This window comes from Enhydra lutris, unplaced genomic scaffold, assembly GCF_002288905.1.
Source record: "Enhydra lutris kenyoni isolate GAN:26980312 unplaced genomic scaffold, ASM228890v2 scaffoldscaffold41, whole genome shotgun sequence".
Taxonomy (NCBI): domain Eukaryota; kingdom Metazoa; phylum Chordata; class Mammalia; order Carnivora; family Mustelidae; genus Enhydra; species Enhydra lutris.
The window spans coordinates 9,185,484-9,257,572 of record NW_019154125.1 but is presented as its reverse complement, the minus strand read 5'-3'; the positions used below and the strand labels follow the sequence as shown (position 1 = coordinate 9,257,572).

Genomic DNA, 72,089 nt, shown 5'->3' with positions numbered 1-72,089 from the left:
TTGAGGGGTGCTGGGGTGGCTTAGTCATTAAGTGTCTGCCTTTGGCTCAGGTTTGATCCGAGTCCTGGGATCGAGCCCTGCATTGGGCTCCCTGCTTGACAGAAGCCTGCTTCTCCTTTTCCCACTCCCCCAGCTTGTATTCCCTCTCTCGCGTGGTGTCTCTCCCTCTGTCAGATAAATAAATAAAAAATCTTTAAAACAAAACAAAATAAACCTTCCTTTGTGTTCCACCTTCCAGCCTGGAAGGAGAGGAAGGGGATACAGTGATAATTCTGCCTTCCTGAAACATGTAGTCTTTTTTGCATGACCTGAGGCGACAGCTGAATGACAGAACACAAAGCTTGCGTCCGTGTTTTATGGAGCCTTAAAGCATCGTTCTTCCACCTGATTTTCCACCTGAGAACACAGAGCAGTAAGATTTGGTCAGTTTGCCTAGAGACAAAATAGAAGTACGTCCAAAACTGTCTACCTTAAAAGGCCCGCGTCATAATACCCAGTAAAAAAAAATAAAAATAAACCCTATGCCCTTCTGAAACAGCTGGCACTGTCGACAGCAGGTTGAGTGACCCAAATGTTCCCAAAATGATTCTTCCAGGTGAAGTGCCTTTTCTGTTTAAAGTGATTCTTTAAGATTACCTTCTGCTTTTGTTCCTTAGACACAGCAGTCTTCCAAATCCCTTTTGTGTCCCCAAAGGCATCTTGTCTACGCCCCCACCCCAACTGAGATAGCCTGATGAATTTTGCTAGAAGCCGTGGGCATCTTGATCTCTTGAAATTAATCAAGGTGCCCCTCTCCTGCTGCACCATCTGCCCCCTCGGAACTGCCCCATCACAAGACAGGTGGGGCCAGACACAGTCACAAAGAGACACCAGCTGCTCCCCCTAAAAACAGAGTTTACCTCAAACACGATTCTTAAGTAAACTCTTAAGTTAGAAAGTTATACCTGGGAAGTTCAACCAGCCAAAGAGGGTTATGACTAGTGAGACAATTTCTGTTGTTTTCAGTTCTGACTTCAGGATTTTGAAATTCAGACCCAAACTCGAAACGGGGCTTTTTCGCCTCCTTGGTGTGGAAAGAGCGATGCTCTGCTTCCCCTGTGTGGCAAAGTTTGATACTTCACTCTCTAGAAACCAGATTTACAGCCAAGACAAAAGGAGGAAGTGGGCGCTGTCAGGAGGTTTATTTATTTTTATTTTAAATGACCCATATCACAAGTTCCTTTTTTGAACAAAAGAAGCCAATAGCGATTTCATAATATCTTTAGAGGAATTTCCTTCTTATTCTTCTTCTCAATTTTGAAAGTCAGCCAGTAGCCCTCTCTAACTATAAAGATGGAGGGTGTTCTTTAAGCTCATGCTACACTCAGGGAGAAGCCAATGGTAAGTTCATACATCTCTCCAGCTCCTCTACTTTGTAAAATAACAACCATAATAATAACTATATAAATAAAGTCAAGTTCCTATTCATCTAAAAATGACATATATGACATGCAGATAACGGAAGTGTAAGATGTCCTGGGAATTGGGAAAGTTCCACCCACTGTGGGAATCTCTATCTGGAGCCCCTGAAGCAGACGGCAGGCCGTAAGTTCTCTCGGGTGATGTAGATACGGGCTCTGTGGCGGGAGCAGCACCTACCTTGGTGGATCCACGGAGAACCACAGAGATACATCATTATCTTGAGCCTCTAATCTCTTGGGTATCCTGCCTGTATGGGCAGCACAGTGGTTTCCTGAGAGCATTTTGGAAATGTGGCCTCTCCACCCACCCCAGACCCCACCAACCCAGAGTCTGCACTTCAGCGAGATTCCGAGATGATTCTCATGGATTTTAATGGGTGAGGACCACTGGACTAGAACAACTGGAACAACCAAGACCCACCCACTGGGAAAGAGGATGGCAGGAGAAAAAAATCCATGGTTAGAATGTGAGCCCCACCTCTGAGGGCAGGCATCCAGCTGCAGGTGGTGGTTTGCAATTTGTCTCCCAAGGCCAGTGTGGAAACTGCCAGGGGGACTAGAAGCAGGAGTTTGTTTACTTAGTGGTGGGGATGATTCCCCGGAGCTATCCCACCCAACTCAACGCAGTGGAAGTCATTGTAAGAACAGGCGTGGTAGTGATAAGGATGAGGGTGGAATTAGCCCTGATAAATACCTAGTGAACATTCGGCATTGTTGAGCTCTGTACTGAGCGCTTAACGTGTATAGTTTAGCTGGACCCTCGCAACAACATTTGATGTAGCAAAACGGAGGTATACATCGGTTCTGTGTCGAGATCAAGGAACTACGAAGTAGACCAAGTAGGATTTGAACCCAGATTCTTAGTTTAACACAGATTAAGCCAAATTTTTGCCAGAACATCTATTAAGCTGAAGAAAGAAGCAACTCTCAAACTTTAGTGTGTATATATAAGAAATCCTTGGAATGTGTTCAAATGCAGATTCCTGGGCCCCAAAGCTAAACCACAGCATCAGGGAGTCTACCCCAGGCCCATGAATCTAACAGTTGCAGTATCTCCAGGTGATGCTGAGGCGAGTGACACAAAGACAACACTCAATGAAAACCTGCTCTGATGACAATGGAGAATATTGGCTGCAATCCCTTTTACACACTAACTTTCCATGTAAGATATTATTTTCATACAAAGATTGTGCAATTAAAAGATATTTGAAAATCGGCCTTAGCTAAGCATCCCAAGTCCTTCACAAAATCCACCTCCCAGACCCAGCTCCTGCCATGCTCAGCCTAGGACACAGCATTCCGCAGAGTGGCTCTTGTCTTTTCTGAGAGGCTGGGAAATGGGCAGAGGCATCTGTGAGTTTCAGGAGACTCCGTATCAGATTCTCTGCTGCAGCTTCCCACCAACAGATTCATGAACATCTGCTGGACTCTCTTTCCTAAAGAGGGACGTTCACTACTATTTTTCTAATATTCAATTTCTCTCGTCTTAAATTAAATATTCATCTAAATATGCTCAGACTACTTACATAAAAAAATACACCAAGGGCTATAACTTTAATAAATTGAGTATCTCAAAGCGTTTACACGTTAATCAAAGCTTAAAGTTTTCAAAAGCCGAATATGCCAGATGCTTTGAAATACTTTTAATTCCTTAAAAAGCAAACAAAAAACTCATAAAGGATTAAGATCATGGAAAACTCTTTCTGCCACTAGAAATGTTACTACCATGGTTTTGGAGTTCTTACATATAATCTCTATCTCATTTTTACCCTTATCCTAGTTCTTCCTAGGTATATTATTACATGGTATATTGGCTTCCTACCAAAATTCCTGTTATCTCATAATGTTGACCTTATTTGGAAATAAGTTCCTTGCAGATGTAATTAGTTATGATGAGGTGGCAGGGTGGGCCCATAATCCAATATGGCTAGTGTCCTTATAAAAGGGAGAAATTCGGGCACACACAAGGAGAATGCCGTGTGAAGATGAAGGTGAAGATTAGAGTGATGTTCTACAAGCCAAGGAACACCAAAGATTGCCAGCAAACACCAGACACTAGGGAAGAGCTGAGAAATAGATCTCCCTACACATCTCTTAGGAGGGACCAACCCCGCTGACACATTGATTTTGGACTTCTGGCCACTAGAACCACCTGACAATACATTTCTGTTGTTGAAGACACCCAGTCTATGGAACTTCGTCATGGCAACCCAAAGCAAACTAAGGCAAGTGTAATTTTTTTTCCCTATAACCAGAAGAGTCAGGGCAAAGTTTCCAACTAATCAGGGCTGTGGGTTCAGGCTAGCATAAAACAACTGAGTTCATGAAACTGAACAAAATATTTATTTCTAAGGATAAAGAGTACCTCCCTGGAATTTTTACAATCTTAGAAATTGCCAACACAGAAGTCAAAAATATTAAACAAATGTATAACCAAGTTTTTTAAAATGCCTTTTTATTTTCCATTATAATAAAGAATTCTTAGGATGTAGGCCATTCTTTCAAAATCACTTCTAAATGTTAGTGCTTTGAAAGCACTAACCCATAAAGGACTGTTTTCTGGTTCCCTCTTAACCTCTATGATTGGCTCTTATCAGAAATATCATCTCTGTTCCCACAGTGCTTTACCATGGACTCAAGTCCTCCCAAAGGAGGGCTGATGTTGACTCCAGAGCATTCCTGTCCTCATCTGTTAGCCATTTCACAAGGCTCTTTCATGCTTACAAGCCTCACAAGGCCAAACTTTCATGCTTGGCCTGTTAGATTAAGAATTATTAGATTGGACAAATCTGGAATATTTCATTTTTTTACAACCTCTATCTTTCCGAATACTTCATCTGAGTTCATCCACCATATTGAAAACCCACAAAGGACCTAGGACCTCACATTCTCCTCTTTCCAGAATGAGGCCAACCCTTCATGCCAACACAAGGGATAAGCAAGAAGGATGGGCACTCTGGCCTCCAGGCACCCGGCATTCAACACACTCAAACCTGCTGTGTTCGCTGTTTCCCATTTGCCTTCTGCCTTGTCCACTGATCTCCACATGGGTTTCTACATGCCAGCAGAGGGCACAATCACTCAGACCAAGATAGTAGTAATGACTTTTTGCCTCGACTCCTGGAAATTTACAGGAGGATCAGAGAGCCTGAGAGGGAAATAAATTCTGACCATAAACACAAGGGGGCAGGCCAATCTGTGTATCTTCTGTCTCTCTCCAGCCCAATACCTCACAGAAGAGGGGCCAAGAAATTGGCCTTTAAGGCTAAATGGAGGACACAGCCTGCTGCTGCAGAGCTGGGGTGTCATTGAGACCTGGGCCTCCAATCAGGAAGGAACAAGTGAGAAATCTGACAATTGTCAGCTGCTCTTCACAGATGGGCACTGGCTGAGGATGAGTGGAGTTCCTTCATCTCATCCTCACAGATAAATCCTTGATTAGATTTTGGTTGCTACTGTTTCCTCTGTTATGCTTTTTCCCTTTTTTTTTTTTAACAGACCTTGGCTTGTGTCTTGGAAAGAGAGTTTAGGAAGGGCAAGGGTATGTGTCCCAACCAAACCCACCACCATCCTTTCCAAGACCTTCCTGTGAAGTTAGTACAGAAGACTATTGCATGCATGTGGAGACTGCTGGAATAACGTGGATCTGGGCTCGCTGACAGCCATGTTCCCCATTTTGTGGAGCAAGACAGTCTATCGGACAGATTTATTTATTTGACAGAGGGAGAGCACAAGCCGGGGAGCAGCAGGCAGAGGGAGAAGGAGAAGCAGGTTCCCTTCTGAGCAGGGAGCCTGATGTGGAGTGGGATCCCAGGACCCTGGTATGACCTGAGCTAAAAGCGGACACTCAACCAACTGAGCCACCCAGGCACCCCAATAAATCATTTTGTGCTTAGGTTAATTTGAGTTAAGTTTTGTTTCTAGAGAGCAAGAGAGTCGTGCCAAATAAAAACAGCCTGGAGCAGAAGGCTTCAGATCGGACAATCAAAAAAAGCCTGGGGGGTGGGAGGGGTGGTATTGCTTGGTGTGTGGAAGTGGGCAGCGTGCATCCTTCAGGGCTTGTATAACTGTTCGCCGATCATTCCGTATTTTACTTCATTTCATCTCACAGCACCCCTGTGGGTGGTACTGCTGCTATGCCCCTTCATGTCTGAGTGCCTTGCTCAGGACCCTTACAGCTGAAGAGACACAAAAGGGTGTTCAAATGCAGGTGCTGCTGCACCAGAGTCCTGGCAGTGACTTGCCTACTCAACGCTCTCCTTGCTGGAGGCTCCCAACGCCTGTCTCTCACACTGCTTGATAACCCAACTGTCCATGGGCCGCAAGTTTCACAGATCTACAGATCTGCCCTGTCACTTTCTAGGGGTCCAGGGCTGCGGGTGACCTATCACTACTGGAAATTCAGCTCTTACTGTTAGTGCAGTATCATTTTGTTGTCTGACATACTTTACAATTTTAAATGTTTCCTTTTGTTGAGATATTTAATCCACTGAGGTTTCCAGGACCTTTGGCTTGCAGTCCAAAACAACCGTTTGACACACCGAGGAATGTTTTATCCCTTCTCCAGAGAATAAAAAGTGTATTCGAGCAAGATTGTTTTCCTCCCGCCCCATGACACTCCGCTGCTTACCTACTAACAGCTGCTTTAGGCAAAAATTACATCCACTTTTAAAAATATTTTCCATGACAATGTTCTCTTTGAAAAATTAGGCCTGGTCTTCTGCCAACTGGAGATTTGATGTAACCAAAGATCTTAATCCAACTAGAGAACTAAATTCACTGAAAACAGAAAGAAAAACTTTCACAAATGGCTGTTTGCATTCCTACTGTGAAATAAGATCTGACCCAGTACTTATCTGGGAGAAACTCCCACCAGAGCTGTGGAAATCTTGTTTCATGATCAGAAATCTTGTTTGGGAAAGAAACTACTCTGCTCTCTGTCCAACAATATGGACTCCTTTGTTTCCTCATGTTCTCATGTTAATCCCCAAAGCACGATTGGCTGGTAAACAGCACTGGCTGGGAGGAAGGGATAGAAGTTCTAGAGAGTAAATGGAGACCATGTGAGGTGCTGACTCCATCAGTGAATTCACTGTGAATCTTTTTGTTGTTGTTGTTTCTTTTTTTTCCCCTCCATGGTCTGAGTTTCAAACTGAACAAGACAAGTTAAAATTCTCAGAAATTGAAAAAAATTTAAAAAAGATATATAATGTCTGAAATATCAGGTGGTACTTGGCACTCTCAGGGTCATCCCTCTTCTGGGAAAACTTGAACCCGGGTTGAAGTACTTTGAAAACTCTAAAATGATATTCCTGGTAAGACCCTCCCAAAGGGGCACCTGGGTGGCTCGTTTGGTTAAGTGTCTGCCTTTGGCTTAGGTCATGATCCTGAGGTCTAGTGATAGAGCCCTGCTCAGCAGGGAGTCTGCTTCTCCCTCTTCCTCTACCCCTCCCCCCATTTTTGTGCCCTCTCTCTCAAATAAATAAAATCTTAAAAAAAAAAAAGAGCCACCCTAAAGAGTTAAAAGGGTGGAAGAAAATAATCCTTGAAATTGTTAAAGAGCTGAGACATTTAAAAATGTTTCTGTGCTAATCTCAGATTTCAAGATATACTACAAAGCTATAGTAATCAAAACAGTATGGTGCTGGCACAAAAACAGACCCATAGGTCAATGGAACAGAATAGAGAGCCCAGAAAGAAATCCACACCATATGGTCAATTAATCTACAACAAAAGAGACAAGAGTATATACACAATGGGGAAAAAACAGTCTCTTCAATGAAAGGTGTTGGGTAAACTAGACAGCCACATGCAAAAGAATGAAAATGGACTACTTTCTTACACCATACACAAAAACAAACTCAGAATGGACAAAAGACCTAAATGTGAGACCTGAAACCATACAATTCCTAGAAGAAAACATAGACAGTAATCTCTCAGACTTTGGCTTTAATAACATTTTTCTACATATGTCGCCTCAGGCAAGGGAAACAAAAGCCAAATAAAATATTCAGGCTACATCAAACTAAAAAGTTCTGCACAAAGAAAGAAACCAACAAAACAAAAAGCAACCTGCTGAATGGAGGAAGACATTTACAAATGGCATATCCAGTAAGAGGTTAATATCCAAAATATATAATGACATTATACAACTCAATGCCAAAAAAACCCAAATAATCTGATTAAAAATGGGCAGAAGGCACGAACAGATATTTCTCCGAAGAGGACACCCAGTTGGCCGATAGACACATGAGAAGATGTTCAGCATCACTTCTCATCAGGGAGATTCAAATCCAAATGACAATGAGATATCACCTCACACCTGTCAGAACAGCAAAATTAAAAGACCCAAGAAACAAGTATTGGCAAGGATGTGGAGAAAAAGGAACTCTTTTAGCACTGTTACTGGGAACAAAAACTGGAGTAGCCATTGTGGAAAACGGTATGGAACTTCCTCAAAAAGTTAAAAATAGAACTACCCTAAGATCCAATAATTGCACGATTGGGTTTTTACCCCCAAAACACAAAAAACACTAATTCAAAGGGATACATGCACCACTATGTTTATAGCAGCATTATTTATAATACCCAAATTATGGAAGCAGCCCAAGTGTTCATCAATAGATGAATGAATAAAGAAGTGGTATATATTTTAAATGGAATATTATTCAGCTATAAAAAAGAAAGAAGTCTTGCCATCTGCAATGACATGGAGCTAGAGAGTATAATGCTAAGCAAAATAAGTCAGTCAGAGAAAGACAAATACCATGTAATTTCACTCATATGTGGAATTTAAGAAAAGACAAATGAACAAAGAAAAGACACCAACCAAAAAACAGACACTTCACTATAGAGAACAGATGGTTACCAGAGGGGACGTGGGTGGTGGATGGGTGAAATAGGTGATGAGGATTAAGGAGAGCACATGTGATGAGCACTGGGTGATGTATGGAAGTGTTGAATCCCTATATTGTACACCTGAAACTAATATAACACTGTATGTTAACTATGCCAGAATTTAAAATTTTAAAAAAGGACCCAGTGTTTCTTAAAAAAAAAAAAAAAAAATGGGCAGAGGAACTGAAAAAACATTACAAAGAAGACATACAGGTGGCCAACAGACACATGAAAAGTTGCTCAACATCACTAATGATCAAGGAAATGCAAATCGAAACAATGAGATATCACTTTATACCTGTCAGAATGGCTAATATCAAAAGGACAAGAAGTAACAGCTGTTAATAAGAATATGGAGAAAAAGGAACCCTTATGCATTGTTGGTGGAAATGTAAATTGGTTCAACAATTGTGGAAAAAGGTGTGAAGATTCCTCAGAAATTTAAAAATTGAAATACTGCAAGGGCACCTGGATGGCTCAGTGGGTTAAGTGTCTGCCTTCAGCTCAGGTCATGCTCTCAGGGTTCTGGGATCATGTCCTGCATAGGGCTCTCCGCTTAGTGGGGAGTCTGCTTCTCCCTCTCACTCTCCTTCTGTGCTCTCATGTGCGCAAATAAATAAAAATCTTTAAATTTTTTTTTAATTAGAAATATACATAAGCCAGTAAGTCCACTACTTTGTATTTACCCAAAGAAAAAGAACACACTAATTCAAAAAGATATATGAAGCCCTTTGTTTATTGCAGGATTATTTACAATAGCCAAGATATGGAAGCAAACCAAGTGTCCATTGATAGATGAATGGAGAAAGAAGATGTGGTATGTATACCATGGAATATTACACAACCTTAAAAAAAAAAAGATTGATATCTTGCCATTTGTGTCAACATGAATGGACCTAGAGTATATTATGCTAACAGAAGTAAGTCAGACAGCAAAAGACATATGATTTTACTTATATGTGGAATCTAAAAAACAAATGAAAAAACAAACAAAAAGCAGAAACAGATCCATCCCATAAATATAGAAGACAATTTGGTAATTACCAGAGGGAAGGGCATGGGAGAATGGGCAAAATAGGGAAGATGAGTTGAAGGCACAGGCTTCTAGTTATGGGATGAATAAGTCACTGGGATAAAAGATACAGAATAGACCATGTAATCACTGGTGTGATACTAGCACATGATGACAGTAGACGGTAGCTACCCTTCTGGAGAGCATAACACAATGTATAGGATTGTAAATCAGCATTGTACACCTGAAACTAACATAATATTGTGTCAACTATACTTCAGATTAAAGTTTTTGTGCTTTCAAAATACTCAGATTCTATAAACAATTTTTAAAATAATGGTCTATATCCTAATTTTCTATTAGGATGTAGAATAGAATTCTCTATTATTTATATTAACAAATAGTATACATCTGCTGATGCAGAAGTCAAAGATATGAAATAATCAAATTCATAACATGGGGCTGATGACATCTTTTTATTATCTGTAAGACTTGAGGAAAACAAGCATCTTGGAGATAGTTCTAATCACAGTTTCTATTACTACCTTTCTATATTATTTGTCCTTATCTTAGCTTCTTTTGCTCTTTTTCTAAACTCCCTCTATCTTAAACAAATCTAAGAATGCAAGATGTAATTTTGCTATACGACTACGTTTGCCTTGTACACCCCTTCTCAAACAGATGCCTTTCCTATACATGGTGAGAGAATCTCAGAAAATTAGGAGTTCAAAAGCAGATGCATTCATAGAAAAGAGTAGCTCCAGGGGCTGAGGTGAACGGGGGAATGGGGAGGACTCAATGGGTAGAGTTTGTGTTTGTGATGATGAACAGGTTCTTCAAAAGCATGGTGGTGACGGTTGTCCAACATTGTGAATGTATTTAATGCCACTGAATTGTGCACTTACAAATGGTTAAAATGGCAAACATACATATGCATGTATGTCACCCTAGTTTAAAAAAAAGAAGAGGTGGGAAAGGCAGATGCAGCACACCATCTCTTTCAGACATGACCAATTTATTCAGAAAATTCAAATTTCAGTTTGGCAGAGTATATCCAGGAGCAGAGAGTTTGGGACAGTCATTTCATTGGAAGCAATCACATTTTCTAGAGCTAAATGTCCATGGGGTAGTATCTAAAGAAAGCAAAACTTTTAAAAATAATTTAGTGTGCATGAGGTGATAATCATAAATATTGGCAAAGTGAACAAAACAATCAGTTTACCCAATCAAAGCATGAAAAATGCTTATTCTAGTAGTACTCCTTTACTCAATTTAGTTCAACACACATTAAGCACCTAATTTATTCAAGACACTGGGCTAGCTGCTGGGGTTGATGTGGAAATACAAAAATCACCAAGACACAATCCCTGTCCTTAAGAAATTTACAACAGCACATATGAAAATGAGTGCTATAGGTGAGGTACAAAATAACTGCTCTAAAAACACGGAGGAGAGTTAACTTCTCAGTAGAGATTAAAGTCAGGACCCCCTTAATTTGGTGCTGTGGGTGAGGCAGGATACAGCATGCCAAGAGAAGTCTGGTGCCCAAGCATGGCTTGGCACCAGGAAATGGACTAGCTCCTCCATAGCTTTAAATGTGTGACTAGGGCAGGAGTATTCAAAGGTATTTATTTTTAATTCCTCTCATCAATGTTAGCCCATTATAAGAAAAAAGATCGACAGGAAGTGAGGTCTATTAAAAAAACAAAGTTTGAAGAGGCAGGGACATGAGCAGGAAACACCATTATGTGTAAACTCAACCCCATGCGTATATATACATCCAGTAGCTTAAGTAACATCATTAAAGGGGGGAAAATCCATTGGGAGCACCACAGTTCATCATGGCAGAACAAGCTCTCTCTTGTTAGACTATAAGACTAGCTTTGGCTCCTGCCAGTGGAGGATGTAATGCTACACGGAAATTGGAAGTCCGTATTTTTAAACATGAATTAAAGTCCTTAAACGTTACCTCTTCAACTCAGCATAAATGATGAAGACAGTTTAGAAAAGATAATTTGTGGAGAGAGATTAAGTCTTTCTAGGCTAACTGATCTAATGATGACTTGGCATGCTGTATTTCCTATTTTTAAAAAAATACAGGATGATCAAGTCTTTCCTGAATAATAACTATGGTTAGAACATACCTCAAAAGGAATTTTAACAGAACATACTGCTAATCAAACATCACAGTTTCTGCTTTTGTAATTTATACAAATAAACTTAGTTATAATACTTTAGGGAACACTTACAAACACAATATGTAATGTTGCTTTATTATTCATCAGCCTTAACTTCTACAAGTTTGGCTTATATTATTTTACCTTAAAAAAAAAAAACCTACTTCTTTTATAAATCTCATTTTCCCACAGAATTAATTCACTATCCAATTTTAAAATAACTTTTAAAAACAGAAACCAATAGTAAATTGGAATGCTAATACCTGCCAGGCTTTGATTAAAAAAAAAATATCTTACATAAACAGCACCTCATAAAATCAAAAACTTCTTTTGAAATACAAAGTTCAATTCTTCTTGCCCTCTTAGTAACTGCTAATCAGAACCCCCATCCCCACCCCCGCCTTCAATCCAGGAACTGTTCTCGTTTGTTAAGTCACATAACACATAGTATTTTTTAGCATTAATAAATTATTGATATGGTATCATGAATAGCTATTTTTTTAAAAACAAAGCAACTCAGAGGACTAGTAGAACAAATACAATAGCACACTAAAATGATTTAAAAGAAAAAAGAAATTTTAAATATACCTTATCCTGTTCTTGTAGTAATTCAAATTAAAAACCAAAGGATGAAGTATCATTTCAGACCTATATACATCAAGATGCCAGTTCTTATAAAAATGTACTTTAGTTGTAAATGCTAGGTTATGCAAAAATAAGTTTATATCAATTGTATTTAACTTTAATGAATTTCCCCCAACTCTAATATTAAAAATGTTACAAGAACTTAAATTTTAATGGCAAAAGTTCTTATTTTCCCCATCTATTAAAAAAAGATTTTATTTTTCCCTTATTAACATACAATGCCCTATTGTTAAGGCACAACTTTTTTTAGAATAAAAATGAAACCATAGACTAGGTTTATTTTATACAACAGTTACAAGACAGACTTTTTATAGGCATATACTGCAAATAATATAGCTCAGATTCAACCAAGATCAAAAATGAAAAATCAGTTTCTGTCCAGGACCAGTCAACACAGAACCAAGATAAATAGCTGAAGCTAGAATAACCCAAGTAGATTCTATTTTTAACCTGCCAAAGATGGTCTCCGTAAGGCCATTTTTAAGGTGTTATCAAAGGAGAGGCAAGCTGGATATTTTCTTGAGGAACAGGGGGTGGTGCCACCCCAGCTTTCTTTGCTTTTGCTTTGCTATCAGAGATAGTTGTCTCCTTCAAAGCCCGAGTGAGATCCAATTTTTGAACATCTGAGACAAGGGCAGAGTTCCTGATCCCAGGGCTCAGGGCAGAGGTTTGCTCGGCATCCTCCCTCTGCTACCCTTCCCGGGAGCTTTCTTCCTTCCCACCCTCTTGTTAGCCACTTACCCTAATTCCTCCGACCCAATTTGCCCAATATTCAAGGGGAGCACCCAGCGAACAGAATTTGCACAATTGTTACTTAAAACACATGAACTAAAACACTATTAGCTTCATCGTATAGCCGTAAACAATTCATCTGAATGCTGATTTAAAATCCAGAAAAATAATAAAACCCAGAAAAAATACAATTAGAGGAAAGAGGACAATTGAATACCAGATATGACCCATCTTGTAGGCCCTTTGTAATCTCAACTGAAATAGGGACACAAGTATGAAAGCTAACAGAAAAAGAAGGGTTTTCATTAGCAGGCTTATATACCTAATTCTTGTATCTTCTGCATTTTCATTCTGTGAAGAAAGGATCTGAAGAAATGCTTTGTAAAGACAGAAGCACTGGATTAGACTCGATTGTGTAAATCTTTGTGGTTTTGAAGGTGATTTTCCTTTACCTTTTGAGAACATCTTTGAGAAGTGACGGTCAACCAGAATTCTTGCCCAGCTTCATCTCCCTAAGAACTTAACTCAGTTCTACCATAATATTTCAGCAGTCAATCTTGAAAGAAGTAGGTCTAGGAGAGAATTCAGGGGTTAAGTTTTGGGGGAGAGTACTGGTCCAGAAAGAGGGGCAGATACAGAAGAACATCAACAGGCTGCAGAGCCAGGGAATGAGGTAGAGACGAAGGGCAGAGCAAAGGGACAGCTAATATATACTGAAGTTACAGATGCCACTACTTTTACTAAATGTGATGTGTAAAACTCAAGGTTAAGGGAACACTGTGCTCTAAATGAGGGCAAAGATAAAGGAAAGGGAAGACCAGGAGTTGGGGAGGTGAGGCTCACTAAAAGTTCAACTCTAGTTATTTTGCTACATTTTAGAAGTAATTGTATTTATGTAATTCTGGGAGATAGTACATGCCTCACTTATTCATGGTGTTTTACTGGTATGTTCTGGCACAATAATGTCTCACATTAATAAATATAAATACTGTTCTTTGTACTTATATTAGTTCTGTAATGTACATTATCTTTTAGAAACAAAAAAAATTAAAAATGAATTTTCTACAAAACCACGTAAAAACCATTAGTAACTAGACTATACCCAACAAATTATAAAAATAATGCATTAATCTGTCAGCCAATATCTTAATTTTTATACACAACACAAGCCCTTCGCAAAGTCATTATCTACATGCAGATTAATGGAATTAAAAATAAAACGAAAGCGATCATGCTTGCTAATATGATCTAGTTTCATTTCCATTAAAGTTTCCATGTAATATTTAAAAAAAACCTCCAATTAAATGCCACTTCTTAATATGCCAGTCTTCTTGCCCCATGTCTGACACACTACAATTAAAATAAATGCTTATACCATGGACTCTGGAAATAGTATATGCCTCTACCATCTCTCCTGAGGAAAAAAATATTGTTTCATTGAAAAGTAAAAAGATGAGGTCTCCAATATTCTATTCTGACTCCCCTAAGTCCTGTTTAAATATCAAGTGTTCCAACTACCAAAACTTTGTATGAATTTTCACTGAACCAAATCCTACCTATCGAGGCCCACTACACTTTCAGGTCTGTGACCAGTTGCTAGAGACTGGGTGGAAACATGTGCTTTGTACTAAATTCAGTTCCCTAAGGAGGAATGAAAGGACTCTGGAGACTATATAAAACTCAGGCCTAAAGTCGTATGCACATTCCACCAGAAGAGGATGTCCATTCTTTGGTCAATTTTACCTCCAAGATAGGAAAAGAAATGGAAAGTTGTTTTAAAGAAAGGGAAGAAGAAAACAATGAGCAATCCCCTTCCCCTCTAATCAGTATATTATAAAATACAAGGACATCAAAGTCACATGAAATAACGGTACTGTTTACACGAAGTTTCCAGATAACATACTAATAGAAATCCAACATCCCAATGAAAGTTCACAAAACAAGGATCTAATTACAGTGACACAGTGAATATGCCACCTTTCTTCCAGTCTGATTCTGCCTACTGAATTAAAAGAAAAATTAATCAAAAAGTAACATTAACCTTTGTTATTTTAATCTGAACAGAAACATTAAAATATCTTAAAAATTACTGCTTTGAGATTAGATCAGATCCATTTATTAATGGTGAAAGCAACCATAAATCATTCTTGGTAAGGACAGAACCTCTATATACAAACCTGGCAAAGTTTTTAAAAAGTACTAAAACTTTTGAAAATAACAAAAGCTAGCTCAATTTGTGTAATATCAAATAACTCAACTAACAGAATAATTTATATTCGTATAGTGCATAATTTATCCCTAAGGAGAAAATGTACCAAAATCCTAGTGCTAACCCTGAAACCTTAATCCAAACCTTACGTGTTAAAGACTAAATGTTGGTTAGGAGGGAAAGGATGGGACCATGCAATGTCCACAGAGCAAACAAAAATCAAGAGTAAGATGGCAGGAATGTTGGACCCATGGGTACAAATACACTTTTCTGTACCAAAACAAAAAACAAAACAAAAATACACACATAGAAACTACAATTACAACGCAATCATCATATAGCTATATTCTCGACTAGCTGGTGAACTTATTATTAAAATTTCAAAGAAAAAAAACCAATTTAAGTTTTTTCTTTTTTAATCCATAAGAAATATTCAGTAACAACAGATAAATAGAGCATTTGTTGCATATTAATGAATGTGTGGCTTCTTGTGCTTTCCATCTGAATTAGGGGTAAAAACCCCCAATTACTTTATTTTCAATGAGATACAACTGTAAAGTAGTATTAAATCTACATAAAATCAATCCTTTCTTCAGCCCAATTCTGTATGAAAGTACTAACAAATAGTGAAGATTCATGATGTTGTGTGAAAATGGTGACTCATAACAATGTAGACTCAGCTATAGATTTTAATTCACAAATTGTGTGTGTGTGTGTGTGTGTGTGTGTGTGTGTGTATGCAGGTGTGTGTGCGCGCGCCTCGTGTAGGACAACCATACGAAAATAGTCTCAAAAATAAAGACAATACTTGAGACACGAAGCAACCCACTTTCCCTGATCTTGCATCCTATTACAGGGACAGTAAGTCTCTGATGCTTCATAAATACTTAAAAAGTTCAGGATGGCCTTAACCATGCAGAGTCTCCACCGATGCGTTTGAAGCCCCCAGACGCTTCATGTTGACTGTTCAACTGAGGAAGAGCTGTGATCTGTGACTGCCTTTGCTTATTTATGTCCTGTCTTCTCTAGATCTGGAAGTTTTCTGACCAGAGCTTGGTGGTTCATTCTGATGCTAGCAAGAAGCCCTCCTTCAATGCCGTCGGAACCAGTGTAACTGATTTCTTCACCACTCAAGGTAGTCATATGCCCCCCAAGGGCTTTTAAGATGGCATTGCCAGCACATATATCCCATTTTTTGATATATGTCACATGGATATATAGATCAGCTTTTTCTTGACTTTTATCAGGCACATCCAAGAGTGCTAAAACTTTATAACCTAAAAGGTAAACAAAGAATTTAGATTACAACTCAAAAGATTTAAAAAGTAGCTTACTTTTTAAGAGTAATTGTGAAGAATAACAGCACACAACAGGCAGGAGTTCTCTATACTATCTCTACATAGACTATACCCAACATGTGAAATCTAAAATTATTTAAAAATAGTTTTGTTCTTTTTTCAAGAAAGTTAACAGTGCAGACATTAAATCCAAATGAGCAAAAAATATATAAAGGACTTTACAAAGCTATTCTCAAGTGTAACCAAATACACATCTATAATCTTTTAAATTTAAATCTACTTTGTGAATGTTTTTACATTCACTGTGTATCATTTCCTATGGAATACTATACTGAAGCTAAATACCCACGGATTTCATCTGAATTTCTAGGAACAATGGATTTGAAAGAAGATAAAATAACACAATCTCAAGCCTTTTTTGTAATGAAGCAGAATTTTTTTTTTTTTTGATGAGGCATAATTTTTTAAAAATAATTAAACAAAGAGAAGAAACCAGGTCTTGAATCTGGTTTATCCCATTCATACTGGGTATTCTGAACATTACCCTTCCTAACCAACATTAACAGAGGGCTTACAGGGAAATAATAAAGTCATACTAAGTAAGGTACATATATGTAATCACTAAATTAAAACTATTAGGCTTAAAAGTTAATAAGCATTACTCTTCCCTTTATTACTATAGTGAAAAGGTTTTCAAACACACATTTCAGACTATAATTTCTTACTTATTTGAATTAAAACACTTCTGTCATATTAAACAGCACTCAAAACAAGGGCAGGCAAATGGCCTGTGAGCCAAATCCAGGCCATGCACTATTTCTGTACAACCCTCAAGCTGTGAATGGTTTTCATATTTTTAAAGCGTGGTGACAAAACAAAAATCCAAGAATAGTAGGCAAGAGAGTCTACACGTGGCTCATAAAGCCTGAAATATTTACTCTCCGGCCTTTAAGAAAAAGTAAGCTGACCCCTGGTCAGCAACAGGTAATAAAACAGAGCAGAACATACAGTAAACAGAGTGGCTCCCAGACTCTGGCTCATCCCAGACATACAAGCTGAGGAGTTCACAGGTGTTACAAGTGCCCAGGGTTTAGTCATCCTAGTAATACTTATGAGGATCCCTGGCATCTTGGGGCCACAGGGAGCATGGGACTGTGCTTGATCTTCCCTTCTCTCCCTGACAGTCCTACAGTTATCCTAACAGCACAATTACTTTGAAATTACATCATATATAAAATCACTGTTGCTGATACATCACTGACATGAAGATACTTTTGTAGTATTTAAGGAACAGCAGTCACTATACTGAGTCTATTGGCCCTACAGTGAGGTGGTTTCATTCTTTCCTTTCTTTTTAAAAAAAAAAAAAAAGATTTTATTTATCTATTTCACAGTGAGAGAGAGAGCGAGCACGCACATGCACAAGCAGGGGGAGTAGCGGACAGAGGGAGAGGGAGCAGCAGGCCCCCCCACCAAGCAAGGAAATCAACATGGACGCTGACCCTAATGAGCCACCCAGGCGCAACTGTGAGGTCCTTTCTAACAAGAAGGCACGTGTGACTGAAATCTCACCCTAGAGATAACCAAGTAGGAGACCATGCCTGTCTGCAAAGTACACTCTCCATTCTCACTTTTTTCCCAAGCACAGGAATATAAAATCTTTCTCCCGACATAAGCCTTAACCTTGCTGGGACACTGTCCCCAGGCACTACAGGGGAGTTGGAACGTACCAGCACCACCAGCTGGGATAATGGTAGTCTGGTTTCCAAAACTCTGAAGAGCAACCTGTTTGACCATTCCTGAATGTGAGCGTGACACTACGATCCTTGGGGTCTTCTCATTGTAGGAAGTGCGGGCTTTCACATTGGACCCACCATCTACCATTGCCCAAGCTGAAAAGGAAATATAATATTCATTAGTAGCACTGAAACTTTTTGAAACAGGAACTCAAAGTACCAAGAATTGACCAACAAAATACCCTTTTCCCCAGAATTACTTGTATGTTCTCCCCAAAAATAGAAATACTTTTTTTCTGAGAGCAAGTAATATTTAACATTTTTATACATTAAGATAGGCAAATATTAAGACAAAGCTAAAAAGGCCACATAATCCTGCCCAACCAGAGATAATGACTACTAAAAACCTGGCTTAAGAACTCCCAGGCTCTACCTCCCAGTGAGGTGCTAAATAATACTGCATCAATTATCTCTCTGTACCTAATCTGGCTTCCTTCCCTACCTTACACAACTTTGATCCCAAGGTACTCTTCCTGAATATCCTGCATGCTAATCTCCATCCCCAAAGTCCGGTTCCTGGGGAACTCAACTACGACAACCTAGGACATAAAGACAACTAGTTACCCTGAATAATTCAAAATTTAAAACAGGTTTTTTCCTCCTCCTATTTTCTTTTCCTTACTACTCCTCCTCCTACTGTTTTCTCCTCCTATCTACTTCTGATGTATTTATGGTTTCAATGATAAACATAAAACAGAGAGGTGAGTTAGATTTACACATCTGCTTTATCATGAGAATATAAAAAGAAAATGCTCTAGATTTCAAAATAAAACAGAAATTTCTAAGAAGGTGAGGAGACCCTAGAAATGGCCTGAAATAGTTTTCTTTACTAACTACACCAAGCTATACAAGAAAATAAACTTACTCAGAATTATCCCAATTAGACTGTTGTTCTAGCAGTCACTCACTATGGGGTAAAACACAGTCCACCATGGCTAGCAATGAAAGCAGCTGCATTACCACTTACTCCCGGCTGCAGGAAAAAATAAGAAAAATGAACAGAGTGTCTGGGTTTCTGAGCTGCCCAAGGATGATGGCAGTCTTTTGGACTCCTCTCACACTTCTTTCTGAAAACCATACACTGCAACAAGAAGAGCAAATAACACCACCCTTAATCAATAGCTAAAGAATAAGAAGGAGATGAAGAATAGTCATGAACACAAATTTATGAAAAAGAGGGAAGTAAATACCGAAGATCAGTAGAATGAGTGCCAGAGCTGAGCCTAGTGTGGGGAATACGGCAGGAGCTTCACAGAAGTGCCAAGAGGGTGGAGGCCTCTCAGTGGTGGTAGGACTCAGAGAACAGCCAGGATTTCTCCCCAGAAGAAAAAGGTCCCAACTAAAATGAGAACTACTGAAAGTAGGCCCGAGATATGGCAACAGAGCAGTTATAAGAGGAGGCCTGGAGAAGACACAGAGCCAAAGTGAAGTTCTCACAACAGACCAGATGACATACAACATCTTTCAGAAAGTGTCCCCATGAGACAAATGGAAGACAGCAAGCAGAAGAAAAGAACAGGTTGAAGATAAGGACTTTACTAAAACAAGACAAGATCCAGACAAGTGAAAACAAAAAAGATGCCTGATAATAAAGATAATGCCTTCCTCGCTCTAACAGAAAATACATTTCCTGAACTGACAACAACCCAAACTCCTTTTCTGCCACCTTCCCATCTACTGCCGGTGGCCGGCCCAAATGTAAGAAATATGTACAACTGCAATGTCCACTAAGAAGTCTAAGAAGAAAACACAATCAATGAAGGTTAAAACATTTCAGGCTACTTGAAAATTTCTCTAAAGCAGAGTAAAACTAACACAACATTCGAAGACGATTAAAAATAAATAAGCAACAACAACAAAAACACTATGGAACAAAATATAACTCAGGAAAGATAGAAGATATGAAATGGGAACGCACATAATACAGGAAAGAAACTGCAAACAACAACAAAAAGACAAAATCATTTAAGACTTAGCACTAGATCACAGGATACACAGAAAGGCAACAGATTGATTGAAAAGCACAGCAAGCAATGAGAAAAGCAAAAAATAAGTGAAACAAGCAAACAGGTAAAGGGGACCAGAGAGAAGGTTAATAGACACAGAAGTCTGAGCTACTCACAAAGGAAAGAAAATCAGATTATCAGCTTTTCTGCCAATAAGCTTCAACATGCACCCACACAGATACTGTATCAGTCCAACAGTTTCTACCCAAGAAAAAAAGAGTGTATAGTGAGTGTCCTACTAAAATTCCGGTCGCGGGGAACCTTCAGAATATGACCTCATTTGGATATAGGGTCTTTGCAGATGTAATTCAAGTTGAGGTCATATTGGATTAGAGCGGGCCCTTATAAAAACAGATGACAGAGAAATATATACCAGGAGAATGTGAACTGGAGGTACGAACTGGAGTGGTATGTCTACGAATCAAGGCATGTCAATGAACACCTGGAGCTACCGGAAGCTGGAAGATGCAAGGGAAGATTCTTTCCTTGAGCTTTCAGAGGGCACACAACACTGCCAACAACGTGCTATCAGACTTCTGGCCCTCAGAACTGTGAAAAAATAAATTTCTGCTGTTTTAAGCCCTCTAGTTTATGGTAATTTATTAGAGTAACCCAAGGACACAGGGCTAAACCAAAGAGTCTATAAGTAGCTGAGAGTCTTTCAAGAATGAAGGTTACAGAAAAAGCTTTTAACACGTGAGAACTCACGTAATATGACCTGGATGAGCTAGCTCTCCTAAAGTAATCTACTAGAGGACAAGTTTTATCCAACCAAAAGATGACTGAAGATCTCTTAGCAAAAGCACTGTTGGTCAACACTGAATAAATTTAACTGTGGATTTAAGAGAAAACCAAAGATAGGAATACAGGTGGAAGAATAAAAGTGTGTGTCAATGTTATCTCACAGTTGACTTGGGAGAGTCGAAGGATACCATTTAAATCAGAAGAGCTGAATGGCAGAAACACACATATCAAGAAAGATATGACTTACTAAAATGGGATGGTAGTCAAGGAGCCTAAAATAAGTTGATTTCATTGTTGCTCATAGGGGAGAACCAACAGAGGAGACACCTAAGGCAAAGGACCATATAATGGCATTTAAACAAAAAGGCATATATAGTTAGTAAAAGTGGGCAAGGAAAAAAACAGATTTAACTTAAAAAACAGTATCTGTAGTTTGAATAGCAGTGAATATACAAAAATCCATGAGACCTTAAGGATATCAAAAAAATAAAGGCAAAGTTTGCTCTTCATCGAAAAAATAACATTTGTTCCCCCTGGAGGTAGTTTTTACCCTAAGTCCTTACTTTGAAATTGGTGAAGAAAAAAAGTTAAACATGTATTTTGTCTTCCTAACAGGAACTACCTTTCAGGATAAAAAAGTAACTCCAGCTGATGGAAGAAATTTCTCAGTAGAATTCCAGCTCATGTATAGAAAATACAACAGAATTAGAAAATCCCATTTCACGTCTTTAATAGATCTTAAAATTATTCTTTGAAACGATAAATAGAATCCCGATTTCAAATGGTGCCAAAATATTTCTCCAGACTACTTGCTGGTAGCAAGGGAATCAAAATAATTTATAACAGAGATCTGGTCAAGACCACTTGAACCATCTTACAGCATCACTAATAATAAGACTAGATATTTATGTCATATAAAATGATGCAGTAGGAAATACATGAAGAAAATCTACAATGTATTCTTGACAAAAATCAACCTTAATCCAATCAAGACTTCAGATATAATTTGCATTTTATAAGAAAAAGAAGATGAAAAGTAAGTAAGTTAAATGACACTCTGAGGAAATAATCAGAAGAGTCCAAAAAGCAGGACATTATGTAACAACTAACTTGATCTCAACATGTCAATGTCATGGGGAAGAACAGGACTGGAGGTTGTTCTAGATTAAGAGAACTTAACAAAACCACCAAAAAAAAAAAAAAAAAAAAAAAATGCATGTTACTTGACTAGATCCTGGTTTGAAGTAACCAGTTATAAAATCCACTTTAGAAACAACTGGAGGAAATGTGAATATGGGATCAATTAGGGAATAAACGTTAATTATATTATTATATTCATAATAGTACAAAAAATAGTATTACATTAATAGTATATTAAGAGATGCATAGTGACATATATAGGCATAAAATGTCACAATCCTTGTAATTTTCTTTTAAGGACATTAAAAAAAAGCAAATATAAAGAAACGTTCAACTGTTAAATTTTGATGAAAGAGCATATGAAAATTCTGTACAATTTTATGTTTGTTTGAAATTATCCACAAAGAAGTTAAAAAATGAGAAAGGAGAAAGCAAAACAAAAAAAACCCTCAATTCTCTTTAGAAATGATCAGTAAAAACATGGTTTTATTAAGAAATGAATTTACAATGCTGCATCTCTAGAGGTCAGTATTGTGTAAGAGAATAAAGATAGCCTATCTTAGTACCAGAATAATCTTAGATAAGAATTAGTAATTTAATATTTTAAAAATGTATTTCATGTTACAGAATTTCAATAAATTCTGTCCTAACACATACATGGACAAATTATTTCAAGCACTTTAAAAAAATTCAGTAGGTGCTTAAATGATTGATGATGATGACAAGGTAATCATGAAAAGGTAAAATAGCAGCTAACAATGTGTTTACTCTATCTGAGGATATGCTAAAAAAAAAAAGTTGAGTGGGAAATAAAAAGTGACTGGTACTTTGCTACATATTTCAGACATTATAACTTGGCTGCAAATTTCCACTGCATGGATATACTATTACACTCATATATTTATATATTACTTTGTTAAAATACTATTTAAGTACCTGTTGCTTCTTAGGATTTCGAACGCAGTGAACTACTTCTAATTAAGTCTGGTAAGGATTTTGATCAGTTTTGCTCTACCTGCTGCCAACAACAATACTATCTAGCTCCCATTATAGTCAAGTGTAGCTAAATTCTGGTTAGCATATAATACTTGATAGTTGGTACTCTGCCAACATCAATATACAGTCTGGATCTGAAAATAACAGTCCAAAAAGAGAACACAAGCCAAACACACCTTCGATCCAGGAACAGAAGGTCACCCCACACCTAATTAAGGACTTATTGATTCTTCTAGAATGTTTGCTGACTAGCAAGTGCCTTTGTTCCAGCATACTGGACAACTTAGCAGCATCACAGAAGAACAGGGCATTTTCTTACAACTTACAGAAACCATTTTGAAACACAAGCTGTTCCTAAGTTAGAAACTTTGGGCTTTTTTATTTTAGAGGAGGTTAAGACTCTAGGGGGAGGGGATACATAGTCTCATGGAATAAATTATTTTTTAAATGGGCATTTTTTATGATCCTTATTCTCCCACCCCTAAAATGAACAGATGTGGAAATCAGGACCCAAAGAATGTGAATCTCTTCGCCTATCCAGTACCAACTTCCTCTTCATTTCCTTTATTATGATTCTAATTCTCTCTGGAGTAGCAGGCTGTTTGCAGCTAATGGGGCCATGTGACATTTGGCTAATGAGATGGAGCAGAGGGCTTAAAGTTACTCCTTCCTAATACAAAGAATATCTGGGATAGATCTTTTGTCCCTCTTCTTTCCCCTTTCTTCCAGCCTGGAAGAAAACCATGGAAACTGAAAGCACCCATCTTTGTAAGCAAGCAAACAAAAAGCTACCTTCTAAGAGAAAAGGCAAAAAGAAGATTCAGGTGCTTAACAGTTATCATAAACTGAACCTTCCTGCCATTTGCCCATCTTTAACTACATGAGAAAAATAAAACTTACTTATCTGTATACAGATAAATGCAACCCTAACTGATATAGATAGGCAATGAGGAACACTATCAAAAAATGAGTCAACTATACTTCAATTTAGAAAGGAAGGAAGGAAGGAAGGAAGGAAGGAAGGAAGGAAAAGGAAAGGAAAAAAAGAAAAAAAAAAGGACTTCAAAGACTTAAACTTTACATGCCTGTTTTTCTTTCTTTAATTGAAAGTCACTATAATTCCTCTTTTATATACTTTCCAGAGTGATTTTTGAGGCTGAAATGAATTTATGTCAATAGACTTCATAAACTGTGAAAATACTAAACAAATGTGTGATATTCATAAGGAGTGGTTAGCTCTTGCTGTAACATTAGGAACTATTGGCTTTCATAAGAACTTTGCTAAGCCCCTTTTCCCATCTATAAAAAAACAAAAATAACAACACTTATCTTTGTCTCACAGAGTTATCACAAGGTTTAAATGAGATAATTTAGTTTATTGCAAATAGTTAACCACTATACAAATGTTAGGAATTGTTGAGTTATTATGAAAGTGGTGTGATATATTGAATTGCATAAAATTCCTAAGGTTGCTTCCTCCTCTAATTTAGCTGGATGACCTTGAGGAAAGTACCAAACTTCTAAGTCTCATTTCCTCATCTGTAAGTGGTAGTATTAGTAAGTGTACCCTTCTCTCATGTGTTATACTAAGTGTAGCAATACTGCTAAATTAAGTTATGCTCTAATATCCACTTGCCCTATTCTCCCTAAGTGACAGAACCCTTAAACTGGAAGCTTGGATGGCCACTGAAAAATAAAGACCACATTTCATAACCTCCCCTACGGCTGGGTTCAAGCTACGTTTTGGTTGATGGGATATGAGCTGAAGTGATGCATGCAACTTATAGGACAAACCCTTAGCAGAAAATGTCCACATCTCCCTTTGATCCTCTTCACTGGTGAAATGTGGATAAACCAGAGAGCCATCCTCAGTCAAGCAGAAGGGGGCACCAAAATTTAGCAAGGCAAAGCAACAAAAGAGAATAGCCTGCATGCCTGATCTGTTTGCATATGGACTGTTAGAGAAGAGAGAAATCAACTATTTTGTTCAAACTCTCTTATTCTGGTGCACTGTATTACAACAGCCTAAATTAGTAGCCTAACCTATAGCCTCACTTATGCAGTAAGGATTAAAGGAAACATGTGAAAGCAACCCACAAACCATAAAACAATTACATAATTAATTTTAAGGCGCACTGTTGCAATAATGACATAAATTCTTTACAGCTCATCAAATTGTTAACTGTAAAAACTATATGGATTATGAAAAGAAGATATAAGGTCAGATTAACACAAAACAGATTTGGTCTATGTTCAGCCAATCTCAGAGGAGCTGGAATCTGAGATACAAAGTATTCCGCAAAGCAAGTAAGTTTTAAGAGTAGTCAAAAATTAACCTTGTCTCCATTTCTGTCCACTTGACAGCCAGCCTTTTTATGCAGTGTCAGCCACACACTGAGGCACAGTGAGAAGGGTGGAGTAAACACCAGAGCTGGCTGTATGGATGCTGGGTGTATTTGTTTCCTAGGGCTATCATGACAAACTACCATAAACACGGTGGCTTAGAAGAAGAGAAATTTACTTTCTCAGTCTTGGAAGCTCACACATTTCACAGTTCATGAAATGTACTGGCAATCCAAAATCCAGATACTGGGACTGGTAGGGTTTATTACTTCTGGGGAATTCATTCCATGCCTCTCTTCTAGCTTCCAGCAGCTGCCAGCAATCTTTGGTGTTTTTTTGGCTGATATGCATCACTCCTCTACCTCTGTGCCCCTACCGTCCTATCCAATCCCCCATGTCTCAGCAATCCTGGTTTCTTATAAGGACACTCTCATTGATTTAAGGACCTACCCTAATCCAGGATGATCTTATCCTGATAACTTACCTTAATTACATCTGTAAAGACCTGACTTTCAAATAAGGTCACATTCTGAAGTTCTGACTGTTAGGGGTTTACGTCCCTCAAAAGATATACTGAGTCCTAATCGCCAGCATAGCAGAATCAGACCTTATTTGCAAACAGGGTTATTGCAGATTTAATCAGTTAAATAAGGCCACAGCAGAGTAGGGTGGGCTTTTCATCCAGTATGACTGGTGTCTTCATAAGAAGTAACCCAGAGACATAGGCAGAATGCCATGAGGTGTTGAAGGCAGAGAACAGAGTGATGTCTTCACAAGCCAAGGAACACAACAGACTGCTGTGAAACTATTAGAAACTAAGAGAGAAACATGGAAGAATTCTCCCTTACAGGTTTCAAAGAGAGCATGTCTCTGCCAACACCTTGAGGCCTTCAAGCCTCCAAAACTCTGTTAGACTATGTATCTGTTGTTTAAAGACACGCAGTTTGTAGGTTTTTTTCTTTTTGTTTTTATGGCAACCCTAGGAAACTAATATAGGAGTGAACATGAATTTGAGGGGGCAATTATTCAACCCAAAACATCTTGCCATTAAGGCCTTTTTCAACACAGGCAATGGCAAAATGGATACTGTCACCATCAAGAACCTCATTGCTTTAGAGAACAGTGGAGCTAAAAGGCAATAATGTTTGCCCCATGTTCTTGATGGGAATGACAAATTTAAAACTATGATGAGTCCCTTCGGGCTGTCAGTGATATTGCTTAACACCACTAATTCTTTCCCTCAACTTCTCTACCCAGACGACTCATGGCATCATTCTGGACTTGGAACCACAGGCCACACGCTATCACTGCTACTCAGAAGACCATGGCTAGCCTCTCCGGCAAACTACAGCATAATGGTTGTGCTGATACCAAAATGTCATGCCAGTATTCACTAGCACTGGAAAGGCTTTGGGTAAGGTCATCCTGAGCTGCAGGGGAAGCTCTCTGACATGGTATTCTATACTCTCAACTCCCAACATGACGATCAAAGATCTCACCTGCCATCTGCACAAAGCTAACAAACATGACTACATCAAGAAGGTGGGGTAGGCAAGGGTCAAATGAACTCTGAAACTGAACTCTGAAAAAGTGTCCAGTGCTATACTAGGATTAGCCTGATTAGTAAGACTTCCACTGTTAACAGCATCTAATTTTGATGCTGAGGCTGCCAAGTTGCCATTCCCCTTAACCACCACAATATCAAGCTCATTTTCTAATGTGACAACAGATTTGGCTAAGGTCCCTGATGGTGGATCTCAGAACCCACATGGAATCAATGTGTTAAGAGGCCTGGACCTTATCCCCTGCAACAGCACAAGAGAAAGAATTCAGCTGGTGTCAACTATACTCCTCAACACTGACTATCTCTCATTGTCAGTTTCTAGCCACTAAAGAAAGTTTAGAAAGCTCTGCTTCATTATATATTATCATTATCAATGACAAAATCCTCACTGTATCCAACAAAAGGGTAAGGTATGGTAGGGGATTGACTTTAATAATTGCTGAGCTACAGCTGAGATTCTAATAGGGTGGTTAAGTATTACAAATGTATGACTTAATAACATTAACTCTCGAAAGCTCTAGTGCATTTCTTACCTGTATATTCAGAAAATGGTTTATGTATCACTCCTAGTACAGGTTTACCATTCACAGCCACACATACCATAGTAGTGACATACTTTCGAAGATCCTCTGTGAAGAAAAAGAAAACAAAAAAAACAGTAACAAAAATTATTAAAATAATTCAAATTTTTAGTTTTAAATTTGAAAATCAACTCAAATACTTAATTAGTCTCTGTACAAGGGATGTACTCACTAAATATCATCACTATTATATGATCAGGCCAATTTTGGTTTAGGAAACAGTTTTATTTAAAAAATCCCCTCGGGGCACCTGGGTGGCTCAGTGGGTTAAGCCTCTGCCTTCAGCTCAGGTCATGATCTCAGGGTCCTGGGACCAAGCCCCATGTCAGGCGTCAGGCTCTCTGCTCCGTAGGGAGCCTGCTTCCCCCTCCCTCTCTGCCTGCCTTTCTGCCTACTTGTGATCTCTCTCTCTCTCTTTGTGTGTGTCAAATAAATAAATAAAATCTTAAAAAAAAAATCCCCTCAATATTCCCCATTTCCATTACCTATTTCTACAAAATATTTTCTAATATCAGTTACTATTAAGATACCTTGTATATCTTCCTCCTGTTCTCTAAAAAGCTACCTACTGAGTGTCTACTATGGTCAAGTTCAGTGCCTAGCAACTAGAATACAAAGATGAAGAAGCAGAAGGCCCCACACTCAGAACTTACCATTTAGAAGGAGGGCACATAGATAAGCAATTAACTTTACCATATACACCAACAGAACAGAGAAAAAATAGGAACTGGATATCTCCAGGTGAGAAACAAGGCCTGAGAGGAGCTATAGAAATGAAATCTAAGCTAGGACTAGGTGAAAAAAAAAAAAAGAAAGAAAGAAAGAAAGAAAGAAAGAAAGAAAATGGAGATGAGGTGAGTAATTCTCTCTTTTGCTACTTAATTACCCCTGGGTGCCTACTATTCTGAATTCCAAAGATAGATGTATATGCAATAAAACCTAAATTGCCCAAATCACAAGTAAATATTGCATTCTGGCTATATAAATAAATATCTGAACTCACACCTCAATATATAACTCAATAAACAAACACTTCAATAAACAGGTGTCCAATAGGAACCATTTTTTTTTGACTGCTAAAAATGTCCCTTCACTGAAGGATCAGTGATACAGTGAATCACTACCACCAACAGGAGTATGCCACAACATACTGGTTTTGGGGTCAGGGGAGAAAGGTTGAGAATAACTGATCCAGTCCAAAGGTTTCATACTGCACTGCATTAATCCTTAAAATCTAACTGGAAAAGTTGTGTAAGATTGGTAATGTATTTACTATCAAGTATATATTACCTGCCTTTGTTCTGGTTCTCCAATATATAATGGCAATCTAAAGTCTGAAATCAATCTTAATGTAGAGTCACCTGTATATTCCTGTGTAGCATCAAGTGGATCAATCCAGACAGTAACACTCTCTGCTGGTACCTCTTTAGGGGTGGCTATTTCCTTCAGGATGTCCTCAGGAATCTTACGATCCCATAAGATAACCTCCTGATCAGCTGCATCCACATGTTCCTCAGTATTTATCTGCACCAAAAACAGAAGACAGATGAAAAATTTAGAAACAAAAAAACGCCACCTGAGAAAATACAAGACAGAAAAACATTTCAGACCAAATCACACAAACTGAAAGTAGGTAAAACAGTATTTTTATTTTGAAGCATTTCACTGTAAAATGGAAATATATAAAAGAAATTCCAGCAACATCCTGTCTTCAAGTACTTTCTAATCTAATATTTAAGCAGTTTGTTGCCTAAGAGAATCCAAATATAGAGAAATATAGAAAAACTAAGAAAAAAACTATTTAAAGCTTAACATTATTTACAAAAAACAGTAGATCTAAAGTGTAAAAATAGACTGACAATATCATGGAACACTGAACACGATCAACTATAAGAGGAAGAGAAAAGTGACAATGGACTTAAAAGAAATATGCCTTAAAACAGAGAAATGATGAATGCTAAGAGACACAATGTCCTAGAAAAGTAATCATCTAAAATATACCTTTGATCAAGAGAAAAAAGAAACATGGAAATAATCAAATAGATCATAAGTTAGTATACTATAAAATGTAAACAAAGCTAAGCTGGGTAATCCAAAAGGACAAAAAACAGTAAATCCCAGAAACATCAAGCCACTTTAATCAAAAAATATTTTTAATATGGTGTATAATAAGCATCCAATCCATCCATTCACTTATTTCTTCACTGATTCTGCAAATGTTTACTGATTGCCTACTACATGCTAGTTCTAGGGCCTGATGTATAGAAGTGATCAGCATGAGACAAAAATCTCTGCCCTTGTGGAGCTTAGTAGAAATTCTAGAGAGGGAGATAAACAATAAATAAGATACATAAGTAAAATGTGATATGCTGAATAGTGACAACAAGAAGACATAAAATGTAGCAGGGAAGAAGTATGTTGTAGGACAGTAGAAGAATGGTTATTCTTTAAGATAGGGTGCCTGGTATTATTCATACTAACTAGCCAAAAATTAGAAACTACCTAATGCCCATGAGCTGATGAATGGATAGACAAAACGTGGTACATCCATACAATGAAATATTATTCAGCCAAAAAAGAAATGAAGTACTATTCATACTATAGGGCCGAGGAACCCCCGAAACATTATGCTAAGTGAAATAAGCAAGAAACAAGAGATCGCATACTGGATGATTCCATTTATGTGAAATGTCTGTAAAAGGCCTATCTACAGAGTCAAGAGATCAGCGATTGCCTGGGGTAAGGGTAGGAACAGAGATTAACAGTAAATGAGCACAGGTTAATTATTAGGGTGATAAAAATGTTCTAAAACTGATTAATGACAAAAGTTGTACACTTTGGCAAATCGAAAAACTACTGAAATGGACAACTGCCAGGGGCAAATTATATATGCAAAATATGCTGCAATAAAGCTGCTGTTTGTTTTCAAAGATAGGGTAGCTAAGGAAAAGGTGGTATTAGAATGACAATTTAAAGGAAGTGAGCCTAGCAGGCATCTCACCTTCCAGCCCATGGAGTAAAAACGCAAAGGCCCTGAGGTGGGAGTGTGCCGGGTATATTCAGGAAGCAAGAAGTATGGCTAGAGCAGGGGCACTTGGGTGGCTCAGACAGTTAAGTATCTGCTTTCAGCTCAGATAATCTCCAGGTCCTGGGATCGAGCCCCAAGCTGGGCTCCCAGCTCAGCAGGGAATCTGCTTTTCCCTCTGTCTCTCTTCCTCCTTGTGCCTTCTCTCTCAAATACATAAATAATATCTTAAAAAAAAAAAAAAAAAAAGATATGGCTAGAGCAGAGTAAGCCAAGAAGAAAGGAACTGGATGGAAATGAGGTTTGACAATAATGGAAACTGGATGGTGTAGGACCATGCAGGCATGACACAGAGTAAGCTGCCCTCCATCGTAACTTCTGTTAACAATGCACAGAGCATCCTAGCCGCTGCAGGAAGTTAAAGGAGGGTGTCCTGTGTAGGGAGGTACAGAGAGAGAAGTGAAATCATAACATGCAACTGATGACTGAGAAAACCCAAAAGAATCTGTAGATAAACTACAGAATAACAGAATGTAGCAAAGTCTCTAGATACAAGATCAATATTAACAATCAATTGCATTTTTTATATACCAGCGACAAATATTAAAAGTACTTAACATAAAAATGGAAGCTTTTAAAACTAACCAAAAAAGTAAATTACCCAGACTTAAAACTACTACTAAGATGTGCAAAAGTACTATGGAGAAAATTAAGCTGTATGAAAAAACATTAAGGAGTTACAAATGATAAGGATGTCAATTCTCCCATCAGTAAATCTATAAATTTAATGAAAACTCCAATCAAAATCCCTATAAGTTGTCTTTTCTTTTTTTTTTAAAACCTCTTCTTGGAAAAAGAGCAAGCCATTTTGGTGAAAGGAAGGAAGGAAAAAAACAAAGAATTAACATGGTGGGATGACTTTCCTAACCAAATATCAAGACTTACTTTAATGTTAGAATAATTAAGACTATGGCACTGCTGATATATTTGGCTTTTCCCCAAAGCTTCACTGAGAAAGCTACACATATATACAATATGTGCATATATATATTCACACACACACGCGTTAAGTGTACAGTGTGATGATTTGATATATTCACACACACGTTAAGTATACAGTGTGATGATTTGATATATGTATATACCATAAAATGATTACCACAATCAAGTTAATTATTAATTAATGCATCTATTACTTACTTTTTTCTTCTGTGGTGAGAACGGTTAAGATCCACTCTTGAAGCAAATTTCAAGTACATGATACAGCATTAACCATAGCAATCTGACTACGTATCCGATGCTCAGAACTTACTCACTTTATTTATAACTAAAAGTTATACCCTTAGACCAACATCCCCTCCATTCCCTAGACTCTGGCAATCACCATTCTAATCACTGTTTCTATGAGCTCAACATTTTATTTTTTTAGATTCCACATACTAGTGATACCACACAATACTTTCTCTGTGTGGCTTACGGTTCCAGGTGGTATATTTAAATCTTTTCAGCACTTTTTTTTTTAAAGATATTATTTATTTGACAGAGAGAACAAGAGGGAATATAAGCAGGGAGAGTGGGAGAGGGAGAAGCAGACTTTCTGCCAAGCAGGGAGCCTAAGCGACCTGAGCCAAAGGCAGAAGCTTAAGGACTTGAGCCACCCAGGCACTGCTCTTGTGCATTTTGAGTTAGTTTCTGTTGAGTGGTGTCAGATAGGGATCCAGTTTTATTCTTTTGGATATAACCAGTTTTCCCAGCACCTTTATTGAGAAAACTATCTTTTCCCTGTGCTATGTTCTTGATGCCTTGTCAAATATTAGTTAAATGTGTATGTGTGGATTTATGTCTATATTCCTTTGGTCTAAGTGTATGTTTTATGCCACTACCATACTGTTTTGATTAAAGTAGCTTTGTAATATAATTTTAAATCAGGAAATGTGATGCTTCCAGCTTTGTCTTTCTTGCTCAAAATTGCTTCAGCTACTTGGGTCTTTTGTGGTTCCATGTGAATTTTGTATTATTTATTCTATTTCACTGAAAGCTGAAATTGGAATTTTGATAGGGATTGCACTAAATGTGTTGACTGCTTTGAGCAGCATGGACAATTTAACAATACCAATTTTTCTAATCCAAGACATGCAACACCTTTCCATTTTTTGTGTGTCTTCTTCAACTATTTTTACCAATGACAGTTTTCAGCTCTTTCACCTCCCTGGTCAAACTTATTTTAAAGAATTTTATTGTTTTTGATCCTATTGTAAATGGAATTATTTTCTTAATTCCTCTCTTAAATAGTTCATTGTTCTTAATTCACAGAAATACAATGGTTTTTGTTTGGGTGCCTGGGTGACTCAGTTGGTTGAGCAACTGCGTTCAGTTCAGGTCATGATTTTGGAGTCCCAGGATCGAGTCCCTGCTTCTCCCTCTGACCTTCACCTTCTTGTGCTCTCTCTCTCTCTAAATCAGTAAAATCTTTAAAAAAAAAAAAAAAAAAAAAAGTTTTTGTTTGTTGATTTTGTATCCTATAACTTTAGTTATTATTATTAGTTCTAATAGTATTTTGCTAAGAATTTTAGTTTTCTATATGTAAAATCTTGTCATCTGCACACAGATAATTTTATTTCTTCTTTTCTGATTTGGATGAATTTTATTTCTTTTACTTACCTAGCTCTGGCTAGGACTTCCAATATTATGTTGAATTAAAAAGTACTAAGAGTGGGCATCCTTGTCTTCCTAATGATGTTAGAAGAAAAGCTTTCAGATTTTCATGAATGGGTCTCATGTTAGCTGTTAGCTTGTCATATATTGCCTTTATTATGTGGAGGTATATTTCTTCTATACCTAATTTGTTGAGGTTTTTATCATGAAAAAAATGTTGAATTTTGTCAAGTGCTTTTTATATTTATCTTTTTATAGTGAGATAATCATGTGATCTTTATCTTTCATTCTGCTAAGGTGGTATATCACACTGACTGATTTGCATATATGGAAACCATCCTTCATCCCAGGGATAAATCCCACTTGATCATGGTGTTTGATTCTTTTAATGTCTGTTGAATTATTTGCTAGCACTGTGTTGAGGATTTTCGCATGTTATGTGCATGAGGAATAATAGCCTGTGATTTTCTTTTCTTATTGTATCCTGCATAGCTTTGGTATCAGGGTAATGTTGGCTTCATAAAGGGGAGTTTGGAAGTGTTCCATCCTCTTCAATTTGGGGGAAGAATTTGAAAAGGATAGGTATTAATTTTCTTTTTATTGTTTGGTAGACCAGTGAAGACATCTCATTCTGGGATTTTCTTTACCGGGAATCTTCATTAATGATCTAATCTCCATACAGGTCAGTTCAGGTATTCTATTTCTTCATGAATCAGTCTTAGTAGGTTGCATGTTTCTAAGAATTGATCCATTTCTTCTAGATTATCCAATCCGTTGGCCTAGCATTGTTAATAGTAGACTCTCATGATCATTTGTATTTGCAGTATCAGGCATAATGTTTATGCTTTCATTTATGAACTTTATTTTTAGAGAGAGAGAAAGAGAAGGAGGGTAGTAAAGGGAAAGAATCATAAGCAGGCTCTGAGCTGAGTGCAGAACTCAATCTCATGACCCTGAGATCATGATGTGAGCCAAAATCAAGAGCTGGACACTTAACCAACTGAGCCGCCCAGGTGCCCCCTTTTTTATTAATTTCGAGATTTTATTTCCCTTTTGATTTCTTCTTGAACCCATTGATTGTTCAAGGGTACACCGTTTAATTTTCATAGGTCTGTGCATCTTCCAGCTTTTGTCCTGTCATTGACACCACCGTGGTTAAAAAAGACCTACGATTATAATTTTAATCTTCCATTTGTTAGGACTCCTTTTCTGCCTTACGTGCTATCTACCCCAAAGAGTATTCCATATGAGCTTGAGAAGAATGTGTATTCTGCTACTGTTGGATGAAATGGGCTACACATTTCTGACAGTGCCCGTACCAGTGTGAAAAGTAGTACAAGTTTATTACTTCCTTACTGATGACCTGTCCAGATGTTCTGTCCATTGGTGAAAGTGAGGTACCAAAGTCTCTATTATTATTGCACTGCTATCTGTTTCTGTACCCAGATCTATAATATGTGCTCGATATATTCAGTGCTCTGATGTTGGGTGCATATGTATTTACAATTATTATATCTTCTTGATAAACTGACCCTTTTATCATTACATAAATTCTTTGTCCCTTGTTAGAGTTTTTTACTTAAAGTCTATTCTGTCTGATAACAGTATAGCTATCCCCATTCTCTTTGGGTTTCCATTTGCATGGAATATTTTTTTTCTACCCCTTCACTCTGATCCTATGTGTGCCTTTAAAGCTGAAGTATTTCTCTTATTGGTGGCATAAATTTCGATCTTTTCTCCTTTTTTTAATCCATTCACCTGGTCTGTTTTTTGACTGGAGAATTTAGTTCACCTACATTTCAAATAATTACTAAGTGCGGATTTACTAATGCCATCCTGTTAATTGCTTCCTGTTTTTTTGTGGCTTCTTTGTTCCTTTCTTACTCTCTAAATGTCTTCCTTTCTGATATCCTTTGTTTGTCTATCAGAGGTTTTTGTCTTGTGGTTATCATGAGAGATAACAGTCTTTTAAGTTGATAACAACTTTGATTGCATATGAACTCTTCCCTCTTTCACTCCTTCTACAACATGTCTTTAATGTTACATCTTTTTATATTCTATATCCATTAACAAATTTTTGTAGTTATAGTTTTAAAAAAAATACTTATCTTTTAACTTTTATATTAAAGTTAAATGATTTACATACCACTATTACATTAGAAAATTCTGAATTTCATTATATACTCATTTTTTATATTACTATTTAGCATCCTTTCATTTCAACTTGAAGGACTCCCTTTAACATTTCTTGTAAGGCAGATCTAGTGGTGATGCATTTATCTGGGAAAGTCTTTATTTTTCTTCATTTCTAAAGACAGAGTGTTACAAGGTAAAGTATTCTCAGTTGGCAGTTTTTTTTTGTTTTTGTTTTTCTTTCAGCACTCCAAATATATCCTGCTCTCTTTTGGCCTATAGGGTTTCTGATGAAACATTCGCTGATAGCTTTATGGGGGTTCCCTTCTATCAGATGAGTTTCTTTTCTACTGCTTTCAAAATTCTTTGGTTTTTGACAGTTTTATTATAACGTATCTCATTAAGTCCTCTCTGAGTTGAATTTGTAGACTTTCGAGTTTCACGCAGCCAGATCTGCCTATATCGCCCCTGATTTGGGAAGTTTTCAGCCACCATTCCTTTAAATAAACTTTCTGCCTTTTCTCTCTCCTTCTCTGGGACTCCTAAAATGTAAATAGTTACACTTGATGGTGCCCCATAATGCACACAGGCTTTCTTTACTTGTTTTATTTATTTTCTTTTTTCTCTGTTGACTGCATGATTTCAAATGATCTGTTTCTGAGTTCGTGGATTCTTTCTTCTTTGATCAAGTCTTCTACTGATTCCTGCATTTTCATTTCTTGTATTCTTCAGCTATAAATTTCTAGCAGCTTTTTAAACTTCTGTTTTATCCCTTTTTCGTTCATGTATTGTTTTCTTGATTTCTTTGAGTTGTCTGTGTTTTCTTAAGCTCACTGAACTTCCCTAAAACAATTATTTTGAATTCTTTGACAGACATTTTATAGATCTCTATTTTGGGGGGAGCAGTTATTAAGAAATTATGTTCCTTTGGCAATGTTTTATTTCCTTAATTTTTTTGTACTCCTTGAAGTGTTTGCATTGCTGTCTTCACTTCTGAAGGAGTTATCTCCTCCACTCTTTCCTGACTGGCTTTGGGAGACAGCTTTCTCACCTTGAGTCTGATGTGGAATTAGGAGGCTTTCTCTGACCTCTTCTGTAGATGTGCCTTCTCCACATTTTTTGTTCCCTCCTGGAGGGCATTCTTAAGATTATATGCTTTGTCTCAATTCCACAAACCCAGATCAGGTGCTGAGGGTCACCCATTTGTTTTCTCTAGGGTGGTACCTTGCAATACTCAAGTTTGTGAGCCTTTTCCCAATTGCGCAGTTACGCGGGTTTTTTGCACTTGTTTGCTAGCCATTTGCAAAGGCTCAGTCTCACCATCTATAGGAGCACACGCTAAAATCAGGCCAGTGTGGGTGAGTGGGGTGGGTCTGCACAAGGTATATAAAGTGTTGAGGCTGACTGTGAGCCAGCTGTGAGGATCTGAGGGTGAGGAGTCCACAGTGGCCTGTGGGCAGCCTTCCTGTTGGGTATCTATGAAGAGATTCGTAACAACCCTTTGGAGTTTGAGCCCTGGTTTATGTGCTCCCACAGCGTCTCCCAACCCCACTCTAGTAATGTAGGTGACAAGAGACAGAAGTGGGCTTCTTGGGCGATGTCCTGCTTGGCTGGAAAAGCCAGGTACTCACTCAGACTCCTGTGGGTACAACTGCAGGCTGTAGGGATCTCTCCTGGCACTGACCTTGATGGAGAGGTGATGCAAGCTAAGTGAAAACATTCCTCTTATTTGGATCAATGCATCTATTCTTAAGTTTTGGTTTGGGTTTTTTTTGGCCCCAATGATGTGCTGGAACTTCTCTGATGGACTTCCAGACTCCTACAATGGAACTCTTGTCTGTGAAGGACTACCAAAATCAATGTCCTATGAGGGAATGACAGTAGAGAACTCCCTTTGTACCATCTTGCAGACATCAAGTTAAAGTATTTTGGATTTAGAGCCCATACGCTTAATAATACTACAATGCTAGGCTATGTCAGATGAATGAATCTAAGAGTAACACCATGTAAACACCACAGGATAAACTTAAACAACAAATGTGACTCCCAGAAACAACAAAGTAGTTCACCAACCACAAACCCTTGTAGTTTACAAAAATGGCAATGCCAAGTCTAGGAAGCAACTACTGTGCCTTATGATTTAAGATTTTTGCCTAAAGTTCAAGTCAGCTTCTCCATTATCTTTTCATTGTAGTATGACCTGACAAATTATAGAAATGTATTTGAAAACATCTTTCCTGAGAAACGAATGAAGCAAGAGAACAAAAACATCAGCACAATGTCCTCATCTGCTTTTGCACAACTGCTACTGGTAACCTGCCACTATCATTACACACCTACAAATTTAATAAATCCACTTTCCGCCACTGTAAAGAGCCTTACACACAGCTGGTAAGATCACAAGCAGTAAATCTATCCCAATTCTTCTCCACATTTCACTAGCAAATAAGTCCTGGAAATTCTACCTCCCAATTTCAAATAAATGAAATTATGTATTCCAAACAAATCTCAATTTAAACCACCATCTAGCTCTCACTTGGATTTCTCAAATAGCCTTCGATTGCTCTGGTCTCCTACAATGCATTCACTGATTTGTTCATTCATTCAACAACTATTAATGACCATATATTCTAAACTGCTTTGGGCACTAGGATAAAATAATGAACAAAATGGACAAAATCATTGCCTTAATGGAGCTTCCCTTTGCAACCCAGCAACCTGTCATTTTCCTAAATAAAAGTATTGTCACTCCCTGCTTAAAACTTGCCAATGGTATTTCATTACACAGAAATAAAATCCAAACTCCTTACCATCATCTACAAAGTAAGGCATGGATGATTTGGCCCCAGTAACCTTACTTTACTTGCACCCTTATGTCCTACACTCCAGACTTGTCTTTTCTGGTCCCTTGGCCTCAGGGCCTTTGTATTTGTACTCTTTTGCTCATATACACTTTTCCCAAATCTCTTCATGATGGTCTGCTTCTTATCATTCAGATCTCAGTTCAAATCACAGAGCCTTACACTGGCCTGCCCTGACTATCATGGCTGAAGCAGAAGCCCCCACTCACTCTTCTAACATGGTCTTATTTTTCTTCTTCAAAACCCTTATCAGTATCTGAAATCAGTTTCTTTGTTCATATGTGTACTATCTATTCTGACCCACCAGACCTTAAGTTTTATAAGTTCTAGGACATAATTTCCTTCATACTGTAGCCGCATCCCACTGCCGAAGCCAGTGTCTGGCATAGTAGGTGTTGAATAAATACTTCTGCATTGACAACATTATTCTTTGCCATTGTACTTTCGTTTCTTCCCCATAACCATTTCCATTCAGTCTTCTCCCTCCCTCCTTGGTACTGCCTATCTCAGTCCTCAACAGGGAACTGAAGAATAGGAAATCAAGACTTCAAAACACAATTAATGCTATTCATATGAAAGTTCAGTTACTTTGTGGTTGAAGAGGCTTTTGGTTAATGCTTAAGAAGGTACCAACTACTGCATTTCTCCATAAATCATAACATCATAAAAAGTTTTCAGATATGGTACCTCGCACTGTGCCTATCACACAGCAGGCATTCAATAACTATTTTCTAAATGGATATCTTCTTCCACCTTTTTAGAAGCTTTTTACTATCAACACCATCTTTCACACATATACCTATAAATAAACATGTTCTAGTTTCTCACATCTTAAAAACACCACCAAAAAAATTCATAGAAACTTCTCTTAGTTTCATATAAGACCCCAGCCAAGCTCTGTAGAAGTCCAATTTCTTAAAAGCCTTGTCTTTTACTATCTCCATTTTTCCTCATCCCATCTTATTCAATTTTGCTCCCTTTCCATCAAGCCATCAAGCAAGCTCTTAAAAAGTTCACCAATGACCATTCACCATGCAGAACCATCACTGAGAGTATGTTCTGTCATTGCCAGCTCCTCAATTTATTGGGAATGTGACTTATCTAGGCTAGTCACCTAATCTTCCTGAGCTGCTAAAGTGGATGATAAATCTATCTTCCTACTGGGTTCTATGGATGAATTAATGAATAGAATAGGTAAAACAAATAAGCTTAACATGCTGGCTGCTATTATTATTAAGTGATTATTTTCCATCTTTGCTACCTTTGGCCTTAGGCCCTTGATCTTCCCCTTTCACACTATATTCTTTCCATAAGCAATCCTGTTCCAATTAATATCACAATGATGACTCACAAATTCGTATTTCAAATTCAGATGTCTCTTCAGTACTTCAGAGCCATATATTCAAACACCTCCTTAACATGTCCCCTTGGCCATATTAAAGACAACTCTTAACTTCATAAGTCTAAGATGGCACTCATAATCTGCCCCCTTGGACATGTCATCCCTCACTCTTCATCTCCAGCAAAACACCAATTGTGAAAGCCAGATATAGGATACACTCTGTAACATCCTTAGAAATTCTCTCATCTCTTTCCAATTCTATCTTCTCTACAAACATAACCCCAATTTAAAATGCAGAATGTCTCTCTTGAAAAAAACCTCCTAACCGGTTTACACCCTCCAAACGATTCTCAAAACATCAACTCTGAGGCCTTCTAATCATTCAAAATACTATGGGTTAGTTAAAAGTACACTGTAGTTATACCTCCTATACTGACTTATATATAGAATTAAACAGACCTGAGATGATTCTGACCATTAAATGAATCTCTCTACAGGCCTAAAATTATTTTCTAGCTACCTAAAGTTTGGTAAATTATTTAGCCTTTCCGAGCTTCAATTTCTATAGCTGCAGAATGGAAGCAATAGTACTTGACTTCCTATACTGTTGTCAAGAGTACCTTAATAATGGGAATAAAAAGCTTAAAAGCTTAATTCAGTGCTTGCTACTGCGAACTAAATAAATGTTAGCTAGTAAACCAAGCTGAGTGTAATGTTCCCACTGCCTGAGTTCTGGTCCTCATCTCTTGCACAGCCTATTTTAACATACCCCAACTGGTCTCAACCACAGCCCAAAGCATATTGTAGGCTTTAAGAAAAGTCAGGTAAATCTGGTCTTCTTTAGTACTTTAGGATTAAACTAAAGATCACGTTCAAACTTCTTTGAGTTTGGCATATGATCCAGCCCGTTTACCTTCCTCATTTCTTCCACAGTCATTTCCCCCAATGTGCATCGGATTCAGACCTATCAGCATACTTGAATTTACTATAGTACCACCTCTATTGGGCCAGCTCCTTTCAACTTGGGTTTTTTTCTGTCTGCAATGCTTATGTCTGCACTAATTATCAAATTACTAGTTATCTGGAATTTACAGAAGAGGAAAACTGCAGCTCAAAGAAGTGAAATGACTGGCCAGGATCACATAGGTGGGTGACTAGACAAGACATCAAGGCAGGTGGTTCCCTTTATTTATTTATTTATTTATTTTTAGAAATTTATTTATTCATTTGAGAGACAGAAAGAGAGCACTAACGCACACAAGCAGGGGGAGTGGCAGACAGAGGGAGAGAGAGCAGCAGACTCCCCATTGAGCAGGGAGCCCTATACAGAGCTCAGGGTGGTGCTGCCTCTCAGGACCCTGGGATCATGACCTGAGCTGAAAGAAGCCATTTAACTGACTAAGCCACCCAGGTACCCCTCAAGGCAAGTGTTCTAGCACGATATTAGCACTTTTCAGACTTTTCCAATGAGCACTCCTGCTGAGAGAAGAGTTTAACTCCCATCCTAGAGGTCAAGAAAGGCCTACACCCAAGACTCTGAAGAGCAAAATGAATCATTTTCAAAGTCAAAAACTTTAAATAAGTTGAGGATATAGAGGCTCTCACAGTTAGAGCTCCCCATGTGCTAAATTGAATACAAATCCAAGTCTGTCTGTTCTGTGGCTATAAATTCATTCCACAAACCTATCGTCAGCCTTCATTTTCATCACTATTCAGAAGGATGTAATTAAAGACAGTATCATACAAATGGGTAAAGTTACTATTACTTTCTTAAAATAAAATCAAGCATAGCCAGAGTGTTTAGGAAGAGGAGAAAGAAGACTGCCCTGAGGACTCTTATATCCCTAATGTAAGAAAGGCTGAAGACAAAAGGAAATCCAGGGATCCTAGGCCAAAGCTGAGTTTTCTTAGGATAATACACTTCTACAGAGTAGGGCTTCTCAACCAGGGCACCAACTGAAAACTTAGGCCAGATCATTCTTTGCTATGGAGAGCTGTCACGTGCATTGTGGGCCAGTTAACCATCTACCTACTAGATGTCAATAGCATTCCACCCCAATTTGTGAAAAACAATCTCTAGACTTTGCCAAATGTCTCTCAAGGATAAACCACATCCATTTGAGTACTCTAGAGTGTACTCAGATATACACCTGGTATAACCTTGTTCTGAGAAGTAAACATCAGAAGAATTCAAGACTCTGATTCTTGATTCTAGACAGGAAAATCATGAGAGAAAATAAGACACCTCTCCCTATTTGCACAGGACACCAGGATAAAAGAAGAAAGTATTTGTGGCTTCTCAATGCTAATTTGCCATAAGAAAGTAAACTGAGTGGGATTTGACTTAAATTCCTTATCAAAAAAATCCAGGTGAGGCTTCAAAAACAACGAGACATTTAAGACTGTATTCTGGGTGCTGCAGGAGAGGAAAGAAAAGAATCCAGGGCTGAGTTTCTACTTAGATGACAGTATTTGGTCTCTAGTTTAACAACATAGTGATAAAAGGAAGCAGCTCAACATGACACTACCCTACTTTGATACTGTATAAATGAACATAATCTCCTTTACCCCAGCGAAAGTCCAACACTAAAAATATACATGTGAACATTCAGTCACAAGAAAACAAAAAGTTATTTTACATAAAGGCAGAGCCTTCAACATCTGCAATTCTGAAAGCCTAGCTTTTATGTTTAATAAAATGCAGCTCACTACCCTTGGCAGCTATTCCCATAGCATTTGCTAATAAGTGAGAAAACAAAGCAGGATCCTGTGGAAGTTAACCAAAGCAAAAGGTTTGTAGGGGTGGGGAGTTCACATGTGAACACACACACACATACTTCCACGTTTTTGGTATTTAAGACTATTTTGTCTTTATCCTTAAAAAAAGAAATTCAACTCTACTTCGCATATTTTATTATTATTGCTTTTAATCTTCCACAATTTGATGTTTTCCCAGGAAATTTACCATAAATTTTAAGTAGCCTCCTAAAGATCTAGCTAAAATGAAGAATTAGAGAGTTCACATAAACTACAGTGTCATGAGCCTCAGATTTCCTATCTGTAAACTGGCATAAATAAAATTTACTTCTTAAAAGTTGCTGTGGCGAGGGCACCTTGGTGGCTGTTAAGCAGCTGCCTTCAGCCCAGGTCATGATCCCAGGATCCGAGGATAGAGTTCCACATAGGGCTCCCTGCTCTGTGGGAGGCCTGCCGTTCCCCATGCTTGTGCTTGCTCTCTCTCTCCCTTGTTCTCCCTGTGTCAAATAAAAAAGTAAAATCTTTAAAAAAATAAAAAATAAAAAAGTTGCTGTGGCGATCAAATGAAGTCCTGTGTGGCCACTATCTGGGGGCCAAAAATACACTCAAGAAATGGATACCATTTCTACTGCTGTAACTATTCTACATCAACTTCTCCGAAACTCCTGTTTCTTCCACAAACTCTGAAGAGAAGAACACGTTTTGGAGAAAGAATATATTTTAGAAGCACATCTTACATATGAAAAGACAAGGTAAGTATTTGTGTTGATAAAGATTTGTAATGATAAAGTAGGCTAGGGCAAAGAAAAATAAATGGTGTTTTTTTTGAGAATTCTCCCGTCAAATACACCTGACCGCCAGCAGCTCTGCCAGAAGCCAATGTTCCTTCCCCTGCAAAAAAATTTTTAAGGAAAAAAAAAAAAGAAAAAATGACAGAAAGAGGACAAAGGAGAAACAAAGCAATAATATGACAGACCAGAGGAAGGGTTACACAAGATAAGTAAATTCTACAATGACAATATTCTCCTAACTCTTCCAAGAACAACAGTAAAAGGTCAGATGCCTTCCAAAGAAGCTGGGGTTTAGATTTCACTGTTTATCTAATTAATAGAATACCAGTGGAAACAATTTTTCTTCCCAGTAGCCAAAATCTACTATTAGGTGAGTTAAGACATACACTTACAAAGCATTGCTACGCTATGCCAAGTTCTTCCTCCAGAATTATGTTTTTTAAAATTTTATTCATTCAACAGCAGCTCCACTAAAATGGATTTTAGAAGTATTAGTAACAAAATTCAAAATTCTGAATTTACCTAAGAAAATGTCAATTCCTTCCCCCAGAAATCTATCCAAATAAAATGCAAAGTTTCTTCAATTCTCTTTATCTGGAGATAATAACCGGGTAGACAGCTGAAATGAAGTTGCTGGGAAACATACTTACAAACACCCTTTTAAAGAGCCCCCAGAGTACATGCCATTAAGAGATCACTCCACAGCTGAAGTATATCATAAGCATACTCCCAACAAATGCCCTGCGCATTAACAGCTCTGCAACAAGACTTCTACGGTTTTTAGCCCTCAATTAGCTCCTGGTAGGTCCAGCAAAAACATGTACTCTATAGTCCGAACCCTTTCAACAATTACATCAAGGAAGGCTTACACGGCCATGGGGTAGAATTCTAGTCCAACCTCCTTCATTTTAGAAAAGGGCCTGCAGTGAGGAATGAAGTTAACTTTCACAGCCTTTTGATATCAAGGCCCACCCAGAACTGAGAGCTCCAGCTTCCAGGTACAAAGCCCGTACACATACCCCGGGAGGGGCCAAGAAGGGTAAGGCCTCTGAGTCAGACTACCTGCAACCTCACCCATCTCACCTGCCAACTGTTTGTACGACCTTGAGCACCTACACTTCGCGTCTCAATTTCCACGTCTGCAAAATGAGAGTCAGGACCCCACGCCCTGGGGCCGTCGGAGGAGTCAAGGCGCCGGGAAGCGCTCCGAGGCTCCCCGGCTCCCGGACCTGGGTAGGCGCCGCCGCCCATCCGCTCCCAGCGCGCCAGGCACTCGTGGCACCCACCTGCACGTTAGGGAAGGCGGTCTTAAGCAGGTAGAACATCTTGCGGTTGGACAGCACGTCCCCGCTGGTCATCTTGTCCTCGGCTCCTTCGCGCGTCTTCCCCTTGGACTTCTCGTGGAGGACGTTGCTCTCGCGGACGCGCCTCACCTCGTCGCCGCCGCGAACAGCGGCCAACACCGACACGGCCAGCATCTCGCGGAGGTCCACCGTGCCCCCATCGGCCGCGGCCGCGGGCCCCGCCGCCCCGCCGCCGCCCGGCTCGCCGCCCAGGCCGAAGAGGCTGATGCGGCCGGCCAAAAAGCCCGAGTACAGATGGTAGAGTACGCCGAGCCCCAGCAGGCAGAACACGGCCACCCCCAGCGGGGACAGGCGGATGCCCATAGGGGCCATGGCGCGGGAGGCCGGCGCTCGGGGCGGCGGCCCTCACAGGCCTCCCGGCGCCCGCCGCCGCCGCCGCGCTCCCGGGCCGGGCGCCGCGCTTCCTACACCGGCTTCCGCTCGCCGGCGCGCGCGCGCCCCATCGCTCCCTTCCGGGAAAGGCCGAGCCGCGCCGAAAAGCCCACTGTTGACGTGCCGCGCGCCCAACTGTCCCGGGCAGCGCGGTCCCGGGTCCTCAGCCGGGCAGCGGGTCTCACTTCCACGTTAGCCAACGGCTGCGAGGTGAAAGGGGAGCGTGGGTGTGTATCCGGGTTACGCGAGGGGGCGGGGTGGGGCGGGGCAATATAGGCTCCGCCCTATGGGCGGGGTGACCCTGGGGGTGGGACGGTGGTCTACCAGCTCTGGGAGCCGCTGGATTGCTCCTCGTCCTTTAGTCCGGATGGAGGAATGTTTGAGTTTTCGAATCGTTCTTGCGTGTGACGGAACAATTTTCCATGGAGGGAAGGTGCTGAGTGCCTTGCGCAAATTTAAATTAAATCTCTCTTCGAATGAAGATGTATGGCTGACATGAGGTCTAGTCTTTAGTTTTAGAGTTCCCATCGCTCTCAGATTATTGGCGAACGGAGGAAATTACAAGCCATTTTCAGAGAGATCGGTATGCTTTTTTTCTCTGGCGCTCATGGAGACAGACCTGTAGCTTTAAATCGCTTCTCTGCCCTGGGAGAGGTGGGCAGTGACCAAGACTGGAGAATTTTACTTGGCTCTTTAGTGTATTGGTCTCTCTGTGGTTATCTAAACGTGTGTGCATTTACAACTGTATGTTTATATAGATTTTTCCCTATACCTCAATCTGCAAGAATAAACCATCCTTTATGCGGCTGAAAAACATGGCTTGATTCTGGACTTACGTGTGAAAGAAAATGCCTGGGGCTTCTCTTCTTTCCAGGGATACTTTATGCGTACCTTTCTTCCAGAGGTCCAGATGGAAGAGGAAAGGTCTGAGAAAGCCCACTTGATGTAAAGATTATTACAGGATGGTCAGTCAATCTAGAATATGTAATCTTTGAGTCAATATAGGCCTTCCAAATGTATTTGGAGAAGCCTTTAACAGATGTAACTGCCTTGTATGCCACTTACCTTAGCAGTCATAGTTAATACTAAATTTTAATAAGTATTATAATAAGCATTAATAAATTCCTCTTCCATCTCATAAATGAATATTAGGATGTGCAGTATCACTCTCAGGTATTAGAACAGTTATATAAAATCAACTTAAAATGCAGCCTATTTTATAGTTCATAGGCAAAAGTCATTGGTTTTAAGTGGGCTTTAATAAACATTAATGACCTTAAAAACTGGAAATATACGAAATGGATTCTGAACATCCTTTGTTAAGCAAGTCCTTAGAGACAGGCTGACCTTCACCACTTCTCAGAGTTAGAACATCTGTAGAATTTGCATATGGTTATATAGATACAATAAACAAAGACTTTTGATTGCTTGGTTTCCCTGGCAGCAGTCTGTAACCAGCTTAAAAATAATCACAGCACAGAATCAAGCACAAATAAAAATCAATGAAAGAACAGTCTCTGGAGTTTTGACAGCACCAGATCTTAAGGAACTGGCACTGTTTTTGTCAGCTTTTGGGAACAAATTCACAATTAAGCAAAGCTGCTTTCAAAAGAAATTTGAAAGTGAAGGTCACAGGGTAATTATGGCTACCAAATCCAGAGATAAAGATCAGGGTTGAAGTAGACTTAAAAGTTCGACAGAACCACCTCAAACTATACTTACTATGAGATCAGCAAAAGATACGGGTTGGGGAGTAGTGAAAATATTCAAAGCATCATTAGATGATGCTTTTTTGGATAAGGTTTGTAAAAATAAACTGAATAATATTTTCCAAGGATATTAAAGAGAATTGTTGGCCCCATTCACTGTGACATTATACAAAGCACCAGTGAGACACCCAGAGGGATACTGAGAGCTCTGGCAATTTATGCTGCAGGGAAAGGATTAAAGAATCGAAGGAGAAAATGCCCTGAAACAAAGAGTGAGTTTAAAGATCACAGTTCCGATAAATAAATAAATATCATAGTTCCAAAAGGGGCTCTAGTATGCAGGTGACCACAAGGAATAGGTAATAGATACTGATAAAATATAGCATGTGATCATTAAGAGAAACTGTGTGATGAGAAAATGCAATTAATTACATGTGGGACAGTGATGTTGTCTTAGAAACTTCACAGGAATTTGATTGCAAGAAACTTGCTTTCTCAGTAGCAAGTGGTCAGAGGCTCTAAAGAATGCTTCACTGGGTAGCCTGGGTGGTGCAGTTGGTTAAGCATCTGACTTGGTTTTGGCTCAGGTCATGCCCTCAGGGTCATGATATCAAGCCCAGCCCTGTGTCCCACTCCATGCTTAGTACTGAATCCGCTTGAGATTCTCTCTCCCTCTGCCCCTCCTGCTCTCTCTCTTTCAAAAAACAAACAAAAAAGAATGCTACATACCAGTGAAAATTATATGCGAGTAAATGTAAACTAAAAGGTTTGTGAACTGAGGCAAACTGGACTTTCAAAAATAACTTTTTTTCTAAGTTGAAGAAGATGAGGACTGCCTATATTCTGTATAAATACCAATAGCAACAAGAGTTGACACACAATGGAAACTTCCTTAACAACTTACCCCTTCCCTGGCTTGGCAGACCCTGCTTGCTCCCATCTGCGTGTTTATACACAGTAAATGCCACCTTTTGGAGCACTGCTTTCTCCTACCCCCACTATTAGAGCTTTAAATACTTCTTAAGGGTTAATTTTGTTTATTTCAACCTCATTTTTCCATTGTGGTTACTATCAAAAATACATACAAGTTAAATGTTATTAAAACAGTAAAATATGAGTATAAATCTAAAGCTGAAAGCTTTGAATGACTTGATATGGGTGAGTCATTAAAAACAAAAATTACTATCAAATTAAGTGTTGGAACAAAAACTGTATCCGAGGGACGCCTGGGTGGCTCAGTTGGTTAAGCAGCTGCCTTCGGCTCAGGTCATGATCCCAGCGTCCTGGGATCGAGTCCCACATCGGGCTCCTTGCTCATCGGGGAGCTTGCTTCTCCCTCTGCCTCTGCCTGCCATTCTGTCTGCCTGTGCTTGCTCTCTCTCCCTCTCTCTCTCTGACAAATAAATAAATAAAATCTTTTAAAAAAAAAAAACTGTATCCGATTGTAAAGAAAAAGAATCATAAAAGCTCAAACCAATGCTGAAGTCAGATTGCTTTGACTTTAAGGAAACCAGGCTGGTCATCTTAGGTAACGCATTACCCATGTGGTTGAAAGTGCAACTAATGAATATACTGAAAGAAAACCCTTTGTCTTGTATAAAAAGATAGACAAATGATTATATATTCAGATATTTACATCTACAACCCACTCCTTTCTTGATTATATTAGACAAAGAACCGCCCCTTAAAGTCTGGATATTGCTACCTTCCTACAAATACCACCTTTCTTTATGCTCTCCATTATGTATGAAATAAATAATATCCATGTATAGAACATTATTGAGATCTTAAATGATGAGGATATTTTGACTTGTCCGAATGACTCCTGGGCCCAGAATTTATCTTGGAGAAATGGATGTGTGTGTGAAATCTCTGCCAGCTAGTTTTCTTCTTTGGTTCTTCTTTGGAAAGAGCATTTAATGGGGACAATGAAATTAATTAAGTGTTCAGGCTAGATGAACCTTACGGAAAAGTGGTTTTATTACTTTTCTGAGAAAGCAAGAACTGATGGCATTTCTTCATGTTTAAAATATTCCAAGAAGAATATTATTTGCATATTCTTGCTTTAAACAAGTTGAGCCTATAAAAACAATAATTCTGTTTTGTAATAGACCGAGTGATATGGTGCTTGGTTCTGCCATTAAAGTTCTCTCTATAGCAGATCATATAATTCTTGGGATAATGGCTTTCACATGTTAAGATTTCATATGCCTATTTCTAAAACATGATCTACATCCATTCTTAAAATTGATTTTCCCAAAGATTTAGAAATACTCCACTTAAATAGGTAACTTTTTCAATTGATATAAAATAATGTGTTAGCACTGTAACCTTCTACTATGGCTCTGATCTTAGCAATAATAACAGCAAATACTTATTTTAAATAGAGGCAATGCGGTAGGTATGTAAAATAGAAAATTGCATATAATTTCTACCCTTCGAAATTGTGATCACTCTAATCCACATGATCCACATGAAGTCAGGTAGATATTTTACATATCTTTCTATCCTCTGACTTTTTGCATATATGAACTCAGATATTTATGAAAGTGGACTTTTAAAAACTAGTTTTAATGAAATTTTGTCTATTGTGTAAAGTATTCTTAAAAATCTTGAATTTAACAAATACATTGAGGACCCAACATTCCTTTTGTCTGTCCAGAACTTTCATTTCATAGGCATACAAGTCAGAAAAAATATTTGCTTTGGAGCTGTTAAGATGTCAAGTATTTGTTAATTTTTGTGTGTGCTCCTTATTAAATCCAATGCCTAGCAAAGCATCAATTTAGTTAGTAATATAAACTTTCCCACACTATATTTTATTCTCTGAATGGTCCAAATTCATACTACATATTTTCTCTGCTATCTACCTGTGACCAGAGGTAAAATTTATCTTCTTAAAACTCCATTTAGTTAAAAAAAAAAAATCCCACAATATAGTATCTAAAATTTCCTAGTCTCCAAAAATAGCAGTTGAGTATGTTTATTAATCACGATCAGACTATGTTATTTATGGCATTGTGTTTATGATTTATATTACAGAATAACCCCTATAATACATGTTGCTATTGCACAATCCTGGGTAAAATGCAAGCCAAGTCATGTCACCCAGAATGTAAGAACTCAGTGTATTTAATAATATCTTAGCCAATGTATCTCAAATGTATTGTCAACGAGAAAAGGTGAAAAAAATATTTTTAAAGGAAAGTTGCCCTAACACTGTTTGCCCTACTACATGAAATATTCTTCTGTGTGTTTAAACCCTCTGAATTTATTTCATGATTCTATTAATGACTCACTGTTTGTTGACAGTTCTGTGAGTCTCTATTTCTCTTTGTCTTTCCAGCACAGGCACTGACTCCCTTTTGAAGAATGCTATCCTTTCAAGGCTGTTTGTTGTACAAGCAGCCTTGAAAGACAGAGATAGTGTCTTCCTCCAGAGAAAAAGACAAGTTTGTTTCCTGCACATTGAAATAAAGATAATGGGAGGCAGGCTTACTGTTTCAAGGTTCCTAAGATCAGAGTTCGGCTCCTCTGGACCCTCTTAGTGTCACTCAGTGAGAAGTGAGGTCTGAGAAACAGCGGCCAATGCTGATTCTGAATGCCTCAATTGCCTTGTCTCTGAGCCAGGAGTCTCATGTCTTCTGCCAGCATCCATGAAACTTGTATGCTAACAGGTTAGCTGCAGGTAGGGTAAAGTCTCAAACAATGTTCCCACATTATCAATTTAGCCACAAGGCCAATTTTGCCAATTTATTTCTACACCTTAGTCCCAAAGCAAATAGAAAATGTATTTTTCTGCAGCATCAACTTACTAATACTGCATTATGCTACAAAGTGTCTTCCAGAAGCACCTCCTCTTTTAGCAGAATGAAATCTCTTACTTCTCTCTCTTCACCCAGGAGCCTCACTTAGACAGAGCTTCCTGCTAATCCTTGGGATTTCCATAGTTAGCAGAGATGAGACACACCCAGATTGCTCTAGATGAGAAGCATTCCTGTAAGACTATCTGTAGTAATGAGGAACCCCAGGAACATTCTCAACAACTTAGATTCATTCTGTGTCTCATTGCTTCTACAACCAAAATATTCCACAGATCATGAAGTGCTTCAAGGTTGACTCATAGTCATGAAGAATGCAAAACAGCTCTAGTAACCCATGTTTCTTCCATGCATCGTGTTTATGCCAGCAAGAAAAGCTCAGTTTAAGTCACTCATGCTGGCAGTGTTCCACATCAAGTTACTTGTCATGTGGTACTTCCCACATACATCTCGCTGGGTGCCTTTGGCTCTGGACCAATCATTTCATCCAGGATAAGCAGGGTTACTTTCGTTGCGTATCCACACATATAGCAAAAGCCATAGCCACTTGAAGAATAGCTTAATGTTGCTTTCCTTTGCAGAGGGCCATAGGCAGATATAGTCATCATTGGCCATCTATTAGTGCCTCAAGTAACATCTTAACATCCTTATGCCTCACTACAAAGTTACAAACACCTGCCAGGTAAACATCGAATCAGGAAAGTCTAGTGATTAAAACACTGGAGAGATCAGTTTGCTCCATCTCTTGTTTTTGTAGCTGAGTAAGCGGAGTTCCCCCAGAGCTAAGCTGGATGGGAACCCTGGTCTTCCACTTCCTATTCAACACAATTTCCACACAATGCCCACATATGGGCGACATATCCCTTCTTTGGAAGGCAGCAAGTGCATTAGCCCCTCAAATGCAGAGCCCTTGTTTCCAGGCTCTGCCCCAAGGACTGCTCCATGAAGTGGCATATTCTGTCTCTCTTTGTCCTTTTCTCTCTCTCTTTCCCTCTCAGTCCCTCCCTCCCTCTCTTTTCAGATTCAGTTGATTTGCATATAATCTGATTCGGATTGCATTTTTAATTTTTCTCCCTTCTTGCATGCTTCTGCATGATACCACTTAATTTTAAATAGTCTCCAGTTTCTACTTTGTGAATTGCTTATTACCACAAACAACCCAGAGAAACAAATTCTCAGGTTTTGTGCTCTTCATGATCTTCAAGCCAGGAGGCTTCCCTGGTGGAAGAATGGATGCCATGCTCTTTGCATGTGCTCCAGTAGCCAACAGCATTGCCTGCCATTGCCTGATCCCATCATCTCATCACTGCCCAATTAGTTGGTGGCTTCCCGTACTGAACTGTGAACTCCTGGTGGACAAGACCCATACCTCTTTCTGGGTTGGTATCCCAGCACTTGGAATACTTGATGCATGCCCAGCAAATGCTTTATAATGCATTTTGTTCCACCCACCACATTTACACCACCATTATTTATCCCTTCCAGAATTCCTTGCTTAGCTTTGTTCATTACTTCTTATCTCTTCCTATTCCCATAGGGCAATAGAATAAGGGAACAATCTCTCAGACACAAAATCTTACGAAAATCTAACCAAAAGATAATAGGAAGAGCAGTAGGAGGGAGAGTTTACTACATTGAATTTCAACTGTGCATTCCTTTGTCTTTAAGCTCAGATGCTCTCTTTCAGCCCCAGAAAGATGTCAATTTTAGGGCCATCTCTTTGGAAACATGGACGAAATTTATCTATGATATTCGTGGAGCAGGTCAACATAGACAATGAGTCCAGCTCTTAGCAAGTGGCAAAAGATGGACAGTTCTTAATAATTCTTGATTCTTCGAGATGCCAATTAGGAAATTACCAGCAAAATGGAATTTCTGTAAACTAAGAACAAGACGACTCAGGGGATATTTATGTGACCATGCTCTTTTTAGGCTGCTCACATCCCTCCTCATGTAGAAAGGGACAAAGTGTGCCAGGGTCAGGGCTAGAAGGAGGAGGTTGATGGCAAGAAAACTTGAGGCAACATCTGGGGGGATGGAAATATTGAATATTATTATTGTAGAGGTGGTTCCCTGACATTGGTCAAAATTCAGCAACTTGACAAATAATTAAAATTGGCATATATAAATTGTACATCAAAAAAATGATTTTTTAGAAAGAAGGAAGGACAAATCAAGTCAAGAAACAGATCCTGTATATGATAGTAATGTACCTCTTTGGAGACAAAATAGAATGAGGGGGAATTCAGCATTTCTGCCCTATCATGTTCCAACAAAATTGTCTTGATGTAATGTCTTAAGAGGATAAGAAATCTCTTCTATTCCTGTCTGGCACCATCTGCAAGCTCATTCTCCCCACCAAGTCGTGCAGGTAGAAATAAACACAGAATAGTCAAGGGAAAAAGTCCAGCCCTTCGGCTAGTCAGACTAGAATGCAGAGGACCGTGGAGGGGGCAAAGTGATATTTCTTTCCAATGGGCATGCAGCAGATGAATATAAATCATGAGGGTGAAGAAAGTTCCCTGTCTGGCTGGATTTGTGACTGAAGGTCCTTCAAAAATTGACGTGGATAAGAAAAACTAGGGCAGTATTTGAAAGTGATGTCGCATGTCTACATCAATCCCAGCAAGGCTCCAGCCAAATGGAAGGAGGAGACAAATGCCTGCTGAAGAATCTGGAAGGGGGCTCTGCTTACACCCTAATTAGAGCACTCGGGGCCAACTTCAGCTAAAGCTGTCATGTCCAAGACAGGGCTCCTGAGGCTGAGACTACAAAGGGAACAAAGATGCAAAAGCCTTTGCTTTCCCTTAATGATGGTGTATGCTTTATAACCACAGGTTATAAAGCTCTCTTTATCTCTCTGTCTCTCTTAGAAGCTGTCTCCCCTCCTTCTGGGCATCCTCCTTCCCTTCTGAGTCTTGCCAGTTCTCCGCCATTCTCTGAGCCCTTATCCCTCCTCAGACTCCTCCTAGCAGCTCAGTCTTTAAATTTCTTCTGTGCTCCTAATCTTTCCTGTTCCTCTTAGCACTGCAAGGCCTTCCTCATTATTTCTGCATAACATTTCTTGAGCTCTACCAACATGGTCTTGTCTCTCGTGCTTGAAGGAACACCGCCTGGCAACCAAAGGATCATTTCCCTCAAATTCTCATTCTCGACTTGCATTTCTCATATACTGCAAAGGCCATGCTTTGCTTACTTTCCTCAGATGCTGGGCACACATTGGCTCTCTTAGGCTATCTTTGGCTGAGGAAGGCCCCTCCCTGAGGACGAGGAATTCTGTGGCCTGTGGGCCCCTGGAGAGGCTAAGACAAGGAGGCATCCTGTATTTGCACACTTCAGGTTATCCTGCAGGGTGGGACAGGCTACCCTCTGGTTCCCCTCCTTGTGCCCTCTCCCTTCCCAAGACTCTTGCCTCTGGGCCACTTTTCTGTGATTGGTGAGGAAAATTCCATGACCATGGAGGGCATCACCTCCCTCCACACCCCTTCAAGCTGACCAGCCTAACCAGGCCATGCCCGCTGGCACAGGTCTGTTGTTGACTCAGTGTGTTGTGTTTTAAATGGACACCCTTTGTTTTACTTACTGGGATGATAGTTCTCAAAGCCTTGTAATTTAGTTTTTGTTTTTCTTTTTCTTTCTTTTTTTGTTTTTTTTTTTTAAGATTTTATTTATTTGACAAAGAGACCCAGAGCGAGAGAGGGAACAATTTCCCGGGTAGCTAGCAAAGACCTGGCCCAGCATGGTGGTTGATTGATTACAAGATGCCTGTGCCTGGAGGGAAAAAGAGAGGGAGGGGTGATTCCCAATTGCATCAACCCTATGCAACAGGAGGCTAGACGTAACTTTTCTCATGGTCTTGCTGGGTTTTTTTGTTTTTTTTAAAAGAATCTATTTATTTATTTGACAGACAGAGATTACAAGTAGGCAGAGAGGCAGTCAGAGAGAGGAGGAAGCAGGCTCCCTGCTGAACAGAGAGCCTGATGCAGGGCTCAATCCCAGGACCCTGGGACCATGACCCGAGCCGAAGGCGGAGGCTTTAACCCACTGAGCCACCTAGGTGCCCCTGGTCTTGCTGTTTTCATGGAGATTCAAAAGCTGAGAACAATGAAGAAAAGATACATTCTCAAGAGAGGTGCCTGCCCTCTCACCTCCCCAGAGCTATTGTCAGGACCCTCAAGGAACAGGGCCAATCCCTCCCTTCCACCACGACATAGATCGGGAGCATGATCAGAGAAGAAAGATAAGTGAGGATCCATTAAAGCTAGTTGCTCAATGCAGTTCTTACCTTGAGCGTGCCCCATCTCTGCCTCAGACAGAATGAGAGGGGTTTGGGTGGAACCGTTTAGAGGAAAAAAAATCCATGTGCCCTAGATTGTGAGGGCACACTGTCTACCAAGTAAAAGCCTCAATGTGTTTCAAACACATAGATTGACATGCATACTGTATTCTCTTTACATTTAAATACACTATATGGAGAAAAGAAGGAGAGAATAAAAGAATGGGAAATTGAAATGGGCAAGAAGGCGAGAGTTTGTCTCACAGTTGTGGGTTCAGCTGATGGCTTGAGTCTCACTATGCATTACAGTGATACAGGGTATCTCCCATCTTTCAAAAGTTCCTGTGAGGCCACTTCACTTTCATGTAAGACCTACTCCATTATTACTGTTTCTGCTAACCAAGGAAACCCGAAGGGGACTTTTGCTTTTACGAGAAAAGGCAAAAAGCGATACTAGCGTCCAGCATTTGTTTTGCATCTACTGAGCTTTTCTAGGGCCTTGTGCAACCAGAGCAGTGCGGCCAACCCCGCCAAGCTCGTTCCTCAGGGAACCACACTCAGCAGCTCAGAATCCAGCCACCATAGCTCTGAACTGTGTCTGTGAGCATCCATGCTTCCCTTCTATTTATTTTGTTCATCTGTTAGCAAGATGTTGTTGCGGAACCTGGACTGGATCCTGGCGGAAGAACCAAGCAGCACTCAGAGGCTTTGGAGGATTGGAGGTTTATTTAACAGCAGTGGACTCAGACGAGGTTGTTCTCCAAAGGTCTGAGACCTGAGCGCAAGCAGGGAGGTGGGGATTTATACCCTCTACTTCTACATACTTGGTACTTTTGGTGTGCGCAGAAAACGGGGTAGGAAAGAAAAACCCGAAAGGGCTTTGAGACAGGGACTGGAATTCCCTTGCTGGTTTGGTCAGCCATCTTAGAGCACAGTTTTTCCCAATCATTCCCCCCTTTGATGCCCTTTTAAACACCTAGTTTGGAGGGCATCATTTTCATCTATTACCATGGCCCTGCGAGACTAATATTTGGGCAGTGGCTCGCCTGGTAACAGGTTTTCTCTGAACTTAGCAATCCATCTTAAGGTTCCTAAGGCTGCCCAATAAGCAATAACAATAACAAGTGTCTGGGAGAAAGTCCAGTCAGAAGGGGCAGCAATGTAAAATTCATCTCTTGAGGTGAGGGTGTTGGTGTCATGCCTACAATAGCCAGGGACCACAGTGAACAGATGTCCATCAGTTGGTGGGGTCTCATTGAAGGTGGAGCTAGAGCAGGTCTGTAGGATCTGGTAGGGCTTCCCACTGGTGTGGTTCATCCAGCTGGTGAGATCCTTCTTTACTCTAGAGCGGTGGACCCATTCGGTGACACCTAAGACCCTGAGGGCAGTAGGGGGTGGTTAGAACAACAGTGTGGGGCACTGTCACTATGATTTGAGAAGGTCCTTTCTAAAGCTTCTCAGGAGGTGGGACTTCTAGTTTTTCCCAGGGCTTGGAGGTGTTGGGACACCTCTAAGTTTCCAATCTGTTCAAGGTCTCCTCTAAGACTACTTACTATGGGGTGGGGGGGGGTGGCCTGCCATAGAGCTTTCTTGGTGAATTATAGCTGCAGCAATCTTTTATATCTCGCTGACTAGAATAAACAATATCAATGACCTCCAACAGCTATGCTCTATAGAAGTGCGACGTTCAGGTCCAGGCATAAGGGTAGCTGGATTTTTAAAGTCTGACAGGTTTTAGGTATTATTTCAGACACCTCTATCAGTGTAGCCTGGTATTTAATAAGTTGGCCTCCATCATCCATTGGTGGCCTTTTGTTTCTAAGACAAATCTGGACCTGATGCAAAGTCATTACAGTCAGGGATTGTCCCATAGTGAGCTTTGAGGCTCCTTTTATGAGGAGGGCTGTTCTATGCTTAGCTAAAGCCTTTGTTTGTAATTGTACCTTAATAGAGGTGGCTTCTAGGATAAATATGACTAAGGGATGAAACCACTAAGAAGCCCTTTTCTTGAGTTGTCCAGCCTTAACAATATCATAATTACAAAGGATCACGAGCAAGTGGGAGAAAACTTGTCAAGAGGTAAGGGGAGTCCCACATGCATCATCCAATAAAATCATAAAGAAAGTGGGGTCACCTATTATCTCCACAAGTCCATAGTTAATCCTATGGGGTGGGGTATGTTTCTGGCTTTTAGGCAATTTCTTTTTTTTTTTTTTCTTTTAAAGATTTTATTTATTTATTTGACAGAGAGATCACAAGTAGGCAGAGAGGCAGGCAGAGAGAGGAGGAAGCAGGCTCCCCGCCGAGCAGAGAGCCCGACGCGGGGCTCGATCCCAGGACCCTGAGATCATGACCCAAGCCGAAGGCAGCGGCCCAACCCACTGAGCCACCCAGGCGCCCCTTTAGGCAATTTCTTATCCTAGCCCCACAGAATTAGTTAAGGTGATAGTTAAGTTATACAGTTGTTGGGGAATCGATCCCATTTTCCAGTTGTTTAGATAATTATGTGCCCATGCGGTTATTATCCCCACACAATAATCAGCAGAAGATTATCTATATATGAGTTACTGTGGTAATCTCTTTTAAGTTTACCTCTAGTTGTCTAGCTTAGGTGAACAACAAGCATTTAAAGACAACCAAATCTAGAACTTAACATCCACAAAGGTGTGTTACTGAAACATAATTTTTCTTTCTAAAATAACCCTCATTTCCAGAGATAGCCAAATTAGGACTAATTTATTTGAAAAACAAGTCCAGTTTAAACAGATTTGGCCTAATTAATTACATAAGATCAGCAAGAACAGTGAGTGATCACACAGATCTTTTAGAATCTGCTTTGCTGGAACTTCTTATAAGGAATCTCGGTTGAACTTGCAGTAGCCTTTCCAGGACAGCAACCAAGCCACATACTTGCCATCAGACATGCCTGCAACACCTGTAGATTTGGGTAGATTCTTCTTCGTGAAGTCCCCAAAGTATCCTGAAGTTCCTGTACCTGCCAGGAAGTGACATTCTTTACTCACCTGGTGAGGCTGCTGGGAACTCTATAAGCAAGGTATCAGGCCAACAGTTCCAAGGGGCTTTATGGCTCCAGGTTTCATAAAGTCAACCTTAGTTCCTTAAAGCTGTCTGGTCATATCTGAGTCTATGTATGTCTTTCTCAAATATGACATTCCAGTCAAAGCCTTAGTAAAATAACCAATGTTTCCAATAGTGTCCTGTTACACGGAGAACAGATTCTTATTGAACTTATGCAAATGACTAATTGCCATGGAAGAAGGAATACTTACTGAGACCTTTTGAGTTTCAGAGGGTTCAGAAAGAGAGAAAAGTTGAATGCTTTGATTTGTTTACAAATGAATATTTTTACATTTCTGTAAGTCACAGTAACTTAAGTAAAATTTTTCTTAGTCTGGAAGGGCAAACATTAGAGAATGAGCAATGTCTAAAATAAAAGGCATAATGCTATAATCTTTTAGTTCACTTACTCCCATGTTACTAATTCTGGTTTAGTTTGAATGTAGCTTTAGTTAGTTCTGGAAGTTCTTTCCCATTTCAGTTTTAGGATTTCCAATATATTGGATACCTGTATTTATCCTGAAAATCCTTTATATGAAACTCCTTTAAGGTGAAACTCATTTTACAAGAGAATTAAAACAACTATAAATGACAAAAACTCAGAATAGATATGGTTAAAGAGCTGATGAGAGTTTACAATTTAGCAGGTAAGGAAATCAGGTAATTTCTGTAACACATAACACTTCAATAATTAAATATCAAGTGATGACTTATCAAAACATTGCAACTTTCGGAAATGCATAGAACTTCTAGAATCATATAGCATTTAACCAAATGTAACCCAAGGTTGATCATTTGTTTAACAGTACTTCCTGAGTAACTTAGCATACCAAGGAAAAGCCTAATGAGTTAAAGAGATTTCATTTACAATTTAAATCTTGTCAACATTTTCTAAAATATTAGAAAGTTTTAAAGCACATGCCTAGGGGCACCTGGGTGGCTCAGTGGGTTAAGCCACTGCCTTTGGCTCGGGTCATGATCTCAGGATCTTGGGATCGAGCCCCATATCGGGCTCTCTGCTCAGCGGGGAGCCTGCATCCCCCTCTCTCTCTGCCTGCCTCTCTGCCTACTTGTGATCTCTCGCTCTCTCCCCGTCAAATAAATAAATAAATAAATCTTTAAAAAAAAAAAATAAAGCACATGCCTAAATATAATTAGGGATGTTAAACACCTGATAGGGGCAAAATGTGAAAAATGGTTTTTCTGGACAGGCATAGAGGAAACAACTATTTACGTTTTCTTCCTGACAGCAGATCAATTAACCTAAGAAAAGTTTGTCCTTTTGAACAGAGAGAAAACTAGCTTTCTATACCAGTGTCTTTTTAAAAATTCATTTCAATCTTAGTCCATCGTGGCCATACTTAAAATTATTTTTCTGAAGATTTCCCTTCACAAACCTTCTACAACTTTCCTTTGCATTTAGGTTTTGTCCCAAGCCATTTTCCTTCCAAAAAACCATCTCATTCAGGATAAAATTACCTTCTTTTCCTTCAACAAAATGCATTCCCATTCCTTCTATCTTTCTTACATATCTCCTACTTTTCCACATAGAGTTGTTTCCCTTATTTCCATCAGTCATAATTACAGTTAGCATAATTTTGTACTCTTAGAAACACCTTAATAGCTAGCAATGGCTAAGTATTAACCCTTTGTGAACTGTTACAACAGAATTCTTTAGATGGCAAATTTATGAATCAGTTAAGCACAAGACATGTTTACCAACAGATTTTTTTTGTTTTTTATTTTTTTTAAAGATTGTATTTATTTATTTGACACGGAGAGAGAGAGAGAGATCACAAGTAGGCAGAAGAGGCAGGCAGAGGGGGAGGGGAAAGCAGGCTCCCCGCTGAGCAGAGAGCCCAATGTTGGACTTGATCCCAGGACCCCGAGATCATGACCTGAGCCGAAGGCAGAGGATTAACCCACTGAGACACCCAGGCGCCCCTTACCAACAATTTTAAATATTCTTAGTTTCTTTGCAGTAAGTCAAAAGCACAAACCTATGTCCAGTAATTAATAACTTAGCATTTTATCCTATTTGAAAGACCTAGATGTTCAACGAATTTCATTCCATTTGTCATTCAACCAAAACTTTAAAGTTTCAGGTTACCAAAGACTTCAAAAGCTGTATTAACAATTACCCATGAAAACTTTGAGACAATCAACCATCAGTTTAGTCATTATTTTGGTAACACATTTCAACAGAGACAACGAGCTTATTTGACCTTCAGTAAACCTTGATAGAATAACAATTTCACGTTTGCCTCTGATAACTTAAAAGACACATCTGTCTGAACTAAACCAACAAGCTTAGTTTAAATGCTGAAATATGTTCCACCAGGATCTCCCCCATGGTCAGTTTTCGCCTGAGACACATGGGGAAATCTGGAGTGGGTGGTGTTAGTTCCTAGGGTTGCTCTTCTTGCTCCTTGACAGTGGTGCCTAAGGCAATAAGGATGGTCTAGAAGCCAGTAATGCAGGCCGCACCCAAGGTGGTGCAGAAACAGGAAAAAGGGGGATGGGGAGGCAGAAGAGACAAAGTGCTGCCACCAGAGGGCAGAGAAAGTGTTCCTGGTTCAGGAGATCATCAGCTCCAGAGGAGCAGACGCCATGTTTTCACACCAACAAGGGCAGGGATAGACAATCCGTATTGGGCCAGAGAAGACAGGGAATTCCCTAAAACAAAGGAGGTTTGGCAGCTGCAGCTGCTTGGGAATATTCTTAAAGTCCCTATCCTGAAGGACACCTGGGATCATGATCTGAGAGGAAGGCAAACAGTTTAACCCCCTGAGCCACCCAGGCGCCCCTCCCACTTTCTCTTAAAGGTAAATATGAGAGCTGTTATTTTTCATTCTGTTTCTGTCTGGATCAAGTTTCCTGTGGGCTATCAGAGCTGCTAAATCGGGTATCTCCCCACACATGCCACTTACCAGAAGCAGGAACACTGTCTTCCTGCAGCTCACCTTTAGGCCCCAGGTCAGAGGAGGACTGTGGTCCCCATACTTTCTGACAGGTTCATCCTTGTCCAGAGCTCATTCCCATTGCTGCTCCTGATGCCCACTGGCCAGGGCCTCCCTGATAGGCTTTGCTTCCTTACAGACTCTGGGCTCTTTTACTTGAGTTACAAATGTCCTATTTTGGTCTTTCCTATTAGCACAGAATCGGACCCATGGGGGCAGAGTTTGGGCTATCTGAAGCCAAGAATCAATATATGGGAATTGGTCAGGGTGTCTGGGAGTCCTGACCATAATTTTGTAAATGACCTGGACAGTGGGTAAGTCTTAGGGCCCCTCAGAGGGCCAGTTGACCCCAAAGGTGGCACATTCCAATTCACATAATGTGCCGAGTTTGCCAGATGTTTTGATCCCATAGTCTCCTGAGAATCGCTTCTTAAAATTTTGAGCATACAGTCTAAGACCATAGGTTTTGAATCAGTCATCATGCTCACCATGATGAGCAGGGAGGCTCCCTTGGCCACCCTGTGTGTTCCCTCCCTGTATCATTGGCATGAAGACAAATGAAGGGTGGGTGTCCCTTCAAAGGACAGACCAGTCAGATGCCCCCCTGTCCACCATCCCAGAGGACACCTGGGTGCCTCTTAGCCTTAGCGAGTCCGTATGAACCCCAGACTGGCACCCCAAAGGGGCTCACCTTAGACCCTATGAGGTCACCAGGGAAGCAGGTTAGGGCCATTCAGACTCCATAGGCTTCTGGGGACCCTAAGGGTCCCCATCTGTGGAGTCACAGAATCCATATGCCGGACAAGCCAGGTCAAACAGCACATTCACTGACACTTTCACAATAAGTTATTACAGTTCCTCCCCTCCAGAAGGCCCTGATCTGTGAAATTCTTCTGGAAATTCCTTTCTGGGATTCCTGACCTGAAGGACCTCCCCCCAGGAAGGCCCTACCTGTGAGACTTCTAAGAGGTCTCTGGGAGGTGATCAGTCTCCGCCTCCACCCTCAGGGGTGGGCCTGACTGGGTCCTGGGGCCCCAGATTTTACCAGAATCCAAAGTCAGGACCAGGTCCTCAGCTGCCAAGTCTCCTTTGAGTCTGGGTGGGAACAGCAGGGCGGGCCAGCCTGAGGCGACCAGGCAGGAGACTGCCAAAAATCAGGCAGGCATACGTTCTCCCTGAGGATCCCTCATTCCAGCACTGCCCCACCATTGCCCCAAACCAATGGGCCAGTGCGGTTGGGTTTCCTGGTCAGGGAACCAAATGTTGCAGAACCTGGACTGGATCCTGGTGGAAGAACCAAGCAGCACTCGGAGACCGTGAAGGATCAAAGGTTTATTTAGCACTGGTGAGCTCAGACGAGGTTGTTCTCCAAAGGTCTGAGCCCCTAGCGCAAGCAGGGAGGGGGATTTATACCTTTCTACTTCCGCATACTTGGTATTTGGTGCACGTGGGAGATGGGGCAGGAAGGAAGAACCTGGAAGGGCTTTGAGACAGGGACTGGAATTCCCTTGCTGGTTTGGTCAGCCATCTTAGAGCACAGTTTTTCCCTATCAGTGTGTCCTAAGGTATCAGCAAATCCTAAGAGAGATTGCTTTTTTGAGTCTGGGAGCACTCAAAGGAATTTTCTATATACATCAATGGCAATTGCTCCTCCTCTTTATGGCTGTTTTGGCTCATGAAAGGTTTCATAGGAATGTTTGGCTTTTGGATAGTGGGGGTGAGGTGAGGGGAGGAGGGGGATCTGTGCTTCCCAGCGAACTGATTTAACATGGTTATCACTGGAGTGGGCAAGATTGTCATCTTCACCGAAGTCAGTGATGACTTTGTGCATGTTGTTTTGCAATTTTTAAACATAACTACTTCTGTTAGGCAGGAAGCTAGGCATGAGCAGGACGATGGATGTCCTGCTGTCCTCAGATGTCCTGCTGGAGAGCCTCAATCCAGGATTGCAGAGGGGACCACCGCATTCCACCCATCTCGCAGTCAGTTTGTGGTTACAGCATCTGGGCAGAGACAGAGTTAAATTTGTTGCATTTGTTACACTTGTGCAGAAAGCAGCTGCTTGGTTTTTACTATGTGACCCATGTCCCTAGAATAGAAGTAATGTTACAATTTCCTACCCCATGCAGGTTTTTTAAATACATTTTAGGAAAAGACAGGCAGAGTTGGATAATTCTTAGGTAATTCAGGCAGGCCACTCAAATGTTGGGACCCTAGGACCCACCCACAAGAAAAAAACAAGCCCTCACCTCAGAGTTCCCCAGACCTTTGTCTCTCTCGACTGGCCGGCTCCTCCCTTGGAGTGTACTTTATCTTTCTTTTTCTTTAAAGATTTTATTTATTTGAGAGAGAGAGAGAGCAAGAGAGAAAGAGAGAGAGAGCATGAACAGGGACAGAGGGAGAGGGAGAAGCAGACTCACCGCTGAGCAGATCCCAGGACCCTGGGATCATGACCTGAAGCAAAGGTGCCCTTTTGGAGTGTACTTTAATAAAACTTTCTTCTGCCTCCCTTTCGTTTCCTCTTCCCCTAATTCTTTACTGTGGCACCGAAAAGAACCGAAGCTTCCTTCCTTTTCCATCTCACTCTCTGTAACACTTTGATGAATCTAAATATTTCATCCACCTCAATACTTGAAGATTTTTTGAGAGGCATACTAAGTCTTAATCTCAAAGCCAGAACTCCGTGAAAGAAACACGATATCCCACAGCTGTGAGATGCAGAAGCAAAGCAAGAGAAAGGGCAGGTGAGCAGGACAGGTCCAGGTCATCAGGGAAGAGTAAAAATATTTTGAATTTTTAAATAATGTAAAATGTTCAGGGCCTTTTTCTTTTCCTTCTGGGCGGCCCAATACTAATCATAAGATTAATAAACACAAAAGAAAAATGGTGAGAGGATAATAATGCCTAAAGTAAAACACCATCTTTTTACTTGTTAACCTTAAAAATAAAACAGCCAGTTATTTTACCGCAAAATGGGTTTGTTAGGACTATCAGAGAATTGTAGTTCAGGACTTGGAAGCTACAAATTCAGGACTTGGAAACCACAGACATGTCCAACAAACAAAGGAGAAAAATGTTAGTGTACGGAGAAGAAGGAGGAAATTGGGAGGGGCTGTTTTGAGTAAAAGTCAACTGGAGAAAAGTGAGGGTTCAGGGTGAAGACTATTCCCTATTGACTGACTTCCAGGGTATTCCATTTCTTGTAAAAGATGCAACTTACATCTCTTCCTGTTGAGGATTCTTCTGTTCTAGTCTGTAATTGACAATTCTTTTTTTTTTTCTAGATTTTTTTTTATTTATTTATTTGACAGACAGAGATCACAAGCAGGCAGAGAGGCAGGCAGAGAAGCAGGCAGAGAGGCAGGCAGAGAGACAGGAGGAAGCAGACTCCCTGCTGAGCAGAGAGCCCGATGCGGGACTCGATCCCAGGACTCCGAGATCATGACCTGAGCCGAAGGCAGCGGCTTAACCCACTGAGCCACCCAGGCGCCCCTGTAATTGACAATTCTTCCTGTAACTGACATTGAGTGGTAGGCCTCCCCCTGCCAGCCACCTGACTCTACCTTAGTGAGGTTTCCCTTTATTGTTTTTCATATACTTATTGGGGTGTTTATGTATTTCTCATAAATAAACTTTTAAAATTTTCAGGAGGCTTTGCCTATTTTTAAAAATTATTTATTCTTACTGTAGGGACATTGTCTTGCTTTCATATTTGTTCTGGTACACTGGCTTTTGGTAACATTCGTAGCTGTCTGGCTTTATGTGGGAAGGACAGTCCTCAGAGGATAACACTAATGAAAGGGAGCCCAGAGATCAGGAGCTCCTGAAGCAAGAGACTTACAAGTGACCCTTGGACAATTAAGACGTCAGGGGCACCAACCCCCTGCATAGTCAAAAACCTGAGTGTACCTTTCAACTCCCCGGAAACTAATTAATAGCCTACTGCTGACCAGAAGCCTTGCCAATAACATAAACAATTGATTAACACATATTCTATATATTATATATTGTATTCTTAAAGTAAGCTAAAGAAAAGAAATTGTTATTAAGAAATAATAAGGGAGAGAAAATACATTTACAGTACCATATTGTAAAAATTCTGGGCATAAGTGGACCCACAGAGTTCTAACTTGTTTTGTTTAAGGGTCAACTGTATTTCTTTAGAGTCACTGATGCAGATAGCAAAGCTGGTTTAAGTCCAGACAGTGTGGTTTATACAGAACACATTGTCTGACAGCATGTGACTCTTAGTCTAGGTGACCTAAGTTGCTTCATGCAGAAGTCTTCTTGTTATCTGTGGGGGGAAACTACTCCTGTATATCTTCTTGGCTACACCAATAGCTGGTCTTGGAAAGTTCTATGGTCTTACACTTGGGACTCTCAGATCCTAACATGCTCTGTAGACTTCTTGGCCTTCTTCTTGATCCCTGTCCTAGAGATAGTGTATGCCTTCATCTCTGTGCCAACAGTAGGTTTTTTACTTGGCATACAACTTCCTGACTTTTTCTTAAGGGCACTGTGATCTAGACCACCAATTAATTCTGGGATTCAGAATTCTTTTTGTTGTTGTTATATAAATTAACCCATTTATTATAGGCTAGTAGTGTTTCAAACGGTGGAGCTTCTGCTGGTCTTTAAACTCTTTCAGTGTTCTTTTTTTTTTTTTTTAAGATTTTATTTATTTATTTGACAGAGATCACAAGTAGGCAGAGAGACAGGGAGAGAGAGAGAGAAGAGGAAGCAGGCACCCTGCTGAGCAGAGAGCCCGATGTGGGGCTTGATCCCAGGACCCTGAGATCATGACCTGAGCCTAAGGCAGAGGTTTAACCCACTGAGCCACCCAGGTGCCCCTCTTTCAGTATTCTGATGGCAGACTTCATGGACAGTAGAAGTGGTATTGTAGGTCCAGCCACCACTGGCTACTATTTTCATATTGGAACCATGATGCCAGATCCCCATAGCTCATCTTTTCATCTTGGTTTTGCCACAGAAGCAGCAAGTATACTTAACATGCTGGATTACTTAAATCTTCACCATTTTCCTGAAGGAGGCACCATAACCAGTCCCATAGTCACCAAGGATTCTGACCTTCTTGGTGTGTTTAGCCATGTTGCTAAAAACTAGGTCTGAACCCAGAGAGTGGAATTCAGAATTGTTAACTCTCAAGTTTCATTTATATTTCTTTCAGAAAGTTTCCTCTAATTTGCGTGTTATCTATGGAAGGCAATTTATATTCTAAAATATTTTTATTAAATTCCTTGTCCACTTAGTGAGACCCCAAGACCCCCACAATCATACAATGTAAATTTAAGAACTGAAAAGGATGTCTCAGAAATAAAAAGCTTTTTAAAAAAACTTCTTTCCAGGAAGAGACAGTTTCCCAAAGCAGACTAGAGGAGAGACACTGGAGGCAGAAAGAATTAGGCACACATTCCAGCTCTGCTACTTAGAAAAACTAAGAACTTGGACAAATTACTCAGGCTACGGGAATCTCAGCATTCCTGTCTGGAATCACAAGGTAATGGCTGAGTTTTTTCTAGGTTTAAGAGAGATCGTCTATATAAAGACCTTAGCACACTGCTTGCCTGTTAGATGTTAGCTGTCATTGCAAAATGAATCCCAGGTATTATAGCCCTTATCTTGGATTCAGTAAAACCAGTCTCTTGAGGAGTACTTAAGACCCTGGCTCTGTTGGCGCTGTGAGAGTGGGATTCCAGGTTCGTCCACTTGTTGGCTGTATGCTCTCAGGCAAGATGCTTGACCTCTCTTGTCAGTGGACCACAGAGACACACACGCACACACACACACACACACACACACACACAGAGGACACTCAAGAATCTTCAGAGAATGCTTTAGAGAGATAAACATAATCCAATTTATAAGAGTGGTAGGGATTAGAAGTCAAATCTGTCCTTTGGTTAACTTGCCCCATGAATGCTCTACAAATGTGTTTGTCCCCTTCCAGTGTCCCCCAGAAAGCATTCATCTGAGATTTTCCCCTCATCCTTACCCTCTGTGGCCAGTGCTTTATATTAAATTCTCTCCAGTACATTCTCTGCTTCATCCTTGCTAACAGATGCTACTTTTTGTGGCAGAGAGCAGATAAAGGCCTCACCCCAAGGAATGGTTCATGATTCATCTAAATAATTGTGATAATGTTGCTCTTTGTTGCCTCCAGCTTCCTTAAAGCTAGAGTGTGGTCATATAACCCAGTTCTAGCCAAGAGTTCTGAAGAAGAGAATAAAAGCCAACACCTTAATCCTGGCAAAAAGGGCCTGGTGCTTCGTTACTACGAACACTGGGAATAATGAACACAGATTTCTTTGCAGTTTTTTATTTGTTGTTGTGCTTAGAATATTTCCCACTAGGACTATATTTGTCAAATACTATGTTTTAAAATCAGATTATATGATTTTTCCCTGGGTCATTAAACCACCAATTTGATATACAGCTAGGGTCATTTGTTTATTTATGTCTTTAATTTTTAGGGATCCCACCCCTGATTTTTATTTCATTTTCTATTTACCTTTACACTCTTCCAAAGCCAAAAGCACAAAACCAGGGACAGTGTAAGCAACCCAAGTTCCACCTCTGATTCAATCAATTCTATCTCTCCAAACAAGGAACAATTTTTATTAGCTTTTAAGAATTGCTTTTTGAAAAAAACACAAGCCAGAATGTATTCTATTTCTTAGATATAAAGAAACATACTACCCAGACTGTGGTGCAACCTGCCTTTTCATTTAGTAGTGCATATTGGAGATTACTCCATAGGACAGTCTTCCTCATTCCTTTGAGGACTAATACTTCATTTTGTGACTATTTGATAGTGTGATATCATGTGGATATACTATACCGTCTTCACCCAGTACTCTGAGGATGCATATTAAGATTGTTTCCAGTATTTTACAGATAATCTAACAAGAACAAGAAAAAAACCACACACTAAATACATCTTTTCATATCTTTGTTCAGGTATCTTTTGCTTGTTTTTCTTGTTTCAAGTTTTTATTTAAATTTCATTTAGTTAAAATATAGTGCAATAGTTTTGGGAGTAGAATTTAGTGATTCATCACTTACATATAACACCCCAGGCTCATCACAACAAGTGCCCTCCTTAATACCAATCACCCATTTAATCCCACCTCCCCTCCAGAACCCTCAGTTCGTTCTTAAGAGTCTGTGTTATGGTTTGCTCCTTTTTTTCTCCCCGTATGTTCATCTGTTATGTTTTTTTTAAATTTCACATATAAGTGAAATCATATGGTATTTGTCTTTCTCTGACTGACATATTTTGCTTAGCATAATACACTTTATGTACCTATAATGACACTCTATCCATGTCATTGCAAATGACAAGGTTTCATTCTTTTTTGATGGCTGAGTAATATATATGTGTGTCTACACACACACACACACACACACACACACACACCCCACATCTTCTTTGAGATATATATGTATACATATATATCTATATATGCATATATATCACATATATATCATATATATAGATATCACATATATATATGATATATGATATAGATATATTATCACATCTTCTTTTTCCATTCATCTGTTTATGGGCATCTGGGCTCTTTCCATAGTTTGGCTATTATTGACAATGCTGCTTATAAACATCGGGTTGCATGTATCCCTTTAAATCTGTGTTTTTGTATCCTTTGGTAAATACCTAGTAGTGCAATTGCTAGGTTGTAGGGTAGTTCTATTTTTAACTTTTTGAGGAACCTCCATACTGTTTTCCAGAGTGGCTGCACTAGTTTGCATTCCTATCAACAGTGTAAGAGGGTTCCCCTTTCTCTGCATCCTCACCAACATCTGTCATTTCCTAACTTGTTAATTTTAGCCATTCTGACTGGTGTGAGGTGGTATCTCATTGTGGTTGTGATTTGTATTTCCCTGACGATGACTGATGTTGAGCATTTTTTCATGCATCTGTTAGCCACCGGGATGTCTTCTTTGGAAAATTGTCTGTTTATGTCTTCTGCTCATTTCTTAACCAGATTATTTATTTTTAGGGTATTGAGTTTGAGAAGTTCTTTATAGATTTTGAATACTAACCCTTTGTCAGATATGTCATTTGCAGATATCTTTCCCATTTCATAAGTTGCTTTCTAGTTTTGTTGATTGTTTCCTTCCCTGTGCAGAAGCTTTTCATCTTGATGAAGTCCTACATTTATTTTTGCTTTTGTTTCCCTTGCCTTGGGAGACATATCTAGGAAGAAGTTGCTATGGCTGATGTCGGTGAGGTTACTGTCTGTGTTCTTTTCTAGGATTTTGATGGTTTCCTATCTCACATTTAGGTTTTCCATACATTTTGAATTTATTTTTGTGTGTGGTGTAAGACAGTGGTCTAGTTCCATTCTTTTACATGTTGCTGTCTGGTTTTCTCAAAACTGTTCATTGATGAGACTGTCTTTTTCCACTAATAATCTTTCCTGCTTTGTTGAAGAATAGTTGACCATAGAGTTGTGTGTTCATTTCTGGGTTTTCTAATCTGTTCCATTGATTTGTGTGTCTGTTTTTGTGACAGCATGATAATGTCTTGAGCACTACAGCTTAGTGACACAACTTGAAGTCCATAATTGTGATGCCTTCTGCTTTGTTTTGCCTTTTCAAGATTTCTTTGGCTGTTTGGGGTCTTTTGTGGTTCCATACAAGTTTTAGGATTTTTTATTCCATCTCTGTGAAAAAATGCTGGTAGTAGTTTGAAAGGGATTGCGTTAAATGTGTAGATTGCTTTGGGTGATATGGACATTTTAACAATATTTGTTCTTCCAATCCATGAGCATGGAATGTTTTTCCATTTCTGTGTCTTCCTCAGTTTCTTTCATGAGTGTTCTATAGTTTTCTGAGTACAGATCCTTTGCCTCTTTGGTTAGGTTTATTCCCAGGTATCTTATGGTTCTGGATGCAATTATAAATGGGATCAACTCCTTAACTTCTCTTTCTTCTGTCTCGTTAAGTGTATAGAAATGCAACTGATTTCCGTGCATAGGTTTTATATCCTGCCACATTGCTGAATTGCTGTATGAGTTCTAGCAATTTTGGGGTGGAATCTTTTGGGTTTTCAACTTACAGTATCATGTCATCTGCGAAGAGTAGAAGTTTGACTTCTTTGCTGATTTGAATGCCTTTTTTTCCTTTTTGTTGTCTGATTGTTGAGTCTAGGATTTCTAATACTACGTTGAATAGCAGTGGTGATAGTGGACATCCCTGCTGTGTTCCTGACCTTAGGAGAAAAGCTCTCAGGTTTTCCCCATTGAGAATTATCACATGCTTTAATGTAATATGTTTTAGTATGAGAGTGTATTTTTCACGCTATGGAGTAATTTCTAGACATATGGCTAACTTCCTAATCACCTCTCATTCTCTTCAAGATTTCTTTTTTGGCTTTTATTGCTTGTTATAATCAACTTATCTTGCTTTAGAAAATATGAGAATATTTTTGTAGTGAATGCATTACATTTATAAATTAATTTAGAAAGAAATGACATATTTATAATTTGAGCCTTCCTATCTCAAACAAGGTATGTATCATTTCATTTGCTCAAGTCTATTTTTGTGTATTTCAGGATTCTTTAAGAATTTTCTTCATATAGCTATTAAACATGTACTGTTAAGTTATACCGAGGTATTCTGTTGTTATTACTATTATTATTTTTACTACTGTAAATGAAGTCTCTGCTTCCATTTTGTTGTTAGAAAATTATCATATGTATTTATAAAGACTAATATTTTTCTATGTTCATTGAATTCTATTATTTTTGTAGTTTTTTAACATGATTTTTTTAGGTTTTCCATATATTTAATAACTTCATTTCTGTAAATACAGATGGTTATATCTCTTCCTTTCCAATTCTTATGCCTGTAACTACTTCATACTGACTAATTATGTTGATAAGGACCTTCAAAACAATTATAGAGAATAGTGGGGATCCTTTACTTCTTTTTTATTTCGGAGGGAACTCTTTTTATAGTTTACCATTAAGAAAGGTGGAATACAGCTATTGTTATTCTTAACTACACTAAAAGAGCACCCACCCTTCCCAGCCTGAAATGCTTAACAAGCCCCTATTCTTATCTGAGCCGTGAGGGTGACTCATCTCCAGGTTTAGGAAGATGGGTGTGGAGAGAAGTGTCCACCTCACTATCTATACTGCTAGAGAGGTTGTAGCTGAGAATTGCAAACATGGCTCTCAGTCACCATCACCTGCTGGGGAGAAATAGCACCGCCCCCTTCATTCTTTAGCAGAAACGCAAGCATTTAACTGTCCCTTTATGCCGGACCCTTCCCTCACTGCTCTTCAGAAGCCAAACATTTCGAAAGAACAGTTTAGATGGATCTCTTCTAGTACTCTTCTGCTTCACTCTTCTTAAATTGAATTGGGCCTGGTCAGACAAAAGATGAATGTCTTAAATTCTTAACGTTCCTCTCTCAATTCATTCTGTCTATTCTTTCAGTCTGACCAGAAAGCAAGGGGCAGAGGAAACACACAAGGGAAAGCCATGAAAATAAGCCTCTGACCTCAGTTTCCCCAGGAACAGAAATACCTCAGTGGGAAGAAATCCCAAGTTTCACTGATGAGTAATACATAATTCGATTTCAATAGTCGCATGAAATTTAGAAGTAAATAAATATGCCTTAGATGACTTCTTTTTGCGGCTTGTTGCAGAGTTTTTAATTCTCTAGCAGAAAGTTATTTTCTTCTTTCTTAAAAAGAGATTAGATTAGAAAGACGGTTCAGTAACCTAAATCACAATAAATACCTAACACTTATGTCTGCGATACACGCTTGACACTCTACAGATATTTGTTGATGGACCAAATGCATGAGTACATATATGTATTTCCAAGTGAGGGGTTTAAAGTCAATGATGGCATTTCAAATAGGCATTTTCACTTTTACGCCAGTTTTCAAACAATCCCCACAAGGTCTCTCAGCTATTAATTCCCTGATTTCCAATAGAAGGCTTTTTCTAGTATGTCAGCTTCCACCAAAGTATGTTTTGTGGTTTGGTTAGTTTGCTCTACTGTGAACTAAACTGAGAAGCTTTGGTGGGAATGTTTTATTCTGTTATTGCTTGTTGTACTATGATTATTATTTTTAATGAAGGGAGAGTGCAGTTTAAGTCAGTGCTATTACAAAATTTATCCAGATAAGATTTTTTCATTGCATAAAATAAAGCATTAATAATGGTATAAAGGGGTGACTGGGTGGCTCAGTGGGTTAAAGCCTCCGCCTTCGGCTCAGGTCATGATCCTAGGGTCCTGGGATCAAGCACCACATCGGGCTCTCTGCTCAGCAGGGAGCCTGCTT

The 72,089-nt window shown here is 39.4% G+C and overlaps 1 protein-coding gene across 1 annotated transcript; it reads right to left on the bottom strand.

Annotated features, from left to right (window-relative positions):
* Positions 1 to 15,358: 15,358 nt before the first annotated feature.
* LOC111155448 (inositol monophosphatase domain containing 1) lies at positions 15,359 to 44,877 on the bottom strand. The gene is made up of 5 exons (XM_022515611.1): positions 44,451 to 44,877; positions 28,962 to 29,124; positions 27,553 to 27,648; positions 18,161 to 18,322; positions 15,359 to 16,409 (listed from the first exon to the last, which is right to left on the bottom strand). The coding sequence occupies exons 1-5, from the start codon at positions 44,838 to 44,840 to the stop codon at positions 16,138 to 16,140; spliced, it is 1,083 nt and encodes a 360-aa protein (XP_022371319.1). The 5' UTR covers positions 44,841 to 44,877; the 3' UTR covers positions 15,359 to 16,137.
* Between the last annotated feature and the right edge of the window lie 27,212 nt (positions 44,878 to 72,089).

Coding starts and splice junctions, on each gene's coding strand:
- LOC111155448 (XM_022515611.1), bottom strand. CDS start 44,840: ATGGCCCCTATGGGCATCCGCCTGTCCCCGCTGGGGGTGGCCGTGTTC. Junction 29,125..44,450: donor CCGCCTTCCCTAACGTGCAG/GTGGGTGCCACG, acceptor TTTTTGGTGCAG/ATAAATACTGAGGAACATGT. Junction 16,410..18,160: donor TATCCCAGCTGGTGGTGCTG/GTACGTTCCAAC, acceptor TTTACCTTTTAG/GTTATAAAGTTTTAGCACTC.